This window comes from Diachasma alloeum, unplaced genomic scaffold (assembly GCF_001412515.2).
Source record: "Diachasma alloeum isolate Michigan unplaced genomic scaffold, Dall2.0 Dall_scaffold_00179, whole genome shotgun sequence".
Taxonomy (NCBI): domain Eukaryota; kingdom Metazoa; phylum Arthropoda; class Insecta; order Hymenoptera; family Braconidae; genus Diachasma; species Diachasma alloeum.
The window spans coordinates 3,591,992-3,664,080 of record NW_021680345.1 but is presented as its reverse complement, the minus strand read 5'-3'; the positions used below and the strand labels follow the sequence as shown (position 1 = coordinate 3,664,080).

The 72,089-nt window shown below is 35.9% G+C and overlaps 4 long non-coding RNA genes across 4 annotated transcripts; all 4 read right to left on the bottom strand.

Annotated features, from left to right (window-relative positions):
• Positions 1 to 30,055: 30,055 nt before the first annotated feature.
• LOC107041347 lies at positions 30,056 to 32,107 on the bottom strand. Its single transcript, XR_001461048.2, has 3 exons — positions 31,633 to 32,107; positions 31,448 to 31,505; positions 30,056 to 30,318 (listed from the first exon to the last, which is right to left on the bottom strand). It is a non-coding gene; the product is annotated as an uncharacterized LOC107041347 (long non-coding RNA).
• A 163-nt stretch (positions 32,108 to 32,270) lies between these two features.
• Positions 32,271 to 34,146, bottom strand: LOC107041344. The gene is made up of 3 exons (XR_001461047.1): positions 33,995 to 34,146; positions 33,807 to 33,867; positions 32,271 to 32,662 (listed from the first exon to the last, which is right to left on the bottom strand). It is a non-coding gene; the product is annotated as an uncharacterized LOC107041344 (long non-coding RNA).
• A 433-nt stretch (positions 34,147 to 34,579) lies between these two features.
• On the bottom strand, positions 34,580 to 35,561 carry LOC107041491. The gene is made up of 3 exons (XR_001461066.1): positions 35,473 to 35,561; positions 35,065 to 35,119; positions 34,580 to 34,695 (listed from the first exon to the last, which is right to left on the bottom strand). It is a non-coding gene; the product is annotated as an uncharacterized LOC107041491 (long non-coding RNA).
• A 5,709-nt stretch (positions 35,562 to 41,270) lies between these two features.
• LOC107041474 lies at positions 41,271 to 42,306 on the bottom strand. The gene is made up of 3 exons (XR_001461060.1): positions 42,177 to 42,306; positions 41,538 to 41,595; positions 41,271 to 41,448 (listed from the first exon to the last, which is right to left on the bottom strand). It is a non-coding gene; the product is annotated as an uncharacterized LOC107041474 (long non-coding RNA).
• Between the last annotated feature and the right edge of the window lie 29,783 nt (positions 42,307 to 72,089).

Below are 72,089 nucleotides of genomic sequence, written 5' to 3'. Positions count from 1 at the left end.
TATTTTTTACAATTGAAACTCTCTATTGTCGTGAGAACAGGTGTCTCTGGCTCGATTTCTTGATAAATTTCTCCCACCCCTCGGGCTCCTCGTATTTCCGACATATGAAAACCACGGAAAAGTCGTTCACGTTCATATTTACCGCACTACCTTGGTTCACACAATGACCCGGGGCTTCGTACAATCGATCCATACTCCACGTACGTAATTTCATTAAATTTTCAAACGTCTGCTCCACATAACTGAAATAATTTTTTAACTGGCGTATCACTGAGGCGAGTAAATAGTGAAACTGCAACTTTTTTATCGCCTCTTGGTTGGAGTAGAATAGTATAAAGCACTATCGAGTCGAAGATTTTGACCTGAAAAGTCCTGATTGATAGTTGTTCTACGGGGAGAGAAAAGTTGGATTGAAATTGCCTACAAAATCGGGGATAATTTTACTGTTAGAAAGGTAATCGTGGAGCGAAATGTAAGTCGATGGAAAAATACCCGTCTGTGGAGGATCTTTTACGATTCCTTTGGGAAAAAAAAACATCTATGGATGCAAATATTATCGTCGTCTACAGTAAAATTTCCTACAACGGTAGAGTATTTTTTTTCATGTCATGGGAGTGACATTTTACTGAATGCGTTCGCAATATTAAGCGATCATTCACGTTTCAAGCGGTCATTCACTGGGATAATTATTGATGGAATGCAAGGTAAATTCTACAGTTTCGGCACAAATTTCTCTCATGTTGAGTAAATTTTATTCAATTTATTTCTCCTTGTAATTATGTCCCGTTTAGCGTAATCCGATACTAAATATTCACGTTTTCGTAAAAACTCAACTGAGTTTTAAAATGCTTGTCTCTTTGCTGCTCAAAAAGCTGAAATTTTACTCAATTTCCAGTAAAATTTGAAATTTACTCATCATCTTGGCTCTAAATCAACTTTAGTGTCACTCTACTCAGAATTACTAGTCAACTGTTCATGAAATCAATTTTATTCTTTATTTTATTCAATTTTATTCTAACAGTATGAGAACAAATCAAAATAAATTAATTTATATTAAATCAATTCAGTAGCGAAGCGGTAAACCTGGTTAAGTCGATTTTGACTATTGGCCAGTCTTTGACGAATATCTCGAAATCTAAAAGAGATAGAAAAATTTTTGTCAAGAACTTTTTATAGCCCTTAATTGGCTCTACAAAAAAGGTTATGAGAAAAATTTTGCTATCTCTCTTAGGTTCTGAGATATTCATCAAAAACTGATCAAAAGTCAAAATCGACTTAACCCGGTTTACCGCTTCACTACTGAATTAAACATCTCAACAATTAATAAATTTCTTTCCATCTATTCTCCCATTCTACCACACTCTCCCTCCTATTTGTCTTTACCTCGTTCCAAGGTTATAACAGAGGAAGTCACTGGAGGTGTGGCAAATGATACCCACAAAAATGACCGAAAATACTGCATTTGCGAGCCTAAAATTGCTTCAAAGTTCGTAAAAAATATTTATTAGTTTTAGAAGAATTTTAGGGCTTTTTTACGGTCGTACCGACAACCGTTAGTAATACGAAAAATAGGAGAGCGATTTTATTTATGAGCCCTGAGGGGGCGGTGGGTGGGGTGGAGGTCAGCCCTTGTGTGTTTCAAGGAAATGTCATAACCGCGATGATGAGAAAGGGGGGCAATGGGTCAGCACACGCCCTGGATCGGGTTCCGTCTGAAAAGGCAACCCCTAATTAAGAATGTTGGAGGCTCGCGGAGGATGTGATATGGGATTATGCCGCTGGGGTTGGGCCGGTGTCTCGGTTCGATGCATGGACGGGCGTGCGGTGCACTTTTGCAAATTGCTTGGGGCTCACTGTCTTCGACGTTGTGGTCTTTTTCGGGGATGACTGAGTCCACGCCCGAGGTTCATAAATTATGAGTGGGTTCGAGAATTTTTGAATTGAGAGGTTCATTTTAGAAAGCAAATTAGAGTAATGGGAAAAAATAAATCAGAAATTTTGTTGGTTAATTAAGAATGCGGTATTCAAGAATTTGAGTTCAATCAAAATTAATTCAAGTGCAAAATGTTGAAATATTCAACAGTAATGGATTTTTACGGAATTTCAATTGGGAAGATTCTAATGAGTGTTTAATCTATTTAAAATTCATTCCACGGACAGAAATATTCAGTAAAAATTACGGAACAATTCACGTAATCCGCAATGGGGAATCGTTTTCCGGCAATTTTTATAGGAATGGAAGAGAAGAAATCGGAAACGTTCAGTGAATTCTCAGGTTCATCACCGAACAAAGCACAAAATTGTCACGTAATTTCTCCCGAAGAAGTAAAATCTTACAGAAACTTGCCGACTTATTATGCCTCCAAAATCAAAAATTCTTGAACGTTCAACAATTTTTATGAAGCTGGTGAGTTATTTCTACGATCTGTTCCGTAAAATTTCTCAATCGTTGGGGAAAAATTACGGAACGACTTGTTGTCCCCACAGCAGTGAGTCATCAGACGAATGGTTAATTTTTACTGAACAAATCGTAGAATTTACATGACGATTCGTACAATTTCAGTTCCGACTCACACTTTTTGTTGAATTTTACTTCGCCCGCGGATGACGTTTCAAACCGTAATTTCTACGTTTTTCCTCTGGTAATTTTTATTGAATCTTTCTCTCCCTGTAGAATTTGTTGTAATTAATGCCTTGACCTTTTCAAATACTACTAAATAATTTATAAATTGAGTTTTTACTAATCCGTTGCGACGGCGAATGCCTCAACCAAACGTTTTCTCCGTGAATCGTTAACGCAACGCAGCAACCTCTTCAATCCCAGAATTTTCCTCTGCTAACCCAGATCGAGAATTCCTCCCGATCCCACCAAACGCCGCTCCCACCCCATTATTTTTCCACCCGAAATCCAAAACCCCATTTCCCTATTTTCAAAAACCCCTTTGAGCCTCTCTGACAACGAGCCCCCCCCCCCTCACGATCCTTTGATATTCCCCTGAGTGAATCGTTTGATGCGTCTCACGCCTGAGTTTATTCCACCTTGTCCCACTCCGGCATTCACGTCTTTGTCCCCCCGTTGAGCTGTGGCACACACACGCAGGTGTGGCCACAATGCACCCACCAGACGGTATTCACCAGTGTCTGGTGTGCTACGTGCCACAGAGTAAGACCGGATGTGCGCGGGTGGACGCGACGAATATGAAAAGAAACCCTCCCCCCCCCCGTCCAACTCCAAAGAGAGAAATAAAAATGAGAAATAAGCACCGAAAGTCTCGTAGACTTTGGCCATTGGGTGCTAGACCTCGAGATTCACCTCAAAAGAGCGAACGGGTTATGTGAGAGAGAAAAGATGGCTCTTGCGGTTTTAAGTTCGTGAAATAACGTCCGTGTTCCGCGCTTGATGGATGGAGGTGGGCCAAGAATAGGAGGAGTTACCCAGTGAGTGAATTCAAAAGGGCACTGGGTGGAGTGGGAGTGGATGAGAACGATTTGTGCTTTGCTTTATTGCATTCACATCGCCAACTCCTGGCGATTCTTTTCGCCCTCTCGTCTCTTCATTTTGGCATTGAGAGATGAAGAAAAAAAGGAGAATAAATATTTCAAAGCCACCAATGACGCTGCCTCCTTATTCCAGCCCCATGCAATAGTGCAATCGAGTTCAGTCTTTCGTTAGAACTTTTTTTCTGCTCCACTATTTTTTTTTTTTTTCACCTCTCTCATTCGCCGCTCCTTTCTCCTTTGTCTCCTGGGTCACTGCGAATTTCTTTTCTTGCCTTTATCTCGTTTACTCCTTCAATTCTTTTACGAAGTTTTTTTTGCTCCTCTTTATTTTACATTTTCCTTTATCTCAGGATACTTTCATCTTTATAATGTACTCCCATCGTTTTTCCTCGTCAGAGAGGGAGGGGGGGTTTAACGTACGCAGTTGGGAAGGATCGGGATGAAAGGCAGGGCTGGAGCCTGCCAGGTGACGAATCGACCGCTCGATACTCCAAGGAGCGATATTAAAATTTTTGTGAGTCCTTGTATACGTGTGTGGTGACTTTGAGGGGCTCCGAGCCAAGTCTAGACGTCTGGTCCTCCAGCGTCCATCTTGTTGTCTTGTTTTCCCCTCTATTTCCCTTTTTGCCGACCGGGGGGAGGGAGAATGCGACAGTCAATGTCCCAAGTTTACCAATGAAATCTTTATCGTCCCCCTTTGAAGATGAACGAAAAAGTCAATATACTTTTTCCAGTCAATTGCACGTTTTCACGACAACAAATATCTCTATCACTGAATTATTGAAGATTTATGCTTCCGAGTGGAAGCTTTGTAATCGTTCACATTTAAATTTCGGATTTTTCGGGTTATATTGATTTAATAGGATCCGAAAAGTCCGAAAATGCAATTTTTAGGGTGCAATTTTATGTTTGTGGGTATGTAGGGGAGGGTGGGGTAAAATGGACACTTCTGACTTTTATAAAAATATTCATGACTCAGAAACAGATTTATTAATTGAGCTCAATCTAAGCTCATCACAAAGGGGAATGATTGTTCTTCCAATTAAAAAATATAATTATTCCATTTCATGAACAATTCAATACGCCATGAACATTTAAAAAAAAAAGTCAAAAGTGTCCATTTTACCCCCACCCTCCCCTAACAAAGTTTTTCTTCAATTGTTCGCTAATGAATGGATGGAATTGAATCTTTTTTTTCAAATAGAGTTGTTGTTGACCCTATCAATCGCCATTATTGAAATATTAATTCATCGATTAGTTTTTTCAATTTTCGAATTTTTTCGAAAATCGGTTGTCCCACGAGAACTAAAAAAATGTTCTGAATTGATTGGACGACGGTTTAAAAATTTGGTTGCAAGTCCTTTTCACCGAGTTCGAAGATGAAGGCGATAGCAATAATCGTTATTTTGATTCATTTGAAAATTCGCAAATATTTTGTATTTTTTGAAAATCAGAATTTCGGGGATATCGTTGAATCTCATGCTTCAAATGAATTCAATCATAGCTTAAGATGTTTGTTTTTATGCCATTAAGTTGACGTTAAAAGATGATTACGATAGCTATATTGGTTGATTCGATTTTTATGATGAATGTTGAAAATTTCGAATTTTTCATGAATTTCCCTGAAAGTGAGCTTTCTGACGGTTTCTTCAAATGTGATGTTTCAAATTCATTCAAGTACGTGTAAGTCAAATTTTTCTATTAACATTTTATCAAACGGCTGAGGGGAGAGGTAGAACCGTAAAAAAGACAATCGGTTGTATAGAAGAAAGGAATAATTAGAATAATGATGATGTTAACATGCAACTAAGTTGAAAATCTGACAAAATAAGTTAGAAATAAGTTAGAAATAAGTTAGAAATCTTATTCAAACTAATAAAATTAAATAAACAATGAATTGAGTAGCGAAGCGGTAAAACGGGTTAAGTCGATTTTGACTATTGGCCAGTTTTTGACGACTATCTCGGAATCTAAAAGAGATAGAAAAATTCTTGTCATGACCTTTTTTGTAGAATCAAGTGAGGGTTATAAAAAGGGTTATGAGAAAAATTTCGCTAACTCTCTTAGATTCTGAGATATTCATAAAAAACTGGCCAAAAGTCAAAACCGACTTAACCCGGTTTACCGCTTCGCTACTGAATTATACATGATAGAAGGAAATCATGTGCAAATTGCTCATTTATTAACAAAAATAACTGTACTATATGCAATACAAGAGCAATTTCCCATTTGTTTAATGTAGGAGAAAGAATTGTTCGCGATTTTGCGACGTTTTCTTTGTCAGTTTAGGTGACAAAACGTGTCGTTTTCTCTCGCTTGCGCATTTTATCACAGTGAGACTGGCATTTTTGTGAAGGAATGAGACCTTTGATCTTTTTCGTACGAATAAAAATTGAATTTGACCGGAGATTGGCCCTGGAGGCAGTCAACCGAGGGAATTTTCCTTAGGCGTAGGCCTCACCCCCATTCGAACCTATGGAAAAATTGTTGTTGTAGAGTGGATGATCCCTTTCTGGTGGGTTTTGTCTCATACTCCGTGCACCACAGCACCCAGACCCAATCTTAATTAAACGAGAATTCAATTTCCTTGGGAGGGGGAGACTCCCTTTGAGGGGGTTCAGCGCTCGGGATTTTCAAGAAGTTGGGCTGTTACTGAAAAAGCGCACATACGTCTTTGTCTAACTTCGGCGCGTGATGGGGGGCCCTCGTGAATAGTGTTTCGCCTCACTACACCCGATCAATCTCCTCTTAAAGCATCCTCGTTTATGCTCGATTCGGGGATGAACTCGAGTGAGAGATGAAATACTTGGGATTTGGAGGAGATTTCTCTTATCGCGTTGGGGGGGCTTCAGTTTGAAAGCTCACATCGCGCAATTTGTTTTTTATTTGCCTAGATTTTTCTGTTGATTTGAAATGACACTTCTATTTCACTGCTGGTATCAAAATTTAATTTTTAGGATTATTTCCCCCATGCGAATTTCAACCACATGGAGAAAATTATTCGGTGACTTTCAACAATAGCTGTTGAAATTCATCAACTCGTTGTTCTTTATTCAGAATTAATAAGATTAGATTAATATGATTAGTCATGTATGAATGGATATTTTCATTTTTTACGTGCAATATGCGCAATCCGCGCGATGGTTATTTTGTAATTAAAAATCCGAAATTAATTTCATCAACTAGCTGCTGAAATTCATCAACTGGTTAATTAGAATTCAGAAGAGATTTTATCGATTTCATTTGACAAGCATTTGTTAAATTTTCGATACATGATCGTCAATTTTGTTGATGAATCAAATTTAACAATAAATTGTAGATTATTGCGAAACCTTATTGCGATATCTTCTAGGGGAGACATTGGTCGATTCTCAAGATAGAAATGATTGCGGGATTGTTTCCAAATGTATAAATGCCCTCACCTTCTACTTTGGTAGTCAAAATTGATTGAATTTATTGAATGAGATTTCCATTAATTTTCATGGAATCATTCAATTTGAAATTTACAATTTCTTAGTGGCAAAATTCCCTGAAATATCAGTGAAACTGTCAATTGTTTAATATTCCAACTAAGAATGTACTAAGAATTCGAAATTAATTGATTAATTGTTAAATTTCGCCAACTAGTTGCTGAAATTCACCAAATAATTATCTCCGTGCACAGTTAAAAATCTTTTGTAATTTCATGGAAAATATGATAGTAATTCTCACGAGAGTCATATTGAATCAAATTTACAGGAAAAATGGCTATGAAATTTCAAGTTTTAGGTACAATTCGAGGAAATTCATGAGTTTTCAGTGTGAGTGAGACGAAAATATCACAACTTGATTATATTTTCAAGGCAACATGAATATTCAAAAACAAAATGACATGAATTTTCAATTCTTCCCTTTATTTTCCTGATTTTCCTGCATTTTCATGGAATAATTTAACTGAAAAATCAAGTATTTTATTGATTTTCAGATCATTTGAACCGAAAATTACTGGAATATTAGACATTTAAATATCAATATTTCCTGAAATTTGTGGAAATTAAACACGATAAAAATTTCCAGGATTGGGCACGGAAAATTCAGACGAAAATGTTGAAAACTGTGTACATATCGGCCAAAAGTAGAAGAAAGCAACATTCGCACTAAAAATACTTGATTTGTTATCACGTACATTTTCCAACCTAAAAAAACAAGTCTCGGATGTAGCCATTACCGTAGAATTGGCACAATGAAAAGTCTCTCACTCTGATACGAACCCCGGCAGAAGCTCCAATAGAATAGCTCTCGTGTTTACATAAGAAAAGCCCCTCCCCCTTCAAGCACTGAGTGGATGATGCGGACTCCCATCTTTTCACGTTGAAACATATTTTTCTGGTGGGTCTTTGTGCAAGTCCTTTCGTACGTATGTTACCACTCGAAGGACTCACCTCGTCGAGTGGTCGACGGGAGTGGAGTACATCGTTGAAGGATTCACGTAAGTCGCGCTAGGCGTCTGCCTGTGTTGCTCCGGGGTTATATTTTCCAAAGAGAAAACTCATACTCCCATGGCGGTTCTTACACACTCTTTATCCTATAATATTTCATGCATACACTGCACAAACATCTCGAGTGGGTCTCGGATGAGGCGAAATAGTGGGAGAGGTGAGTTAGTTTTTTTTTCCTTATTAAGATGCAGGAGTGTCTGGTAACACCGGAAGAGCTCGGATTGTGCATACGTAGAAAATGAGAATATCTAATCATATGTAACTATTATTGTTGATATGACTTGCTATGAATTTCAGAATAAAAAAACAAAACTTTGAGTCAAATGGAGAATTCATTTGGGAAGAATGAATTTTTTTTCGTATAATTTAAATGTTTACAATTGAATCAATTTGTGAGTTCATTAATTTTGAAGAAAAATATTGTTAAAATGAAGAGAAGAATTCCCCGGTCAACGACAAAATGCACAGAACGCAGAGTTTTTATTTCGTTTTATCCATACATAGTGATAAACTCATATCAAGTTCAAATTTGCAGTTTTTTTCAGTAGTTTACGTTAGAAATGAGAATATCAATTTTAGAATCAAAAAACAAAACTCAGTTAAATGGAGAATTCATTTGGAAAAAATTAATTATCGATTTCGCAGAATTTAAATATTTGTCGTGGAATAAATATATCAGTTTATTAATTTCAAACAAAAAAATTGTCATGACAAATAGAAAAATTCCCTGGTCAAGACAAAATGATAAGGGCGAGGAGATTTATCGTACTTCGTTCATAAAAAGGAAAGACTTGAATAAAAACATTCATTTTCATTTCACTACTTGAAAAGGAAATTGCAATAGAAATTTCTCTGCACGCATGAACTTTATTACACCGTGCAATTAAACTCATGAACTTTAGTTGTATTATTGCACCACATGGAAACATTAACCCGTTCATCATAAATATTATTCTAGTAATGTACCACGTTATTACAACAAGACGACCCTCAACTCGCTCCCTCTTGAATTTATTATAACTCTCTTCACGACTAGTTGAGGCAGATGAGACGTCCTCAAACCTCGATATTGCCGCACAAACGGGCAGAGTGTAGCGGCCCCCGGTGGTGGGAGACAGGGAGGGAATTGAAATTGATAGCTCACGGCGACACCAATGGGTCGGAGGCATTTGATTTGTGGCGTGACTTTTCGATACCCACTCGATCTTTACACTGATGGGCAACCAACCCCCGGCCCCTCTTTTCTACAAACGTCTTATCTAATCTCGCGATGTCGATCGTAAAACCACAAGCCAATGGTAATTTTTCATGCCGCAGATGGAAAGGGGAGAAAAAGAATAATCGTCTTATCATCGGTGAATAAAGAACTTTCCCCTTTTTAATCAAGAGAGATGAAAAAAAATGCGGAAGAATGATTTGTATAATCGTTATTGAAAATTTATGATTAAATTTCCTGAGGTATTTTTTATTTCCCATGCGTGAGGAGAAAATGATGGAACGTTATTGATTTTTGGGAAAAACGACGAGATATTAGACGAAATTATTTTCCTCATTTGATTTTCATCGCATGGGAACGCAGTGTTTGAGAGTTTTGAGGGAAAATTTATTAAAAAATTGATATTTCGATCACAGAAGAAAATTAGGAATGAATAAATTAGGGCTGTTGCTTTATATTTAGATTTGAGAAAGTGAAGGTACAGTTGTGATAAGTAAATCTAGCGCGATTCGAGGGTGCAGAATAGCCAGGGTCTTGAAGCTTCCAATACATCATGGAAAATATGATAGTGATTCCCATGAGAGTGACATTGAATCTGGTTTAGGGGAAAAATGGTTATGAAGTTTAAAACTTTAGGCACAATTCAAGGAAATTCATGAGTTTTCAGTGTGAGTGAGATAAAAGTTCACAACTTGATTGAAATACCCATCCCCCAATTGAGTATAAGATATACTTGATTCAAGTAGTGATGCCGCGAGAGGCTTTACGAGACAATACGTTGGAGAGATGGTCTCAGTCTCAATGAAAATGGAAATCTTGGGTCTCGTCTCAGTCTCGAAATACGCAGTGTCGACGCCTCTCGTGATGACTCCGAGTGAATTTATCTCATTTCGTTCTCAAGTTTTTCGCATTTTTAATGTAAAATCTCGGTTTTTCTCTCGCTTTGTCTCGTCTCGATTGTCGACCTATAAAAACGGGAAAAACTGGAAACCGAGCTGAGATAAATTGACTCGGAGTCATTACGACAGAAGTCCATGCTGCCATCTTGCAGCCTCCTTGGAGGATGTCACGACTAAATAACTTTGCAAAAATGACTTTACAAAAATAACTTCGAAGAAATGCCTTGAAAAAAAAATAACTCCGGAAAAATAAGTTATTTTTTAATGAAAAATAACGAAGTTATTTTTGTCGAAAATATTTTTCCGAAGTTTTTTTTGTGAAGTCATTTTTGCAAAGTTATTTAGTCGTGGAGCCCCTTGGAGAGAGTGGGTATAATTAATGATCCAAGCTGCGGCATTGTCCAAATTACGATCAACAGAGACTCAAATTGTTAAACAACTTAAAAAATTCTACATGTACTGCTCCCTACACTGCAAAAAAATTCGCAGATGCAACTGACCATAAATACATAGAAATCATTTGCAAGTACCTTAAAGAATGTGAATTAAAAATCTAAAATGAAAAAAGAATACCGACTGTAATAAGTGTAACAAATTGAGAAATGTAAAATAGCAACGACAGCATGCATAATCTGTAATTAAGATTCCAGCACTGTAAATAATTTTAAAAAAAAGTCCATGCTGCGTATTTCGAGACTAAGACGAGACCAAAAGTTTCCACAATCACTGAGACCGAGACAATCCCGGTAAAGTATTGTCTCGTCATGTCTCGTAAAGTCTCTCGCGGCATTACTAGATTCAAGTATATTTTATCCTCAATTCAAGTATATTTTTTTTTCCGTGCAATTCTCTTTATCGCCTCTATCAGTCTCGATAATTTAAAAGCCCAGTGTTAAAGTGTAAAACCAAAGAGCTGTGGAGCTGAGTGATACCCCTTGCATTCGTGGTCGAGGCAATTACGTGGAGACTGAAAGAGGGGGATGGTTGACGGACGAAGGTGGCTACCCCCGGAGCATACCCGGTGAATATACGAGTTTAATTCGTCCGGTAGCTAGGCGTTATCGCTGCGTATTTGATTTCCCTAACGGCAGAGTGTGTGAGGCCCTGCACACCCTCACACCCGCCCCCTCCCGCCCTGGAGAGGTCCGAATGATGGCTATCTCCGCGACGGTCACCCCTCCATACCTCTCGCTCTGTTCCTACCGCTCTCTGCTCCACCTCCACCCCGAGAGCCCTGGATTTATTGCTCGAGATTCGCACGAGCCAATTATGCATATATTCCCCATTCCCCCCTCCCTCGCATCCAGGGCGTTTTTTATGCTCCTTTATTAAATAAAAAAGTGCAATTTAATTGAATGTTTCTGCTGCTGTAGTTTCGCCTAGTGCTCGCAACGATTTGGCTGTTGCGAGAGACATAAAAGGGAAATCTCCGTAGTCATTCCGGAGAGAGAGAGAGAGAGAGAGAGGGCGACCCAGATATGGCGAATGTTGACAACGAAAACGGTAATGCTACGAGTGCTTGGTATTACATTTCCTATGCGGATTTTAGTATGACGTGAATTTTTTCAATCTTCTTTCTTATGTCTGTGTGGGGGGAAAAATTGTGAAGTATTGAATTTCCGGAAATGTTGGGGGAAAATTCGAATTTTCCGGTTGCTGAGCACCAGGGAGGCGAGAATTATTTAGGCTAGTTGATTTTTTAATGGAAGTAGGAATATTTTGTGACGAATTCGGCTTCAATTTCAGGTTGGTTAAATTCATAGGTGAAATTTATAGTTTTTTGTGATTTTTGTATGAAATTGTGAATCTTCAATGATGAAGTTTCCTAGCATTTCAGTGGAACTGTGACTTGATAAATAATTTAACTGTGTAGAAAAAAATGTATACTCCAAAGACAGATCAGGAGAATTTTTCGAGCGGGCGATTTTGAATTTGATTTAGAAATGAAAACTTAAAATTTCGTGGGAATTTCCCAATAAATTGAAGACAAATAAATTCGTCTGAATCTAAAACAAATAAGTTTGTTTTGCTGAATATTATGTAGCATGATTGAAGCCGATAATTGGCCTAGATCGTTGAGCCTTTTACGAATAAATAAAAAGTGAAAAAATATGAAAAATCATGAAACTTCGAATTACGGTGCATTTTCAATTTATCGAAAATTACAGAATATATTTGTCTGTAATTTTTATGGAATACTTGAATTAAGTGTAACATTTACATTAATAGTTTTTTCATTTGTTAATCAAATGCAGATTTTTGTGCCGAAAGTCCCCCAGAACCACAACAATCCAATCGCTAAAACCCCGAATAGTCGAATTTCTTCCTAATGTTCTCCCCTCAACCACAATTTTCTCCTCACGATCTGTCCCATTTCATTCACCAATAAAAAAAATTGAAAAACGTCATAAAACCGGGAGCAACTGATTGCAAAATACGACAGAGCACTAAAATTTTTATACCGACCTAAAAATTCAATTAACGAAAATCAATTATTTTTACGATCGCAATAAAATCGTCGATGTATCAATGTCCAATTTTCAGCTCCTCTCCCCCGATGAATATTTTATATTCATTAGTTGAACAGAATTACCCGTCCATAAAAATTTCATCATTATTTTGCCGTATATATGCATAATAATAAACAAGAGGGTACGCATGGAGATACAGATATTAAAAATGTATAAACGCGTGGATAGTCCACTCAATGATATGTTCTATCGAAAAAACACGAAGGTAGTGACTACGGGTGGAGGTGGGTGGTGGATAAAAATTTATACGACACATAAACTACAATTCTCCCCGAGGGGCAATAAACCAGTCCCCACGTGAGCCGATCAAAAACGAAATATCGATTCGCTCGTGCGTGCTTGATTGCTTATTATTATTTGACTAGGCTTCAAAATCGTATCAAAGTCCACCGGTAATTCCCGCGCACCGGGGGACGCTCAACTCGCCTATTTCACCCGGAAAATGCTGTATTTTTAAACTCAAAGGGAATATTTGTCGCTGCGAATGATGATCATAATGAAATTAATCAATTGAACCTTCATTAATACGAGGGGGAAAAAATGCCCGGTGAGAAATGCCGATGTAAATTCCCCCGACTGATAATTGAAATGGACGTGCACTTGTGCATGCCAGTGCTGAGCCCAAGCATTATGCGGCTGGGAATGTCAAACCTGGTAGCACCAATGACGCGTACACTATCGCCAATCCCTGAGGTCATAACTCCATCAGTGCAATCGGATGAATTTCGCTGGGTCGAGGTGCAAACATTTTTGGCTTTTCATAATGATGAAAAGCGAATATATTGGGTAATTGGTATCGGTATCGTGTATTCGATATTTTTGTCGGTAAATTTCTAGCGCTGCACATGCGAAGGAATTGTTTATTTAAATTGAATGAACTATTCCCGAAATGACACTTATTTAAATTAAACGGGATCATTAATATGAAAATAGGGTTTTCTTCGTCCAAATGAAGGCTTTATATTAGTTAGAAATGAAATAATTTTTGAAATTTTCAACATGTAATGATATTCCATGTGTTGGAGGTATATTAATAGGCGAAATTTAAGAGACTGTCCACTATACTGTTAAAAAATTTGGCTGAATTTTCCGGAAAAAGACATTGAATTCAATTTAAGCGAAAAAAGTCCGTGGAATTTCCAGTTTCTCTGAAAATTCCAGTAGAGTTCCAATTTTTTAGCAATAGAAACACGGAAATTACACAATTTACACGAATTTTCAAATGGAAATGAATATTCGTTGGCAGATTCTCTTGAATTTTCAAGGAATTCTTTTAAAATTCTTGAAATTCCAGAAATTTTTAAGAAATCCCCTGAAAATTCAGACTAATTTGGAATTTAAGGAGAGATTTCTCTGCATTTGCCTGATGTTTCATTAATTTGCCGGGAATAATAAACCTGAAATTGACAGTTCCCACCGATTTTTTCATAAAATTATGAATTTTCAATAACAAAATTCCTTGAGAGAGTGACAGCGAGTGCGATTTAAGGGAAAAAAATCGTAAAAATTCAGAGTTCACTGAAAATTCCGTAAAATCCTAAAGTTTTGAACACATTGACAAGAGAATTCTTCAACCTATTTAAATTTCGAATGAAATCATGAATATTTAGTGTCGAATTATGATGAATTCTCAATTAATTGCAAATTCAAGAACATATTTACAGAAATTTTCCAGATTTCTGCCTATTCTCAGGGGATAATTGAACTTAAATTAAGTTCCCTCTGATTTCTCCACGAATTTCTGAATTTTCAGTGGACCAAAAAAGTGGCAAAAATTTCCTAAAAGCCTACCTCCCTTTCACCCAAAAATTTGTAACAATGTGCAGCAAAATGATGTTTCTCCCTGCATAATGCAGCACTTCACCTCGATCCAGTCCCAACTCCCGGAAAACCTCATGCTCTCACCCCACCAAACCTCCAATCCATTAAAAACATCCCCACCTATCAAACACCCCCCGCCACCTTAAAATTTCACCAACTCCATGTACCCATCGAGGGGATCGACAAACCGTCCCCTCCAATATAATATCCTCAACTCCGTTATTCCCAGAATCACGACGAGCCCCAAACACCCACAAAAGTTGTGAAGGGGACACACGCGTCGGACATTGAGAGTACCTTCGGCGTGATCGATGGAGCACGCAATTGCGGAGATCCCGCGGGAATCGCCGTATCCGAGAAATTTCCACCCCTTCCCCTCGCCCCTAGCCTCAAAACGCTCGCGGTTGTGCCCTCCTTTCCCCTCCCCTCGCTCCATCAAGCCGAGTTTGTATACTACACCCCCAGCTGCCCCTCCCCTCCCCCGCGTGCCCTCTTTTCCGCCCGCGCCATCGCTGAATTCTCGAAAATTCCCGTGAATTGTTTGTCGATAGTTTCGATTCCCCTGAAAAGTTGATTTCCCGAGGAGCAGGAAAACTGGGGGCAAATTTATTGTTGCCTCAACCCATATCCCATCCCCCCCATCGCTTTCCCTGCTGAACGTTTCCGCTCTTATTTCCTCAGTTTTATTTTTTTTTCCACTCACTCGGAATGATATTAAATTGCAGAATGTATTAAAGGAATATTTTTTGAAAGATTGAAAAATAATTTCCTCGGTGAAAATAAAAGCGTGAGGGAGAAAACGTGAAATGTTGAGGGGGTGGAGGGCGGTTGGAGAAGGGAGGAACGAGAAAAATTGAATTACTCGCGATGAGATAAGGAAATGGTAAGTGATGAGGGTATTGAGATCACCAGGGAAATACTCCAGTCTTCTGGAATATCATTGGAGCTACTGTGTTAATAGCTTTGAGATGATATAGTATTCTTGGATAAGTGTATTGTTTCATATGCGGGGAACATCTTTATATTTGTTCTATGTTATTTTGAATTAAAGTAATCTGTCCCTCATGAGCTTGAAATAAGAGGATTAATAGTGTTAAAATGAAAAATTACGGGGATTGTACGTCATGAAACGCACAAGAATCCAAAATTGTCGAACAACATAAGGATATTAATTCAATTGTAATCTCATATCTTCTATTCAGAAATAGAATTTTAAAGTACATTAAGAACTCATTTTCAATGTATAAAAATTAGATACACGTATATTGTGGACATTTACTGCTGGAAATATTGAACAAAATTTTTCAGTTTTCTATTAATTTACACGGGATAATGGAAGTGACAATTGTATTCTTCAATTATTTCTTTTATCAAGTTATGAATTTTCCTGAAATTTCAGCTGGAACTGTCACGTGATGAAAATTCCCAGCAAGTGTATCGAAATTTTCAGCCAAAAATTTTCAAGACTCAAGAAAAAGAGAGAAGTTTCAAGTAGAGCGACATTGAATTCGATTTAGGGGGAAACAGTCATGAAATTTTAAATGCCAGTGAAAATTATAGAAAGTTCCAAACTGCTGAGCAGTATTAAGACGAGAATTCCTCAATATATTTAAATTTTCAACAATAACATGAAGGATCAGAGTTGAATTACACTGTCAAAAATTTTTACTATTAAATTTCACGAAATAATTGAGCTGATATTTACGGTTCTCATCGTTTCCCCTCGAAATACTAAATTTTCATTGCCGAAATTCCTTGAAATTTCAGCGGAACTGTGACAACAATTTCCAAAAAACGTACCACACTAATCAGCCGACCAATTCTCAATAAAAAATTCCATATTTTCCCAATACATCATGTTTCCTGTGGCTAATACCCGCCTACACTAATCCCTGCAATTTCGAGTTAAGTGCCCAAAGCTTGCTTTTGATTACTCATTAGCTAATATGACCCAAATTCGTTCCGCCTACCGAGGCCATTAAACCATCCGGAAGTGGTGGACAGACCTGTATTCGTAATTCAGTGAGTTTCAAACGGAATATTAGTAAAATCCGGGTACTTATGATCGGCCTCCGACAGCATCATTGTCACACTCACGTAAATATCCGTCATTTAATGTCTAGAGGCCACACACAGCACCCTCCCCCTCCCCCTGCCCGGAGTATGTTCGCAATTCTAATATCGTGTGTACGTGCGCACGCGCATTCCACGGAGGGGCTTTAATGAACCACCGACCGATATTAGGTTGTGGCTTTCAAACTCCCTCCAACGTTGGTATTAGGTAACGGGGGTATGTGCGTGTCCCACGTATTAAACCCCGCGTGTAACCTGCGGGTTATACCTGGCATCGTTTGTACCCAGATATTTCGACGGTGCCAATTGTTGGTCTTGGGCTGGCATTCCCATCATCACTGGCCGCTTATTCAACCGCGTGCTCCCCCTCCCATTCGACGAGAAATCCTCTCGCTCAGTCCAATGTACCGAGAATTTTGCACGGATTATTACATAATCAGCGGTACGGATTTGTGTTTGCATTTACTCACCTACGACCTCGTAATGTGTTGATGTTGGGATTTAATGTTTTTGAACGCTCACCTAAAACAGAAATGGGATTTTATCAGTGGAAATGCATGTGGAGAACTGAATTTTTTTATTTTTGTGGTTTTAGCTAAATTGTTGAACATTTTTGATTGGAATTTTCGGTAAAGTTTTCTTTAATTTGATGGCATTTTAGTGCCACTGCACGCAGATAAATGTTCGGTAAAAATTACGGGACTCACAATATGCTCGCCGATTACGGAATTGAGTCAGAACATTTAAGTGATGGTATCGTAATTTTTCAGAGGAAATTTAGGTCAAAATTACGGAACGCTCTAGGAAAATTCCATGACAGTGCCGGAAAATTTTCTACAACCACATTTCGCTCCGGAATTATGGAAATGATACGTAATTTTTATTGAATATTTCTCTCCGTGTGATATTTTGATGAATTGTGTAATGGAAAATGGAGAATTTCATCGATAAATCGATAAGAACTGTAAATTTGAATTCAGTTGATCAATGAAAATTGATAGAATTCAGGAAAATTCGGGTAAATTTATTCTTGGATTTTTAATTTATTGGTTTAATTTCTTCCTGGCCGTCACTTTGCGCGTCTTTTCCCATGCTAGAACTAGAATTTTTCTAAAAAGTTTCTCTCGGTGCATTTATTGGTTTATTGTTGGGTGTGGACTAAACCTCCCCAGGAGTCAGAGCCGAATGTCTCAGTTCTGACGGCCTTGCGATTTTCGAGTAGATTTTGCAGGGGATTTTTATAAAGTCACCTAATGTGGGGGTCCTATAACTTATTATCTGAAGCACACTTGATTGGCAAAATTATATTTTTTTCTCTGCGCATTTGATATTCAGTTAATTTTCCCAATACTCCACCGGCCCCTCCCAAGAATTCGTTTCCACCAAGATGATAAAATTTGTAATAGCAGTATTTATCTCCGTGGACCCCGAGTGAATACCACCTCCAAATAACAGAAATAATTTCTCGATAAAAAAATCCCCCCCTTCCCCTCATGTATACCTATACCCGAGTGATGCATAACTTTGGGATTAAAAATTCCACGCGTCGAATATTTACAGCGTCTCGTTCTCGTCTAGCCCAAGTACAGTGAGGTAAAACGTCTCCCCGAGTTTTTTTACGACGAGACGAGAGACATCGGAGAGCCGGGAAACAGCGGGGGTGAAGCAAAAACGAGGGAGAAAAAAGAAATTAGAGTGCCGGAGGGGGGCAAACGCCGATGGAAATAAATAAATAAACTGTAATTCCCTATCGAATGGGGACAACTGGGCACTTGATGCATTGTGAAAAAGTTGGCTGGTGAATGATGAGAGTAGTTGTTGAATATTTTTACATTGGTTGCCGAAAGCTCGGATGTGTACCGACGCTTTAATGGACTGGTGGACATTTCGATCAGTGGCCGTGATTTAGTTGTCTTTTTTTTCCATATTGATGGCTCGTGAAGAGTTCACTGCACATGCAAATGAGGGACAGTAATACTGCCTCATCTATTTTCAAATTGATTTCGAAATATTCGAACAACAAAAAAATACAGGGGAAATTGAACTCCTCCCAGCGAAAATTCCGGTTTTTATTCATGTTATTGGTTGATAATTTTTTACAATGTATTTTTATTAATTTATCGGCTGAGAAACTAGTGGCGTCAAGACGTGTTAATTTAGACAAGATATTTTTATAATGTCTTGAAGGAGGAGTCACTAATGTTAAGATATTTTTTTCTGTCTTCATTCTAGACAATTGAAGACTATTCAGTCACTAGTTATTTATGACGCCAGCACTATGACAAGAGATATTAAAGAATAATGAATTTATTATTTATCAATTTCAATTGTTTCAGAATTAAGGTTTTCTTATGTAAAATGATTTGGAATAATTCAAAATGTTAATAATTGTCATGGGAATATCTTCAAGGCCATATGTAGCATAATCATTCCATAATTCAACATAATTGTAATATTCGGAGATGGACTCAGACGGGAGGAAGAACATAATTCCTCAAATTATTTAAAACTTTAATAAAAAAATGAATATTTAGTACCAAATTACACCAAATTTTCCATTAATTACAGTGTTGAAAAAATTCGGCTGAATTTTCCGAAAAAAGACCTTGAATTCGATTTAAGGGGAAACCCAATGGAATTTCAAGATTCTCTGAAAATTCAAGTGAACAGGAGAACGAAAATTCCACAAATTTCATGAATTTTCAAGTGAAAATGAATATTCACTACTAAATTTCCTTAAATTGTCAAGGAATTACTTCTAAAATTCTTGGAATCCCAGGAATTGTTGGGAGAATTCCCTGGAATTCAAGGAGAGATATCTCCGAATTTTCCTGATTTTTTATTGATTTTCCCGGAATAATTAAACTAAAATTCACAGTTTCCACGGACTTTCCATGGAATTATAAATTTTCAATGACAAAATTCCTTGGAATTTCAGTCGAAATGCTGCTTGTTAAAAATTTCCAAGACTCTTACTAGAAATTTCAGTGAAAAATAGCTACCAGTGCACATATACCTGAATTTTTCTGATTTCAATTATTAATTTTTATGGAATAATTGAACTCAATAATTCCTCGTTAAAGTAATTTTTTTTCTCGATGTAAATGTCTTAATTTGAGGCATTAAAAATTGTTCAACGAACGTCTCCATTTCAGACAGCAGTGCGGTCTCTTCTAAATAGAAATGATGAAGTTGAACAGACACATCTTTTTAATGTGGTAAAATGTATTATTAGTATTATTTGTCAGTGGATAAATTGAATAATTAAATGCGTAAAAAAATGAAATGAATAAAAGAAAGAGAATGCCCAGTCGTTCGCGCTCTCCAGTGTAAAAACTCCCTCAACTTCTGCCGTACCCAATAGTTACATTTTCCACTGAAAAAATATTATCCAAGTACTGAGGTACACCACTGGGGATATACTCCGCCGAGGTTAAAAAAAAGGAAGGAAAAATGAGTTGAATAGAGGAGGGAAAAAGGGAAATAAGAGGATGAGTTGAAACTCTCTCTTCTCTTTTTAACAGTGGCCAGGGCCCTGGCGAAATGCGTTTAATCACATTTGCATAATATTAAAATATTTTTAACGCTCCCCCGAACTTACCCACCTGCTCTATCCACCCCCGTGGAATTAAGGCTCTCGAGCTGGCCGTGTGTAGAGCGTATCCCTCTCTTCTCCAATTACTTTTCATTCATTTCTGTTTTATATCCGGCGAATTGGGGCCTTTGTTATTCATCTGAAATCGCTTGAGCGGAGTTTCAAGAGATTTCTGGAGTTGATGAGGGCCTGTAAACGCGGTTAATTCCTCTTTATGTCGTTTGCATGTCGTGTGGATCATTTTAGTCAAGTCGGTTTTGCTTTTTTCTTCGAGATTTGGAATTTAGATTGGGGAAAAAATCATCAAATTTAGGATTTTGCTGGGAATTTTTAAAAATGTCAAATTTTTATGCACGAAGAGGAAAAGAATTCTTCAATGTATTTGAATTTTTTATTAAAAAATTAATATTCAAGGACACAGTGTTGAAAAAATTTGACGGAAATTTTGTAAAAAAATCTCGAAGGCGATTTAAGGGGGAGAAGTCAATAGAATTTCTTAATTCTAGGAAAATTCAAGAGAACCGGAAGACGGAAATTCCAAAATTTACGTGAATTTTCCCGGAATTCCTTAGAAATTCTGGGAATTACAGGAATTGTTGGAGGGATTCCCTGAAAATTCAGAGAAATTTGGTATTCAAGGATATATTTTTCTGAATTTTTTTGATTCTTCATTAATTTTCCCGAAATAATTAAACTAAAATTCACATTTCCACAGAGTTTTCCATGAAATTATAAATTTTCAATGACCAAATTCCTTAAAATTCCAGTGGAAAATTATTAACAGTGTATATATACCGGAATTATTCTCACTTCTACTAATTTTTATGGAATAATCGAACTGAATTTTGCACCTTCCATTAATTTTTCTCTGGAATTTCAAATTTCCACTGCCGAACTTCTTTGCGATTTCAATAGAACTATAATAGGCTAAAAATTTCCTTGAAATTTACTGGAAATTTCCGGCAAAAATTTTTATTAGAACATAAGAATGGTCACTATGACAATTGTAGTTCCCGGAAACCCGAAGAGAATAATGATCATCTCTATAAAAATCGCTGCACATTATCGTTAAAAATTAATTCCCCTCAATTTTGAGAATAGGTTTCCGAGATATAGTTGATAATCTTTAAAAAAATGACCCTCCCTCATTGTTTACCATCAATTCCTGTCAAATTTCCTGATAAAAAAGTGAGACATTCCCCCAATAAATTCCGCCCGTCTAGATTCCCTAGAGCTCTTCTGTCCTCACTGCACTTCATCCCCACAGATTCCAAAAAAATTCTCTCCGAATTCCCCAAGGACCAGAGGCCATTGCTCTCTATAATGTAAATTTCATTTGGCACAAGTGCATCCATTGAGTCACATGTGTAAGAAGGGACAAAGGGCAGCTCCCCCGGTCTTGCCAGAATGTTCCTTTTCCACTTGGAAATCTCCTTTTTATTTCCTCGTCCAATACGAACTTCCACCGCACTCAATCCGACATACGTGCCACGAATGCGTGTTTTAATTTTTCAAGAGTTGTTCAACGCCACTCGGATGGACTGATGCCTTTAGGTAATGCTGATGAACGAACTCAATTCTCTGGGGAGAGGACCCCGAGTATCCGCATTCGCTGTTGAGTTTATCAAGACACGATATTCGGTATGAGAGGGGAAAATGGAGGAGAAGTGTGTGGATAGCAGGAAAGGGAATAATCCTTACACTGTTAAGAGGTTTCCACTGAAATTTCCGGAAAGAGTCTTGGAAATTTCTACCAAGTACAAGTATACGCGGTTTATCGGGCCTAATGACATAAATATAAATAATGTATTCCCCAAAGAAAGATCCAACTCCAGTAGAAACAATCTCCACGAGCTAATCGAAGTTCCCCAGCGCATTCCTTTGTCAACGAATCGGACGCCTCACTTTCTGATCTCGCGATCGCATTATGCTCCTCTGTCCCGTTTCCTCCTACACCTCAGGCGCAGATTGTCGAGAGTCTAGACTTTTGTACTTACATATTGCACTTCCACAGTCGGGGAGAAGGAAAATCACTCGGGTTGGTTCTCAAAAGGGCTTTTTTCGCTTCCTGCGTTGGATAGGTGACGCGAGGAAGAGGACGCGAAGCCAGGGGGCTGGTGGATGGGTGTGAAATCAGGAGTGTTTTGACGTCGAGCACTTCAGACAGCTGTTGAGAGTTTTCTTGCGATACTCACCAGCGCTGCTTTGACGGCTGTTTGTATCATGCCTCTCAGGTGGAAATGCTCCAGTGTATTTCGCACTGTGACTCATGACTTATCGTGGATTTCTCAAGTGCACGGGAGAAGACAGAAATCCGATAGAGTAATTGATTCGATTCATTCGGGAGTGGGTAATACCCTTGGGCTCTTTTCCAATGAATGTATCAGGCGCTGGTACTCACGAGTCAGTGTTCTTGGGAAGCAGTGGAGAGATTTGTATGGAATGAACTGTTGAGTCTACTTTAAATTGTCGAATACTTTGGATATTGATAAACTTCGAAACTGGTGAGATGATGCATCAACAAATGAATCGTCTGCGAGCAGAAGAGTCGATCGAATGGATTTTCCGGAATTTTCCGTGATTTATTTCAGCATCGCATTTCCAATTATTCAATCGCGCTAAAACTGTACTTCATTAATTCACGAAGGAGGCACTTGGAAAATAACTGTTCAATTAAACGCCCTCGAGGTACAATGAATTCCAGTTGAACCCGATTTTTTTGTAACAATTGAGTTGACTCCCCATAATTCACTGTGATCTCCCCCCAAGGGTGATATAATACCAATTAGTAAAATTAACCAGAATCAAATATCGTACTATCAATTCATTTGATGAGTTGATGAATCTGGTCTACAGAATAGAATACAGAGCTATCTGCTGCATGGATGATAATTTTCGAATCATTTTCCATTGAGGGGAATTCAATGGTCTTCTCTAATATACGGTTATAAAATTACTCTTGAAATTTCAAGAGAAAAAGCTTGATATTTTTAACAACGACAGTGACATGAAATTTCTGTATATTTCTCCATTGACGAATCAATTGATTTCTTGATTATTCAAGTAATTATCGATTTTCAGGACCACACGGCACTGAAAACATTGAAAATTTTGAAAATTCAGGCAAAAAATATTCTGAATTCTTAATCTATTGAAAATTGAATTGTATGTGATGTTCAATTTTCCGGTTATTCATATTGAGAATAATCTCGGTTCCCCTCCTCATCAAAATCCCATCCAATCGTTTCCTATGACGTCACAAAGATGTGGAACGCTATATAAATTCCCTTTAATGTAAAATTGAATTATATGTGATGTTCAATTTTTACGATAAGTTTGAAAATTCAACCTTCAAAAACCGATTGTTCTTGAATTTTCAAAATGACTGAGAAATTTTGTGAACACTTTCATTTGAAATTGAATTCAAACTCACAAGATCGAAAATGAACATGCCTTCGTAAAATGTAGTCATGAAGAACTAGATACATTTGTATAAAATAAATTGTTGAGTCTATCTCGAATCACGTAAAATCTTTACGTTTCAATGAACTCGGAAATTAATGAGTTGATGCATTAATAAATACATCGAAGAGATTATTGAATGGGAGCAGAAGAGTGAAACTTTCCCATGCAGATTTCCAATTATTTAATCTCCTTAAAATTATGTTACATAAATCATTAAATCACGAGGGAGATATTTCGAAAATGACAGTTCAATTAAACTCCCTCGCGTAACAATGAATTCCATTTGAACCTCATTTTTTTCAGCAGCAGACTGTTAAAATTGTTTCTGAAATTTCCGGTACATTCGCTGGAAATTTTTATTGAATTTAATTACCACTGAAATTTCAAGGAATTTCGTCATTGGAAATTCAAAATTTCGTGGAAAAATCAAAGAGAACTGTAAATTTCAATTCCATTTTTCCCTGAAAATAAATAGACAATCAGAAAATTCCAGTAAATATATTCTGCTCAAAACTCATAAAATTTCAGATTTCACTGAGAATTCTATATAATTTGGTACTGAATATTCATATTAGACTGAAAATTCAAATAAATTAAGGAATTCCCATCTCTATGCTGCTGAAAATCCTGGAAATTTACTGAATTTTCAGTGAAACCTTAAATTTCATAATTTTCTTTCCCCCAAATCGCAGTTAGTGTCACTGTCCTGAAAATTAAATGGTCAACTGTCCACGAAATTTCATTTTTTTCTAACAGTGTAATTGGTAACATACTTTCTCCCTCTAATTCACTATGATCCCCCCAAAGGTGATACAATACCAGCAATTAGTAGAATTAACCGGAATCAAACATCGTATTATGAATTAATTTGGTTAATTGATGAATGACTGTGGTCCACATAATACAATACAGAGATATGCACTGCGTCTGCAATAATTTCCCGATTTAATGACCATCGTTGGGGTATTCCGCGGTTTTCTGTGCCCCCATTTGGCATTTGGATGTACTCAGGATTCCAAACGGGTTATTCCCCGGTATTATTGCAGGGAAAACCAAACCAAAGGATTGGCGGAGTATAATATTCGGAATTATAATACTTGGCATACAATGCGGTTCCACTACTCTCTGCATAACCCCTTTTCCCCCAGAAGGGATTAACAAACTCCTGTCCAATTCTCGAGGAAATAACGCGGTACTTGATTCAATACTTGCATTCTTGTGAGGACTGAATATTCGTCAGTCCTTTCTCTTTGATGACTCAATCTTCTCGGATAATTACGGGCGGGGAGTCGCGTGAGATCCCTTGGAATTCAATTCTGGTAATATTGTACTTGAACAATTGTCCTCACAGGGAGGATTAAATGTCTTGTTGAGAGAGATTTGCTCGAATGAAATCGTAATGGTTCGGGGTTTTTAAGGCGAAATATTCCTTGAAATTCTGTGAAATTAACACTTTTGTTGCCTGTTATACGACGCTTATGTACCCAGATCCAAGGGATTTTTGGAGTCTCGAATGAAGACGTTAAGACATGCATTCTTGATATTCTAGGTGCTTCACTCGAGGATCTTTTGTTTCAAAATTATGATGTCTTATTTGTTGTTCTAAACACTTCACTTATTTTTTCTCAATAATTTTTTCCTTGATCATTTTGATTCCGTTGAAAACAGCGAACATGTAGCAGAATTTTAAGGGAGGGAAATGGGGGTAAAAGAAATCTTGAGAAAAACCGCCATAACATGTCGGCCAAAGATAAAAACCCCCATATTTCATGATGAGAGCTGTGCACATTATTTTCAAATAAACATAAATAACGGAGAATCCATCGGAAATTACGGGTCCAACCCTAAGAACGACACTCCGTCTGCCCCACCCCACATACCACGACTATCACAGCAGCGCGACCAATTTTTTCTCCCATTTTCCACGAAGCTCATTATGATATCTCGGTTACGTCTGTGATCTCTCGAGTTTGAGCAGTAAATCGGCTCATCGGCTTACCAACCCCTGTAGCAGTAGGGAAATCCAGCTGGATTTAGCAGCATCCGAAAATTCAGCGGAAAGTTTTTCTGGTTAATTATGCTAATGAGCGGTAGTCTCTGTATTCAATTAAATTCGTTGAAAACTGAGGAACAAAACCAGGCTTCTATCTACAATTTATCGAGTGAAATTACCTATGTAATTATTGTAATAATCCCCTTCCCCCTCTCCTGTTTGTGAGCAGCCCCTGAAGGCGCAATCCTGTAGAATGTTATAAATGATGTTATGTATGTAGTTATGTATGTAGTTCATTAATTCACGATAGAGATATTTCGAAAATAAGCTTTCGATTAAACTCCCTCAGGGTATAATGAATGCCAGCTGAACCCGATTGTTTTCGACAGCAGTTGGTAACAATTGAATACTTTTTTTCCCACAACCCACTGTGATCTCTCAAATATTATACAGCATCAACAATGAGTAGAATTAACCAGAATTAAATATCGTATTATCAATTCATATGATAAATTGGGAAGTAACTGTGGTATAAAACGTTAAACAGCTATTCTTCATCGATTGCCGATTAATGTAAATGGTGATTCCAACTATTTAAGCGACGGGTTATTCAGAACTCTCAAAAGTATGTGGAAAAAGTAAAAACTGAAAATAGTATATTTCCCACCAAGGGGCACCTTACCCACGTGCTTACCGGTGGCAAAAGTGAGACTTGATTGAGAACTTTGTCGTTTTTCTCTCAGTGTGGAATGAAAATGTGCGGCGTTGGTCATAATCCTCAAATCATATTGAAATAACCAAAATACTGAACAGCTTTACTCCATCGATCGCCTAATTAAGTACTCCATTATTTACAAATTGGCGAAGCATTATTTCGTCGACAACAAGAAGGGCGCGAACAAGACGATAGACGCCTTCCCTTTATGACTGTAGAATCTGCACAAGCGCTGTACCTGTCATGTAAACGTACTACAAACTCCCCGAGATACTGGAACTTCGCGTCGCCCCGCATCTCCTTTCGTTGTGAAGGATACAACGTCTGAAGTCTTGAGTACGTGCTGTGTGCAGTTACACGTAGTGTAGCACATCCCAAGCCCTTCCCCCCATTGCCTTACATTTACAGCCTGCACGTGGAATACCCATCGGCATCGAGAGGGTGGAGATGGTATAGCTTCACTCGTAATTTGCAAAACGGTCGTCTTGACTGTTCCAACGGAGCCCTTTACCTCACCACCGCTCGAAGCTGAAAGGGAGACGAGGGATTTCATACATATCTTGAACCACCCGGAAATTTCCTGTGCGGTGAGTTGATCATTTCATCGACCAAAGGATCTCGTAAAACTTTGCGAGGATGAACCCTATGCCACTTTCTCCCTTCCGGAAGGCTTTGCAGTCAGCTCCTTCTTCATCCACTTGTGAGAAACGGTGTAAAACTGGTATATTATGATTACGTGCAACGTCTAACATGTGACGGTGGAAAAGTTGGGAAGGGATGGATGAGTGAAAGGAAGATGGAATATTGTTGGTGGGGAAGTAGCGCTGCTTGCTGGCGAATCGCTGAAAGTTACAGGGGTGGAGAGAACAAGGTTTGACTGAGAAAAAAAAATATTTTCGCCAAATATCCATTTACTTGAAAGAAGTATTCATTTTTTCAATGCCGTATTTCTCCAGTCGAGTCATTCCCAGGCAATCCTTATTCGGTGCCAATTATGACAATTCAGTGGCGAAGTGGTAAAAGGAGATACGTCAATTTTGACTATTGACCAGTTTTCAATCAATATCTCAGAATCTACGGAAGATAGCAACATTTTTGTTATAACCTTTTTTGTGGAGCCGATTGAGTGCTACAACAAATGTAATTATGAAAATTTCGCTATCTCCCTTAGTTTCGGAAATATTCCTGAAAAACTCAACTGGGAGATAAGGTGACTTATCTCCGTTTACCACTTCACTACTGAGTTATATTGATCCAGAAGATGATGTTAGTTATCACCTTCAGTGCACTCCGTCAATAATTACCAACGTTAAAAAATTAATCAAACTCTTCCCTCTAGAAAATAAGAAATTGAGGAAAAGTGAATAATCATTGGAGGAGTTCATCCAAGGTCAAATCCAACATAGTCATCCTGTAGAGCAACATGATGGTCACAATTGAAACCTATTCAGGATCGCCTGAGCATGACTCAATAGGAACAATATGATTTTGAAAAAATAAATGCTTCTCTCAAGTAAATGAATATTTGGTAAAAATAATTTTTTTCCTCGGTGTGAGAGAAGAGGATTTTTCCGATTTTATACGGTGGCATTGACGATCTTATGATCTCACATGCTCAAGGTCTCGGGTACACAACTCGGGCGGAAAGAATGGTGCGGTCTAACCATTCAAAGTCTTGATCAAAATTCGATATGATGAATCCACGTTCAATCCGAAGGATAAATTTGGAAAATTGACCTTTTGTTCGCTCCAGACTATATACTAACAAGTCTGCAAAGACCGTTGATCATAAAAACATTGAAGAAAATTGGAAATAACTAGCAGAGTATCAATCGCAAATGTGTCTTCATTGATGTGAAAAGAAATATCTGACGCAAGTGGATTGTTCATTCTAAGTCAGACGAAATCGTGAATGAACATCAGTTTTGGTGAATGACTGAAAGGATTAACAATGAATTTTCTTGAAAGTGTTACGTGATAACAAATACTTTCATTTAATTACAAATGGACGGAAATCATAATTTAAACGATGAATAATCACTCGAAGTGAAAAGATTTGCAATCTTCCTTCACAAGTAATTCTATTGAGATTTTGTTTCCCAGAACTTCTTTGCATAAATGATCAGATTTTTTAGAAATCATAATACAGAAGTCGTTGATATGTCTTAATGTATATTATCATTGTATCCAACCATTAAAAAATGATACCAAACAATTCTATATTTTAGAAATGAAGTTTACACTTGAAAAATTCTAGACAAATTTCATTTTTTGGTGATTCAACGTATTGGACTTACTGCACGACACAACTTCCTGCTCATCATCTTATTCTACAGAAAGGGTTCGTGTTTCTTCCGCTTGAATGTGTCTCTATCTCTGAAAAAAAATGTTTTCGATTTTTGAAGATTAATTGATTTGCAGATGAAATCGATTTTTTACGTAAATGAAAAAAATTTTTACGTACACCAACAATTTCCTCCAAAGCAGCGCCTGTTGTCGCAGCATTGCCAATGGAATACACACTGAAATCGAACGAATATTATCGATAAATCGTGATTTCACTAGGATAGAATATTGATAGAATTCAAACAGAATTACAATAGGAAGCGTAATACGTATGCGTTAGATTTTCTATTGATTTTTCTACACATCTAATAACATAATTAACTACCCGAGCACTGCGTCCTAGGCAACGTTGTCCACTAACAGCTGTCATCAGCATAGCAACGAACATAAAAATAGAAAGATACTTCATGATGCACAGATGAATCGCCCCGACTTTCTTCTTAATAATCACAGTTGATGAATTTCAGCACAAGTATTGCGCGGTAAAAGAGATGATCGTCTTTATATGAGAGCAGAGACTCCAGCGTTTTCGCAGATTTTTCTTTATCACAATTTATTTTTCCTTGTGCAAATGTTTGGTCATAATGTGTTGAGCAGATAAGAGTATTCGGCATTAGCCTCATGGTTGGCTGTGGATCGAGAGAGAATATCTTGTCAAAGTTTATTCTGTATTTTTTATGCATTGGGATAAGGGAGAATAACAATAGGCTTCATTATGACGTGTCGTTTGGACAGCTTCGCAGGAAAGGTCTATTCCAGCGTGATCTCTTCAGTTCATCGAGAGAAGACTGGCGAATGCAATAAATAATCAATATCATGCATTCAATAAGAATTTAATTGAGAATTCTGATTCAAAATCAATCCAATAGATTTTTCATCACTGTTAAAAATTTTCGGCTGAAATTTCCGGTACACTTGGTGAGAATTTTCATTAAGTGACTATTCCAATGAAACTTTTAAAAACTTTGCCATTGAAAATTCAAAATCTGATTAAAAAATCAATGAAAACTGTAAATTTGAGTTCAACTAGTCAATGAAAATGAATGAAAATTAAGGAAATTTAATTAAGTCGGGGAATTATCGTCTTCCTGGTGCTTAAGAATTTTAAATTTCATTGAGTTGTCAGTGAAGTCCGAAATTTCGTGACTCTTTCCCCCTTGAATCGAATTTAATATTGTTTCTTTAACAATTAATTACTCAACTGTTCATGAACATTCAGTTTTTCTAACAGTACCGTTCTTTCTATTAGCATTATGTTTTCTACAATTTTTTCTCAATGAATTTTCTAATTTTGGTGTTAAGACAATAATACACAAGTCAATAATATGCTTGAATATATATTTTCCAAATTGTATAACTTTGTATTTTATATCAGGGGAAACAGGGAGGGGTACAAAATGTAAAAGCCCGAAAGGGTATACATGCTGAATAAAATTATTATATTATATTTTCCAAATTTAATATTCATTAAAAATGGGTACAGAACAATTATAGATTATAATAACGTTTTAAAAGATTTCTCATGAAAAATGCTTGAGGCATGCTATTTTTGGGCCGTTAACAAAACAGAAGGTGCCCAGAACATGGTCTTCTAATATGTTGAACTCGCTACATACAAAATTCATATTCGTCGTCTTATTCTGGAGCAAAGACTCGTGCCTCTTCCGTTTGAATGCGCCTTTACACTGTGAAAAAAAATCACGATTATGTAATAAAGAAATTTAGGGAAATGAGCTAAATATGAAGAACAAAACTAGAGAACAAGCTACAGAGAATAAAACTATCTTCACATCTGCTCAGCTGAACAAAGAAATGGAACACATTTGTTATTTATCTTTAAATAAATAACTTGAGGAAGAACATTTATAAAATTTATAGAAAACTGGACAATATTCATTTTTATGAAATATTCCATAAGAGTTATTGATGAATAATACTTCTAAATGAAAACATCCATTATTACGAAAAAATAATATTTGAGGGTTAGGCCCGGTTGCACCAGCTCCGGGTAACGAAAAAGTCAGATAAGAAAAAAAGTAAATTTGGATGTTCGATGGATTATTTTACCCGGGAGAGTATCTCAAATTTATCCCAGGACCAAAAAATAAAATTTAATCCCAAGGTTAAATCAGTGTTAATTCAAATAGGGCTGCAGGATAAATAAAGAATTATTCTTCGGGTCAAATATTGAAAAATTATGACCCCTACGATATAATTGGCCCCGAGGATAAATTTTACCCTGGGGTTATTTGGATAATAGGTCTTCGGGCAACTGGGCCTTATTATTACGTCTTAAATTCGTAATGAATCTTCATATTTTTCCGGACATCACTCATACTGGCCACATTTAATTTATCATGTAATTTTCTAATCAGTGATAGGCATATCAATCATAATTATCATAATTACCGTTAAATTGTGAAGTTATCAATTTTTAACATAAATCTTAGAATTTTACATATTCAATTAACCATTAATTTGCACATTTAAGTTTCGAAATATTCTATCAACCAATAATTTAGGTAGAAAGATCGACGATTATTTGGATAATCGAAAATCAAGTGTCTAAATTTAGAATTAGCTTGTTAACGAAAAAATTATATTTCAACATTATCAAATATTTTATTCACCATCAATCGGAAAATTTAGTTAATAAATTTTATAATAATTTAAATTTGTGAAATACAGTCAAACGTTGAACTATATAGGGAGATAATCCCTTTATAATATTGTAAAAATCTAATATTATTGCCCATTCCTGTTTCTAATCCGTTTGTGACGAATAATGGCTACATTACAAGAGTTTCTACATACCAGCACATCGCCCTGCACGACACTGTAGGATCCCACAACAATCAGGTTTACTTACGCACTGAAATCGAAAGAATGACATCAAAAATACATAATTCATCATTGCATGTTCGAATATCGGCAGCAATAATTTTCAGTTCTCGATAAGCACACTAAATGATGAATTCTCCATCGAATAATCAACTAACCGGGCGCCCAGTGGCTGCGCAGCCTTGTCCAGCAACAGCAGCAATCAGCATCGCAAGGAGCATCAAAACTGCGAGGTACTTCATGATGCACAGATGAATGCTTCCAACTTTCTTCTCGATAGACACAGTCGAATTATCAATACGCGTGATGAGAGATGAAGACGATCGTCTTTATATGAGAAAAGTTTCCACGAGTTTTCATCAAAATTTATACCCCTATGCAAATGTTTGCACGCAATGGATTGAGATAAGAGTTTTCTCCATTCACCTTATCGTGGTTGCTCAGCAGATGATTAATGTCGTATCAAAGTTCATTCTGCATTTTTAATATATTGGATTGAAGAAGATTAATGTACTTCTCATATAATGTAATCACTCAATTGGGTAACTTGAACGCGATTCGCATACATCATTCGGAGAAAATAGATTTGTGATCTTCCTGTACAATTAATTCTGTTTGGTTTTATTTGATCTTGCTTTATTAATTTTTCATTTTGCATGAATTTTCACATTTTGGTAAAAAAAATAACCCGGATTCCTTCATTAAAGAAGGGAATTTATATAGCATTCCACATCCTTGTGACGTCATAGGAAATTAGTTGGTTAGGATTTGGATGAGGTAGGAGGGGATCCGGGATTATTCTCAATATGAATTAACAATAAAAAAAAATAAAATAATATCCCGGTCCCGGGACTGAAATATTTTTTGGAGCCGAAATCAGCATCACAAGGAACATCAAAATAAGAAGATACTTCATAATGCGCAGATGAATTGTCGGACTGTCTTTTCGATAATCACAGTCAATGAATTTCACCACGAGTGTTGAGCGCCAAAAGGGATCGTCTTTATATGAGAGCAGAGTCCCCAGCGTTTTCGCAGAAGGCATGCTATTTTTGGGTCGTTAACAAGACACAAGGTGCCCAGAACATGGTCTTCTAATATGTTGAACTTGCTACATACAAAATTCATATTCGTCGTCTTATTCTGGAGCAAAGACTCGTGGCTCTTCCGTTTGAATGCGCCTTTACTCTGTGAGAAAAAAATCACAATTATGTAATAAAGGAATTTAGGGAAATGAGCTAAATATGAAGAACAAAACTAGAGAACAAGCTACAAAAAATAAAACTATCTGCACATCTACTCAGTTAAACATAAAGAAATGGAATACATTTGTTATTTATCTTTAAATAAATAACTTGAAGAAGTACATTTATAAAATTTATAGAAAACTGAGCAATGTTCATTTTTATAAAATATTTTATCAGAGTCATTGATAGATAATATTTCTAAATGAAATATTATTACAAAAAAGTAATATTTGAGGGTTAGGCCCGGTTCCACCAGCTCCGGGTAACGAAAACGTCAAATAAGAAAAAAAGTGAATTTGGATGTTTGATGGATTATTTTATCCGGGAGAGTATCTCAAATTTATCCCAGGAACAAAAAATAAAATTTAATTCTGGCTGAAGGCCCTCGGGCGATAGCTAGTTGCAAGTTCTCGAACTTGCAATGGGGCTGCAGGATAAATAAAAAATTATTCTTCGGGTCAAATATTGAAAAAGTATGACCCCTACGATATAATTGACCCCGAGGATAAATTTTACCCTGGGGTTTATATAGATAATAGGGCTTGGTGCAACCGGGCCTTATTATTACGTCTTAAATGCGTAACGAATCTTCATATTTTCCGGACATCATGTGTACTGACCAAATTCAATTTATCATGTAATTTTATAATTTGATAGGCATATCAATCAATCATAATTACGGTTAAATTGTGAAGTTATCAATTTTTAACATAAATCTTAGAATTTTAAATATTAAATTAATCATTAATTTGTACATTTAAATTTTGAAATATTCTATCAACCAATAATTTAGGTAGAAAGATCAACGATTATTTGGATAATCGAAAATCAAGTACCTAAATTTAGAATTAGTTTGTTAACTAAAAAATGACATTTCAATATTATCAAATATTTTATTTACCATCAATCGGAAAATTTAGTTAATAACTTTTATAATATTTTTAATTTGTGAAATATAGTTAAACTTTGACCAATATAAGGAGATAATCCCTTTTTAATATTGTAAAAATCTAATATTATTGACCATTGTTGTTTCTAACCCGTTTGTAACGAATAATGGTTACATTACAAGAGCTACTACATACCAGCACATCGCCCTGCACGACACTGTAGGACTCCACAACAATCAGGTTTATGTGTGATGCACTGGAATCAAAAGAATGTCATCAAAAATACATAATTCATTATTGTACGTTGGAGTATCAGCAGCAATAATTTTCAGTTCTAGATAAGCGCACTAAATGATAAATTCCCCATAGAATATTCAACTAACCGGATATCCAGATTGTATGCAGCCTTGTACAGCGACAGCAGCAATCAGCATCGCAAGAAGCACCAAAACTGCGAGGTACTTCATGATGCACAGATGAATGCTTCCAACTTTCTTCTCGATAGACACAGTCGAATTATCAATACGATTGACGAGAAATGAAGACGATCGTTTTTATATGAGGAATGTTTTCCCGAGTTTTTATCAAAATTTATACTCTCCTATGTAAATGTTTGCACGCAATACATTGAGATATGAGTTTTGTCCATTCACCTTATCGTGGTTGCTCAACAGATGATTAATGTCGTATCAAAGTTTATTATGTATTTTTAATATATTGGAGTGAAGAAGATTAATATACTTCTCATATAATCACTCAATTGGGTAACTTGAACGCAATTCGCATACATCATTCGGACGAAATAGATTTGTGATCTTTCTGTACAATTAATTCTGTTTTGTTTTATTTGATTTTTCTTTATAAAATTTTTTTTTGCATGAATTTTCACGTTTTGGCCTACAAGGATAGGTACAAAAGTATTATACATTTTGATTATTTACGAAGTTTCCTGAAGAAAAATCCTCGAGGAATGCTATTTCTAGGTATCTCAACGGCAAGTTTTTGCTGCATGACAGAATCCCCGTTCGGCATCGCATTCCGAAACGGGGATTCGCGTCGCCTTCATCTGGATTTGTCTCCATTTCTGAAAAAGAATTATCCCGATAGGATCGATTACTTAGTCAATAACTGGGAGCGAAAAATTTCTAGGACCAAAAAATTGTCGTCATGTACTTCCTCTAAAGATTGAGTCAAATCGGACCATTTTTCTGACAAGACTGCATATTTCTCCGGATAACTCATTCGACCTTGTCACAACCAATTGTCAAGATTGTAAAAATTTATTTAATCAACAAGATTTTTACAATCTTGATCATAACAAACTTGAGTGGGTTATTCGGAAAACTATCCACTCTTGTTCAAGAATGAACTTGATCCTAGAAACCTGTTCTTTCTCTCTCTCAGTGGTGAGATTGATTCTTCGATTGTTTTTAGGAAAATCAAATTTACGTACATATGCATCGCCTCCAACAACGTAATCCTCTGCAGCACTCATGAGTGTAAGTGCACTGGAATCGAAAAAATCTCATTGAAAAAATTCATATCACATATCACGGAGTTTTTGTCATTGAACGCATTCAAACGAATCTTCATGGGCTTCGGTCACCGCCAAAAGTGACCACTTTCTAGGAGAATCGAGTTACATTGGGAAAATAATATTGCTCCGCCGTCAATTCATATGGAGTTACCTCACATCAAATGACGTTTCACGAAAAAAATTTCACATTCTTGATGCTTTTCGATTTTCTTCCAACGGAATGGTTTATTTCCCACAAGTAAATCTGCTCCCTTCAATAAAATATTCTCCACGTGGAGTCGAAAATTGTTGGGTAGAAGTATTATTTCTCTCACTGTAACTTACGTGGATATTGCTTGTTTTGCAGCCTTGCGCAGTGACAGCCGAAATCAGCATCACAAGGAACATCAAAATAGAGAGATACTTCATGGTGCGCAGATGAGTTTCAATACGAATGACGAGTGGTGAAGACGATCGTCTTTATATGAGAACAGAGTCTTCCGCATTTCCGAAAAGTTTACTTTGTCAAAATTTATTCTTCCTTATGCAAATGTTTGGGTATGATGGATTGAGTAGATAAGAGTATTCTTCATTCACCTTGCTGTTGTGCATTGGAGGAGAATCAATATCTTATCAACACTTATTTTGCATTCTCAATATATTGGATGACAACACGTTTAGTATGACGTCTAATTTAGACAGCTTGAGAGAAAGATTCTATTCTGCCGTGTTTTCTTTATTTCTTCTACACAAGACTGACGACGCGTCCCTGCGCATCTCTGACATGAAGCGTAATCTCATAATTAATACTAGTTTCAATTCCACCAATATCGCATTCCGCTCTCTCCATTATGGAAAAAACGAATCGAATGCCTCGATTTTCGAGATATTAATAAAACCATGAATTCGTCATAATGAAATCCTTCATTTAAGAGGACAAGGACTTTGTTAATGAGAAGAATTTGCGCATCCTGCTGACGAGTCCTAAGAAACACGGAGGAGTAAAAAAAGACTTGCGGAATCATTAGCAATTGAAGCGGGAATACCATGAACTAGAAATAAAAAGGTGTTCACTCAGACGCAGACTAAAAAATAATCACTTGTAATCCTCTTATAAGACTTATTCTGTGGAAATTTCGTTCTCTAGAATTTCCCGGGCATTAATCTCCGGATTATGGTATTGGAATAATGATTAAGTAGTCGATAAAATGTCTAAATATAATTTCATTATGTATATTCATTGAGAATAAGTACAAAACAATTTTATATTGTTACACAGTAAAAATTTTTGAATGAATTTCGAATCTGTGTTTACACTAAAACGTGTGAAAGCAAGTTCACACCATTTTTCGGGGTGGATGTACGGACTATATTCGTTTCGGACTTGAGTAATGAATGGAATGAAAATTAATACAGCCATCATGTTAACATGATCATGACAATCAATGCAGTCTGGTGTAAAAAATAGAAATCTACTGCGCGTAAAAATTTCATTCAGGGGTGAGGGTGAATTGAACTCCCAAAAAGAGTTGATTGTAACACAGAAATGAAATCATTAAAGTCAATCCCTCACACTAGAGACATTAACACCGATTCTTTTTTATGTATAATAAAGTGTGCACGTGAAATATCCTCGTAGAACATTGATGGACTTCTGATACATTAAATTCGCCGATTGCCACAATCCCCGCTCAGAATCTTATTTCAGGACGAGGATTCGTATCTCTGTCCTCTGAATTTGTCTCCTTAAAAAATAATCACGATGGAATTAATTGATTTGATAATGACATTGATTGAATTACTTTTAGGGGAATAGGAGAATTTTTACATACAGAGACAACGCCCTCTACGACAAAGTAGGCCTCCACAACATTCATAGTTGAATTGACACTGGAATGAACAAATCTCATTACAAAATTGTTAATTAATTACGCAATTGTATGAAAATTCATCTGAAGATATTTTTGAATTTTCCATTAACCATAATTTGGTACTCAATGTAATAGATAATCGTTGAACAAATTAGTATTTTTTTCTCAGTGCAACTAACCGGGCTATAGCGTATTCGGCAACGATGTTTTCCAGAGACAGCTGCAAGCAGCATCGCAATAAGCATTAAAATTGAGAGGTACTTCATAATGCAGAAGTTAATTTGTCTGAATTTCTTCTTGACGAACCCAATCGATGAATTCTAATGCGAATGGAGAGTGGTGAAAGACATCCTCTTTATAACAGAGATGAGAGTCTCCCAGACTTTCCGCAAAGCTTATTTTAGCAACATTTATCTTTGCCTCGGAAAATGTTTGCACATGTGGAATTGAGGAGATAAGAGAATCCTCCACTCGCCTTGTAGTTGGGTTTTGTGGATGAAAATTAAAATAAAATAAGACAAGTGGACTTCATTGACGTCAACATATATATTAGAGTATGAATTATCCCAAAATAATGTTTAAAAAAAATCGACACTTGTAGTTATTTCAGGTAGTGGTTTCTCAATATCCCAAAATTCACACTCCAGTGGAACCAATTATTTCGACTACACTGGCTGAACAAATATTTTTGGAAGATGGCCACACTGCCTGAAAATTTTATCAAGTGACAGTTCTACTGAAATTTCGAGAAGTTTTGTCTTCGAAAAAACATGACTTGATGAAGAAGAAATTGCAAATTTCAGTTCAATTATTTTACGAAAATGAATAATAAGAAATAAGAGAAATGTAGGTAAATATATTCTTGACATTGAAATTAAGTGAAAAATTCAGCTTAATTTGGTGCTCTTGATCCACTTTTCTATTTTAATAGAATATATAAAAGATAGAAATAGAATATATAAAGAAATTTTTGACTTTCTGCAGTTTGAAAATTTATAATTCCATTGCATCGACGGCCGTGGCTGTGTGGTTAGAGTATGGGATTGGCACGTGAGCGACCCGGGTTCGATACCCGGCTGGGGAGCCAAAATTTGTAACACTCTAATGTCACAGTTTAACTGTCGAGCGGGAGTTTCGTGAGGTTTTCCCTCGTCTTTCGGCGAATGCGGAACAGGGGGTTGGGGGGTGGGAAGGGAACAAATCGTAAAAACCCGAAAAAGTATACAAGAGAAAATAAATTAATTCCATTGAAGTTGCGGCTCTAATTTGCACTAAAATTTTCGAGATTTCGGAATTGAAAATTCACAATGTGATGAAAAAATCGATTGAACCTCAACATTTTAGTTCAATTTCTCATTGAAAATTCATGACAATCACCATAATGGTGGTAAATATATTAATGAATTTTGAATCAAGTCAGGACATTATTTTAATTTGGTATTTCCCTCAAAATTCTCTGCACACAACCGAAGCTGTGAAGTTCTTCAGGAAAAATCACTCGTGATATGTTAACCTGAAAAACTTGACTCCTTCGGTTGCTTGCAACGAAACTATCGAGAAATGTCCAATAATTTTAAGCCTCTCGTGGTATTGTAAGTGAATACGTACGACTTGATTAAAAGTCAAAGTAAATTAGGAAATTCTCGTCTTCTCTCTCGTCAAAGCGTTAAAATTCCCTCGAACTGCCACTAAACTATGAAATTCCGTTATTTCTCTCTTGAATTTGATTTTCTATAATTCTTTTCGAATGAATTTTCGGATTCTGGTATCAAGATAATAGTAAAGAAGTCGATAATGACCTTGAAAACATATATTTTGATAACATACATTCATTAGTAATGACTAAAAAACAATTCTAGATTGTAATGACAAACATTTCTCACGAAAAATTCTCAAGGAATATTATATTTGAGTCGTTAACAACATCTAAGTTATTCAGAACATAATCTTTTAATACGTTATACTCGCCGCATGACAATTCCGGTTCGTCGTTTATCCTGGCGCAAAAACTCGTGTCTCTTCCGTTTGGAGGTGACTTCACACTGAGAAAGAACAATCACGATGAGATCAGAATTTATTGATTAGATTGTTTGGCCAATTTTTTCCGGACAAGAGTGTTTCTACTAACCAGCACATTTCCCGTTGCGACACTGTAGGATTCCACAACAACTAGCTTTACGTAAGCACTACAATCAAAAAAAAGTTATTAAAAATGGACAATTCATAATTGTATGTCACGTAGAATTTCATTGACATGACCTACATTATGATATCCTGTGTATAGTGGGTTGCTATTCTAGTAGAATTTCAGTGAACATTGTACCCAATTTATATAAACCTGAAGATGCAGTTCACCTCAATAACAACAAAATAGAGTTTTCTTTATGCCAGGTGATACTTAATTTTTCAACAACAGTTTCAATTCCAATATTTATTGTAAAAATTTAAGACCACATTCAATTGAATCTCCAATAATATTGATTGTCGTATAGCCGTGAACATTGAATTTTCACTGGATATTTGAGAAATGAATTGATTCGTCAATACCAACATCTATATGTGTACGGAGAGAAATTTTCCATCAAAATTATTCTACCGTTCTATAAACGTCTATTATGAATCATCGTTTCCTCATTTCTACCCCAAAATTTAGTAAAAATTAATATATGATGATCAGATTTTATTCTACACTGATAAGATGATTCATTTATTTCAAACTAGATTCGTTAAGTATTAACGAACGGTAGAGTTGAATATGACCAAATAAATATTCATTAATAGTTAACGAATGGTTCATTTGAAAGGTGAAACTCGAGTCAAACAAAGCTTCTCAAATATGCATTTGTTCACCTTTAACGAACGAATATTTGGTGAGACCGAATAGACCCTAGGTTTCAACTAAATCCACTTGTTAACAATAACTAATCCTTTCAATCAGTGTACGCTAGAGAAATTTTATCCTGATAAAAATAAAAATTACCATGCCGGTAGATTAAAATTTACCACCCGTTCTAGAATTTTTGTTGTTATCTACATAAAAATTATTGGATTGGGAGGGTAAAATTTATTGTGCGTCAGGATAAAATTTCCCGAACGTAGAATTACATTTGATCATCATATTAATTTTTACGAAATTTCTGGGTAGAAATGAGGAAATGATGACTCATGATACATTTTTATAGAACGGTAGGATAATTTTTATCAAAAATTTCTCTCCGTGTAGATATCTTGAAATTTCATGAGTAATTTTCTAACAATTTAGTCCCGAAGATCTGCATCTATCATTTTCAGTCCTAGATAGGAACACCAAATAATGAATTCCCTATAAAATAGTCAACTAACCGGGCGCCCAGTTACTCCGCAGCCTTGTCCAGCGACAGCAGCAATCAGCATGGCAAGAAGCGTCAATACAGCGAGGTACCTCATGATGCACAGATGAATGCTTCCGACTTTCTTCTCGATAGACACAGTTGAATTATCAAAACGAGTGAGGAGAAATGAAGACGATCGTCTTTATATAAGAACTACTCTCGCGCGTTTTGTATCAAAATTTATTCTTCCGTATGCTAATGTTTCCTTACAATGGATTAGCTGATAAAAGTATTTTACATTCACCTTATCGTGGTTGATCAACAGATAATTAATATCTTATCAACGTTTATTCTGTATTTTTAATATAGTGGATTAAAGGAGATGATATATGTATGCATGATATAGGTAAGTATCACCCAATAGTAATTAAGACGTCAATCATATTCCTGAATATAAATTTGCATTATGGGTGGGTACAAAATAAGTGGAGGTTATAATTATTTATAAATTTTCTACATGAGAAATTCTCGAGGAACGCTATCAGCAAATTTTCTCGAGGAAGACCTAATACATTAAACTTTCTGCATGACTTCAACGTGGAGTCGAAAATTGTTGGGCAGAAGTATCATTTCTCTCAGTGTAGCTTACGTGGATATAGCGTTTTTTGCAGCCTTGCACAGTGACAGCCGCAATCAGCATCACGAGGAATATCAAACTAGAGAGATACTACATGATGCACAGATGAGTTTCAATACGGATGATGGTGAAGACGATCGTCTTTATTTCCGTCCGTATTTCCGAAAAGTTTACTTCGTCAAAATTTAGTCTTCCTTATGCAAATGTTTGGGCACAATGGATTGAGTAGATAATGCATCGGAGGAGAATCAATATCTTATCAACACTTATTTTGCATTCTCAGTATATTGGATAACAAGAAGTTGATACAATTTATATATTCATTGTATATATCACTCAAGAATAAGTACAGAAAATTATAAATTGTTGTACAGAAATTTATAGGTGAAATCATTTAGAAGGAAACTGATGGTCTTCCGATATATTATGGATTTGCTGCATGATCAGGATCTTATTCCGGGGCGAGGAGTCGTATCTCTTCCCTCTGAGTGCGTCTCAATTTCTACAGAAGAATAATCACGTTGACATTCATTAATTTGATAAGAAGAGTGATTGGTCAATTACTTTTAAGGAAAGATAATTTTTACGTACAGATACAACGCCCTCTACGACAAAGTAGACTTCCACAACACTCATGATGGAATCGGCACTGAAATTAACAATCTCATTATAAAATTGATGATCAACTGCACAATGATTAATTACGACATTTCCGGTACTCTTCTTGGAAATTATTACCAAGTCAAAGTTGCATTAAAATTTTAAGGAATTTCGTCATTGAAAGTTCATGGCTTGACGAAAAAACCAATGGATAATGTAAATGTCACTTCAATTATTCCAAAAGATTAAAAAGATTCATGTGAAAATATTCTTAAATTTTCAATTAATCAAAAATTAAATGAATTAATAATTGAATAACTTCCTCTTTTTGGGTCGAGAAGTTGATAATTAATTCACTATCACTTGCAACTGCACTGTCCAAATTTTTGGCTTATTATTATCAAATTATTATCAAGTGGGAGTTCCATTGAAATTTCAATGAATTGCGTGATTTAAAATACAAAATGTCATGAAAAAATCAATGATTAATATGAAGTTCAGTAGAATTAGTGTATACAAATTTGAAAAACGAATTTTAATATATTTTTTAATTTTCCGTAAATCATAATTTGATACTCAATCCGAATTGGTTTCGTTCCCACAAGTAATTTTTTTCTCAGTGCAACTTACCCGGCTATTGCGTCCTCTACAACCAGGTTGTCCAGTGACAGCCGCAAACAGCATCGCAATGAACATGAAAATTGAGAGGTACTTCATGATGCAGAAGTTAAATTTTCGAATTTATTCTTGACAAACTCAATTGATGAATTCGAATGCGATGGTGAGTGGTGAAAGCGATCGTCTTTATATCCGAAATCAGTCCCCTAACTCGCCGCAAAGCTTATTTTATCAATATTCATCGTTCATTAGGAAAATGTTTGCTCATATTGGATTGAGAAGATAAGAGAATCCTCCAGTCGCCTTGCCATTGGGCATTGTTGGAGAATTGAAATAAAATGAGAAAAGTGGACTTCATTGACGTCAAGAGATATATTAGTGTATGGATTAGTTCATCATAATGTTTAAAAACAATCGACACGTGCAGTTATTTCAGGGGATTTTTTCTAATTATCGTAACATTTTCACTGTTGGAAAAATACTTTTGAATTGCAAGTAAAACATCTTGAATTGAAATGTTGTTTACTCGCGGCCAAATGAGATTGCGATAGTGTGACTTTTTTAGCAAGTGATTTTTAGCAGCTCTATTGAAATTTCGAGAAGTTTCGTCTTTGCAAATCCACAATTTTAGCAAGAAGAAACTGCCAAATGTTTGATTATTCTACTCAATAAACATGTTCTCGTTGAAAGTAGAATATATAAAGTAATTTTGATCTTCACGTAGCTCAGAAATTTATAATTCCGAGGAATTGTTAGCGAAATTCGCAACTGCATGATTTTATTTTTCAAATGAACGCTTTTTTCCTCCTCAAATCGAATTCAATATCATTCTTCTGGAAATTGCCCTTGAATTATTCCTGAAATTCCTATTTTTTTCTGACATTGCAGTCCAGGATTAAATTCCACGGAGATCTCAAGAGATCTCGTCATTGGAAATTCACAATTTGATGAAAAAATCATTTGAAATCCAAAATTGCTGTTTAATTATCCCAGTATTCAGAAAATTCTTCTGAATTTTCGATGGCAAATTCAGTAAATTTTAATTGCGTTCAATTACAACTGAAAATTCAGCAAATCTTGTCGTTGAAAAATTAAATATTCCATCGATTTTCTGTTCGAATCATCTGAAAATCAATAGAATATTCAATTTTTTCAATTCAATTATTCTGTAAAAATTCATAAAAATCTGTAAAATTCAAGGAAAAAATTAGAAATTCATGTCATTTTGTTTCTGAATATTTATGTTTCAATGAAAATTCAATCAAGTTGTGAGATTTCCATCTCTCTTCCACTGAAAACTCATGAATTTCCTCGAATCCTACCTAAAACGGGAAATTTCATAACTATTTTGCCCCTAAATCCGATTCAATGCCACTCTTATGAGAATTACTATCATATTTTCCATGAAATTTCAAAAAAATTTCAACGTTGAGCTTGAAATTTTTAACAACGACAAAGTTATTCTATCTATTTCTTCATTGACGAATCGGTTAATTTCTTCAAAGAAAGAGATTTTACGACCGGTATATTGAATATCTATATTATTACGTTTAATTTCTCGAATATTCAAGTAATTCTCGATTTTCAGGTACATACATCACTGAAAAACATTGAAAATTTAAAAAATTCAGGCAACAATATTTCGTAAGTCGTAATCAATTGAAAATTAAATTGTTGCTATTCAGTTTTCAGAATAAGTTTAAAAATTCAAGTTTTCACTCGAAAATCTGAATATTTAACATGAGAAACCCAATTTTCTTGAGTTTTCAAGCTGAATGATCAATTTTATGAATGTTTTCAGTTGAAAGTTAATTCAAACTCGCAACATCGAGAATTCAGATGACACTGTGACTGAAATTTCAAAAAATGTCCAACACTAGAATTAAAAGCCTCAAGATTTATCCCTCAACCACTAGCCCCGTTGGCTCCCTCCCCCCTCCCACTTCCCCATTTTTTTCTCAACACTTCAACTAAGGTAGCTGCCAGGTTTTTACCGTGCAAAATGGCGTAATGCGTTATACCGCTTGGCTACGTGCTCTTTGTTCGTGGAAAGGTATAGTCTGGTTTGCTGGAGGAGGCACAGGCCTAGAAATTATTATCGCGTCCGGAGATGGTGTTGGTACATAGTCGCCCGTGAAGGGTACAAGGGGAAAGGGGGAGGGGGCGGCCGTAAACTCGTCGCACGTGCGCCATCCTGTGTTGGTGCATTACTCTCGTACGAGTGGGTGAATAACATGTATGTATGAACGTAAATACCCGAGGTTGTACAGTGTCGCCCAAGAGTCGTCGACTTCCAACAACTTGTGAGTTGTAAATTGTAGTTGGCAATTTCACGTGAAATCGATAACCCATTGGATTTATGGGTTTATGTTGGGTAGAATGTGACAAGCAATGGGTTCATTCAAATTATGATGGACACTATTTTCATGCAGGAAGAGAAAAATACATGGCAATCTCGCGTGTGTCCCTTCGGTAATTAGTGTGCTACACTGGTAATAAATTTGGATGATTTTTTTGGGAAAAGCTGTTGAAGTCAATTTAAGGGGAAAAGTCAATGGAATGGGCGGCAGGAAGACGGGAATTCCACAATTTACGTGAATTTTCAGGTGAAGATGAATGAGTTATTTTAAAATAATTTTAAAATAATTCATTCATTTTTCGGAGGTTTTCTAAAACTCCGGGAATTTTTGAGGGTATTCCCTGAAAATTTGGAGGAATTTGGTATTTTAGGATATTCAAGTACACTGTTAGAAAATTACTCTTAAGATTTTCAGTAAAAAATCTTGAAATTTTTAGCAATCACTCATTCACACGAAATTTTCATGTATTTTCTTATTGAAAAATCAGTTGAATTCTGGAGTATTCAATGGAATTGCAATTTTGAGAGCGACATGATAATAAAAATTGTTAAGAAATTTGAAAATTCAAACAATAATTTCCCTGAATTTTCAATCAACTGAAAATCATCGTGGAGTTCCAACCTGAATGAGAAAATCCATGAACGATTTGATCTTAAAGTGATTTCAAATTTACAATATTGAGAATTCAAGCGTAGCTATTGCTTAATTTTCAAAAAATTTCTAACAGTGTACTTTGGTTATTTTTTTCCAGTGAAATTTTGGAGGAAGATTACGAGCATTTTCTAGCAATAATTTATAAACAATCAATTTTCCACCATAAAAATCATTTGTCCGTAATCCTAACAAAATTATTCATATTCAGAAATTTAGACAATTTCAATTATTTATTTGTAAACAAAGGATGGTTAAAAAAATTATAATTCAATGACAAACTGTAAAAGGTACTTAGATATTCTTAAGGAGAGATTTTTCTGAATTTTCCAGATTTTTCATTAATTAATGAACATCCTTCATTAATACTTCATTCTCAATTTGTTCTAATTTGAGATTTTCTTACGTAAAATAATTTGGAATAATTCTAAATGTTAATAATTGCCAATGGAGTTCATTCGAGATCATGTGTAGCATAATATGTAGCACGCTCCTAAGAAATGAAATCGTCTCCCAAGAAGATAATTCTTTGGCGTAATTAATTTTCACATAATTACATAGTTGATATTAGTGATTTCAGTTAGCAGGATTTTAACGACTGCAAGCAATCACTGACTTAATAAAATTATCAATCAATAATTCGTTAAAATAACGGGGAAATTCTCCACCAAATTTTCCGAATTTTCCTTTCCATTCAGGAGAGGAACATTCACCAAGCAATTTGAAAAATGGTCGACATGTACGTAACACATGTCGTGAATTAAATGGAATTCAATTGGAGACTGAAAAATTCTCTCTAGTGAAATTTCAACGTTTGCCCGAGACAAATAAACCCTGAAGAAAAACGGAGGTGGAAAATTGTTATCGTAAGGTACGATCTTGAGGGTTGAGTTTTACACGGGGGAAAAGGGTCGTACGAGAGTTTATCCAAATTGGTGCACTTTGAACTCAACCTCCAGGGTTTTTCTACTCTCCGACGGTTTGTACCCGATACCACGAAACGATAAACGGTAGTGGACGGTTTTCTCGGCGAGAGAAGGAGCCCCTCTCGATTCTTCTGTTCTACTTCTTTGGCGCAACCATTTGCGAATAGTTTCTCGCTTCTCTCGATAAAACGATACGACTGGGGGTGGAGAGGAGGGAGGAATCGTGTGTGGACCAGTGGCCATCGAGTTTGGTGGAGTTTGTTGTGTCAAATTGCTGGACTCAATTGACTACTCGAGAAATAAACGGGGGATGGAGGTTGTGAAGGCAATATTGGTGTCAGATGTATTGAAGGTACTAGGGAATCGAATAGAATTGCAGGAATAGAAACGATTTTAGAATTAAGTGAAATCAACGTCTCCTAGTTTGTCTTGTATTCACTGTTGGGAATTTTTAACTGAAATTTTTGGCACACTTCTTGAACTTTTTTATCACAGGATAGTGGATATTACATTCAATTTTCAAAGGATGTCCTCATTAAAAATCGACATTTTTAGGGCAAAATCGTTGAAAAATGTCAATTTCACTTCAATTTCATCAAAATTCAGTTCATTCCATGAAAATGAATAGAACTGAAGAAGATCCAAATGAATATATTTCACTTAATCGAAGATTCAGGGCAATTTCGTACAGAATATTCATATTTTTATTGAAAGTTCACTTCAGTTGGGGAATTTTTGTCTTTACGTTGCACAATAAATTGACATTTCCTTAAATTTTCAGTGAAATCAGGAGTTTTGTTTTTTTCGTTTAAAATCAAATCCAATGTCGTTCTTCTGAAAATTACAAGTCAACTCTCCATGAAATTCAATTTTTTTTCTAACAGTGTTCATGGCAAGACGATGTTCCTTATCCCCAGAAAATAAGTTACACAAATGAAAATTGATCAATAAAATGAAAAAATAATTAATAAAATTAAAAATTTAATTAGGAATTTTCCATACATTTCTTGGAAATTTTCATTACATTATAGTTCCGCGGAAATTTCAAGATTTCGTCTCGAAAATTCAATTTTTTATGGAAAAATCTATGGAAACTGTGAATTTTAGTTCAATTATGCCATGAAAATTCGTAAAAATCATTAAAATTCTGTAAAATATTTCATTGTACTTTCAATAATTGCAAATTCACTGCAAATTGGTATTGAATATTCACGTATTGATTGAAAATTCAAGTAAGTAGAGAGATCCTCGTATTCTTACTGCCCAAAAATGAGTCACTTCATTGGATTTTCACTGAAATTTGAAATTTCATCATTTAGTCCCCTTAAACCAAATGCAATGTCACTCTCCTGAAAATTACTACTCAACTGTCCATGAAATTTGAAGTTTTTCCATGAAAAAGCGTAGAAACCAAGAAAATTCAAATAAATATTTTCTTCAATTTTCAATGAACTGAAAATTCCGGGCACTTCAGTACTGAATATTCATGTTTTGATTGAATATTCAGATGACTTTGAGAATCCTCATTCTCCTGCCCCGAAAAAATTTGGAATGTGATTGAATTCCCTGCCAAATCCCCAATTTCATGAATTTTCCCTTGAAATCGAATTTAATATGACTTTCCTGAAAATTACCAGTCAACTGTCCATGAGATTTCAATTTTCTCCCAACAGTATACTCAAAACAAGTGGAATATACACCAGAACCGAGCCCAGAACTACTTGAACCATGAATTATTTTTGGGTGCACCCTCCTCACCGCGAATGGATATTAGTTTAAACCGCCTGCATCTACCGGTCTGTTTTTCCAACAGTCCTACTCCCAATAGTCCAACAGCCCAACTCCCAGACTCCCCGCATCTTCCGAGAGGCCTCCTCTTCCAGCCGAGCAATGCCACGTCTCAAATGCAAATATTCTGTGACGGATAAATAGAGGGGGATTTTGATATACATCTAGTCGAATTTTCAATGCCTCAGTGAGCAAAAGAAATACTCCATCCATTGAGCTCTGCTTCCCCGGATGAATCCGCATACCCCAGAATCACTAACGTAATTCATATATTGCATTCAATAAACGTAATAAAACCTCCTGTGTTTGTCCTCCAAATTCTTCAAAGAACTCCTCAAGATTGCCATTCAATTCCACGTAACAACTCGCCAAAAGCGTCTGAGAGAAAACACTCAAGTCGTCCCAGAGAATCTTGAAAATTTTCTGAATTTTCAGGAAATCTTGTCATTGAAAAATCATATATTCCATTGATTTTCCGTTCAAATGATCTGGAAATCAATAAAATACTTGATTTTTCAGTTCAATTATTCTGTGAAAATCCAGAAAAATCAGGAAAATTCTGGGAAAAATTGTAAATTCATGTCATTTTGTTGCTAAATATTCATGTTCCACTGAAAATTCAATCAAATTTCCGTCTCACTTTCACTGAAAACTCACGAAATTCCATGAATTCTACTTAATACTTAAAAATTTCATAACCATTTTTGCCCTAAATCCGATTTAATCGGAATTCAACACAACAGTTGAACGTAGAATGTAGGGTAAATTTTACAGTGTCAGGACAAATTACCCTCACGTAATTTGGCAGTGAATATTCATATTAGATTGAAAATTCAAATAAAATAAGGAATTCTCGTCTTTATGCTGTTTAAAATTAGGGAATTTTACTACATTTTCAGTGAATCCTAAAATTTCATAATTTTTTCCCCTAAATCGCATTCAGTGTCACTCTTGAAAATTAGTAGTCTTGTTTTTCTCACAGTGTAATCCATATATTGCATCCAATGAACGTAATAAAATGCCCCCCCCCCGTGTTTGTCTTCCAAATTCTCCAAAGAACTCCTCAAGATTGCCATTCAATTCCACGTAACAACTCGCCAAAAGCGTCTGAGGGAAAACAGAAGCAACAAGGAAATAGCGCCTGAGTATCCTCACTGAAGTTGTCCCAGGTAACGTATAATATCATAGTCATTCCCGAAGGATTTCACAGAAGCCTCGGAGTTGTCCATTCAGAGAATCTAATCAGTTTCGTCTGACGTAATGGAAAAAGTTCCCCGCGGCCACCCCCTGGCGCACCAAGTTCAGGATTATACCACGATTCCAATTTCAACGTCCACTTTGTACAATCCGTTTTACCTCGGCTAACCCCTCAGACCTCTCTCCTCACCGCCCACCGGGGCAAACTGTCGACGAGAGTGAGACGGAGAGACGCATAATGCATAACTCATTTAAAGGAACAGTGGGATATTCTCCGAAATCAGTGGATTGCACTGGAGTAACATTATGAATTCAGTGTTCTGCACCACGTGGTCTACATGGAGAACGGTGTAACGATCTATTTATGTTTTATTTTTATGATAAACTGTAGATATAGAGGAATGGCCCATTTCAATCAGATACACGGAGAGAAATGTTCTGTAGAAATTACGGAACTCACAGTTCGCTCACCGATTGCGGAATTGACTCAGAAAACTTAAGTGACGGTACCGTAATTTTTCACGGAAGATTCAGGTAAAAATTACCTGAATTCCTACAATTACATTTCGCTCCGGAATTACGAAAAAGAATACGTAATTTTTATTGAATATTTCTCTCCATGTAAAGCGTGCACTGAATTTTTCATTCATCTTGAAAATCCAAGAAAATTGGGTTTTTTATGTTAGACAGTCATTGATTTTTCAATTAAATTTTCAATAAATTGAGAATTCAGAAAAATTGTTATCTGAGTTTTCAAAATTTCAATGTTTTTTAGTGCCCAATATTCAAGAAATTAACTGAGTCGTCAATGAAGAAATATACCGAAATTTCATGTGACTTTGTCGTTAAAAATTCCAAGCTTTTCACTTGAAATTTCAAGAGTAATTTTTTAACATTGAAAGGGCACCCAGAAAAATAGTTAATTTGAATTAAATAAACTCAATTTGAATCAAATAAAATGAATGTAATTGTGGTGGGGAGTAGGACCGAATTCATTTTTATTTCACATAATTATTTCTTTATTTACCGTCCTAGATTTTGTTGTGCTTCATTTCAAAACAAAATGCAATCTCATGGAACAATAGAATATTCTTCGAAATCAGTGAACTGCACTGGAGTAACATTATGAATCCAGTGTTCTGCACCATGTGGTCTAGATGGAGAACGATGTAATCATATAATTATATTGTATTTGAATGATAAACTGTAGACGTAAAGGAATAACTCATTTGAATCAGATAAAACTCATGGATTTATTTCAATATAAAGGAAAACGTCGAGGGGTTACGTCTACTTCACGTGATAACATCGTTTATTTCAGTAATTTTTTATTTTGGCTTCATCAAATTCAATGATTTCCACACAATCAAAAAATTACTAATTCCATGTTCATAAAACGCAAATAAAAATGAACTTCAAGTTTGAATAAAACCTTCATTACAAACAACTTGAATAAACGCATTCATTTCATTAAAATAAAGTTTATTTAATCGGAATAAATAATCTCTCTTGTAGTTTATCGGTGAATTACTCAGAACACGGAACTGTTATTATGAATATTAAGAGATGAGTACTCGAATAGACTATACATTGATAATTCATCACATTGAGTATGCGGACACTTAAGATGAAATTGCAGTGACATTATGGATATCATTCCTGACTGAATTAATTCACATTTCAGTAATCATATTTACCTAATGGATCAATTTTTGAACAAAATACGTCATTCGAAGTGATTCCCCTCGGCACAAATTCCCTGCATTCAATGCTGCCTTCAACGAGATAATGGAAGATGGATGAGCCCGGGTTTTTGGTCATTAGCGATGACATTTTGTCTGTTTTCACAACAGAGAAGATATGTATACGTATGTTCACAATGTCCATTACACCGTTCATGTGTCATGGATCACCCCGTCGGCAGGATACCCACCTCCTCAACCTCTTGTACTTGCGGGCAAAGCGCAGCTACTCACAGAGGAGTTCTACATCTTGCTCTCCTCTGCTTTTCTCTTTTTTGAGAAATGGGATTTTCTCGTGCCCGCCAGTCGTAAAGTGCTTGTTCATTCGTTTCGTTCCTCTGCGTTGTACTATCGCGATTCGTCCCTCTTCTGCTCGTAACTTCGAACCACCTTCCTTTGGCCATCGGCGCTCTTCCTCGTCTTATCGCAGGGTCTCGAGGAGACCGTACTTCTTCGGCTCTCAAGACCCCTTCGAGGCAACTACATTTCGTTGACAAAAAACCGATTGCGCAGGGACACGTAGACTCGTGGATTATTGTTCAATTGGATAAGGGGTTGGGGAGTGGGGGTTGATCGTGAATTGGTGGACGATTTTTATGTGATTTTGTGGTGCTAGGAGGTTACTTTTGAAATGACTAGTGGAGAATCCTGAAATTTTCTTATTTTGTTCTTGAAGAATTATTTTGTTTCTGGAATAGTCGGCTGTAGTGCCCCCGGGGCTTTAAATTCTTGGATGAATGTTGCAACGTTTTTTCCATCTGAATTTGAATATCGATATTGAAGCGTTAGAAAACATTTTAAAAATCTGAGAAAACTTTAAAAGTTTAGTTTTGGAGGAGAATTGATGAAATAATTGAAGAATTGCAACTTTTGAAAATTACGAGCACTTTCTATAAATAATTTACGAACAATCAATTTTACAGCATAAAAATCATTCGTTCATAATCGTAACAAATTCATTCATATTCAGAATTTTACCAGAAATCGAATCCATGCCTAGAAAAATGAAACTTCCGAAGGCTTAAACAATTTAAATTATTTATTTATCCCACTGTAAATTTATTTTTTATTATTTATTTAAGAAATGTGTTAATAATGGTTGATGGAATATAATTTGAATTATTTATTTAAATAACGAATGTTTAAAAAAATGATAATTCAAAAGTGTAATTTGGATGATGCTGAATGTTCATGATTTTTTTTTCAAATTTTTCTCACGCAATTTAATTGACACATTTGATGATTGAATGAAATTTGAGTGATGAGTTAATGAATTCAATGCCAAGTAATTTGAATATCTTCTCATTTTATCTCAAATTGAAATCGAATTCACCACATACAAAACTCAAATACAGCAAGTACTTGAATTCTTTAGAATTAAAAACTTTGTATGATAGTTTTATAGGAAGAAGATGCGGAGTTGTCGATTCCTTTGATTGTCAACTCCTTATTCATTTCTCCGTTTGTTAGGAGGGGGGAAATGGAACCTGAAAATAGAAAAAACCCCGAGTCCACTCTCAGACTCAATTTTCAAATAATCTCGACGTTCTCTGTTCCAATTCACAATTTTCATCCCTTCACAAAGTGGGTCTTTATCTGTGAGGGAAAAAAACCAGGGAAGGAGAGGAGGGTTCAATCGATGTGGCAAACTCTCTAGGTCCAACGTACGAGTAAGGCTCTCGTTCGGAGATTATCGAATTACCCCGATTCCTTGGGGCTACGACTTGGTCCCGACAGAGTCATTTGCTTTGAATACCGAGAGTCCTCCGGATAACCGATTTCCCTATTCGCAAATCGTATTCCCTACGCGGTGTGTGCACCGAGGGGAAAACTGAAAAAAAACAATGGGCTGAGGCATTGAGGCTTTTATCAGTTGCATTTCATGTTAGTGGCACCGGGTGGAGTGCCGTTGTCGATTGGCGTGCAAATTTAACGAGCCGATTTTCCAGAACACAAGTGTGTATTCGTAGAGAGGAGCTAACTGGGGCGACTGTGTGCATCTCGTGGTTATTGCGCCAGTCATCTTGTTTGAGTGGAATTTTGAAAATCGGGAGCTCCAGTTGTTGAGTGGAATTATCCAATTATTTGGTCTGCTAGAGGTGAGCGATACAGGCAAGCAAATTTTCCCTGATCAAAATTACTTTTTAGTTTTAGCTGTGGATTGATAATTCGGGTTCTGAGTATTCTAATTAGTGGTGGTTGTTGTGAATTGGGATTATGAAATTATCCTTCAAATTATTTTACCAGAGAACATGGATTGGCATCAATCATTAGGATATTATGAAAAGTTGGACTTTGCGATAATTAAGGTTTACTTATTTTCACTGCAATTTGAAAATTATAAAATAATTGATAATTTCAATTTCCAATTGATTGCAAATTGAATAATCGACAATATTGAATTGTCAATTAACTATTGAGCAAATATCGTTATGTTTCATAAATGCTCAATTATTTGACTAATTTTACAGTTCATAAATTTATGGATTTATGAAATTTATTGGTTGATAAAATCATTTGAAATTTGGGGATTTGATTGATGATTAATTAGAAATTAAAAAATTGATGACTACTTTTAACAATTGACTTGTTTAAGACGTAACTTTATTTAAAGTTTATGAATATGTCTGTTTATGAATATGCCTGAAAACCAATGACCGAATAATATTTTTATTCCATTTAATTCGACTTAGAAGAAAAAAAACATGAAATTTCAGATTTCAATGAAAACTCAATGAATTTTGAATTTTCAATCAAAATATGAACATTCAGTAACAAATGACGCTGAATGTTCAATTAATTGAAAATTGAAGAATATATTAATTTGCATTTTGCTGATTTCTCTCAATTTTCATGAAACAATTGACCTGGATTTTGCATTTCCGACGATGAAATTCCTTGAAATATCAGGAGAATTATAGTATGGCCTGAAAATTTCGGTTTTTTAAGTTCACGAGACGAGACGAGACAGATATCGAGACTATTTCGGGATAGAAATGAGGAAACGATGATTCATAACACACTTTTATAGAACGGTAGGATAATTTTTATCAATAATTTCTCTCCGTGCAGAGTTTGCATTTTGATCGATGATCCAACCTGACCACATTTATCCCCTGGAAAATTCAATTCTCAATTCTATCATCCTGAAAATCCGAAGTAATTTATGGAGAAGGTCAACCCATCATTTCCTTCCCGACTTTAATGCCACGAGTTGAGTTCCCTCGTCACCCTGCGGCCTGGTATTGCACATACAGGAGGCATTCCATATGCATCAAGGTGACACCCGGGGAATACTGGGAGAAGAATGCCCTGTCAGGAGGGTTATGGGCCGTAAAAGAGGCAGACGAAGGTGGTGGCGCAGGATGCGGCGCCTCTAGGGTGTTGTAAAATAATGGAGGGCAGCCATAAACAAGGAATAATTGATGGAAATGACCATGTGTGCGGGGGATGTAAGCCGTTGTTCAGATACAATGGCAGCGCATATATCCGATATGACGATGATGACTGCCTCTGTTCCATCCTAGTCCAGGGGGGGAGGTGTCCAGTTGTACTTCCCCGAAGCCGCCGGTTACTTGTTGCTCTTTACGCTCCGTGGTGCATCGCAGAGATACGATAGCTTTACTCATTTCATGAAACTATGGACTACACTGGAGGTGGCGTTTATGACGTCCTTTATGTACTATGGAAATTCGAAGGGTTTCGCCATTGTTGATGGAACAATCTTATCTGATATGAATCCCCAGAATAGAGAATGAAAATCACAACTTCGAGATGTGATTTTTAATTGAGGAATAATTTGTAGTAAAATATTCCTGATGAGTTTAATGGAGTGGTAGAGAATGACTGCTGTCAGTTCCTGTGAACAATCTGGAATTTTGGACAATGACTAATTCACATGGAATTTCCATGGAGAACTGGACCCCTTCGTGTTGTTTGCTATGAATCTGTGGGGAAAGAAGTAGCCGTTGGATTCCTCAATATTAAGAGAATTTGATCCTTACATTGATCACACAGAAAAATCTAAACGTACATTGCGTTTTGATAAACGTAGTTTACACTTAACGTCAATATGATGTCTGGTGGCTTTTTTTCCATCATGAAAATCGGAATTTAGGCTTTAAAAAAGCGTATTCTACGGTCAAAATAAAAACAAAAATCACACCTAAACAAAGCGTATTTTACGTTTATTAAAACATAAATTACGTATATCAAATCGAAAAAATCATCGTAATTTACGGCGATTTTGAGCGTAATTTATGCTTCAACTTCAAGCGTAAAAGACGACTCCTTAAACGTAATTTACGTTTAGGTTTTTTTGTGTGATTGAGGTTTCCATATAATCATCGATATTTAAAAATAGTAAAATATTCGAGAATCGAAATTTCCGATTGAAGATGAATTAAATAATTGATAATATCGAATTGTCAATTCTCTAGTAAGTAAATAATACTACATTTCATAAAAACGATTTTCAATTAACAAAATAATTAAAATCCCCAAAATTGAAAATTTAAATGCAACTCTACCTCAAATTTTCCAAAGATATCCAAAAAAGTTGCAGGAAAAAATACGTAATATCATAAGAAAAGTTCAACGTCATGTTTCATTGATTCTTGTTACTATTCCGCATGCCAATATCATCCGCAACATCCACTCAATCCCATAAAATTTGTTCCCCACAAAACGATGTGATTTTAGTACCCCAAACTTTCCCGAATTGCGGTATTACGAGTATAATCTCTCTTTAACCGTGATTGTCTGTGTGCACGCCAACTTTTCAGATAAAATATTGAAGTTAGCAGGATCATGGTTTGATGTACCCCCCCAAAATCCCCTAGATCTTCGTTGATTAATGCCTGATAACTTCCCGAGTAGCTATGGTTTCGTAAAACCTACGGTTAAATTTTGAATAATACACACCAAACTCATTAAAAAATAAACTTTCTCGCCAGGACAAGAAGTGATTAAATTATTACGACGAAATTCGTAATTCAACAGTCTGTCAGGAATCCTCCAGCACTTCACTCGCAATTGCCTCCAATTCCCGGAATTCTGAGCCCTTTTCAAAAGCGAGACGCATAAGTGACGTTGAAAGCGTCTCGCCAAGTGTCTCAAGTTCATTAAACTGAATTTTCAATTACAGCAGATTCCGGGTGCGTAAAATTTCCCAAAGAGTGAGCGGAAGCCAATCTTGAAGACGTGAAAACACTTCAGTGAGGAAGGGTGTGTCTGCACCGCTCACCTAAGGGGAAATGTCACTTTTGCATCTTAAACCTTTACTCGAAACATAAGAAATTATTTTAGAGTCTTCTTTGATTATTCAAGCTCCCAGATCTTAAGAAACGAGTGGACCACTGCATTTTTTATAAATGAATGTAGTCACTGTTGGTAATTAATTAGCAATTTCCTTCCGAGTGGGCTCTCTTTTTTTACTTCTTATTTCAATATTCTCTTCTTCTATTCATGACGTGCATGACGTCATCAGCAATTGAAATGCCATTAAAATTTTGCGTATTAATTAGTTTTGTTCTGTCAAGTAATTTTACATTCAGGCCCTCTCAAGACTCGAATTCGTTTTCGGTCCGGGTTTAATCAAGACTCAATCCAGGTTTAATCAGTGTATAATCGGGACTATCAATCAATATGAATAAGTATTCAACATAACAGACTGGTACTTGAGTTTAGTAGCGTCTCAATAAATAGAGCTTATTAAAGTTTCTATATCCATGGAAAAATTCATGAATTTTGATTGATCCCTTAAAAATGGCATATTTGGGTTTTTTAGAGCATATTTAGTTATGCTATCACAAAAAATTGGAAATTTAAATTTGAGTGATTGCAGAGCTTTCATTCGGAAGCAAAACAAATTGAAATCTCGCTATTAGAAATTACACTATTAGAAATTTCTTGAATTTTCATGGAAAATACTATAGTAAATCTCATGAGAGTGACATTGAATCAGATTCAGGGAAAATATGGTTATGAAATTTCAAGTTTTAAGTAGAATTCACGGGAATTCATGAGTTTTCAATGGAACATGAATATTCTGAAACAAAATAACATGAATTTTCAATTTTTCCCTGAATTTTCACAGAATAATTGAACTGAAAAATTAAGTATTTTATTGATTTCCAGATCACTTCAACAGAAAATCACTGGAATATTTGATTTTTCAATCACAAGATTTCCTGAAATTTCAATGAAACTTGAGCACGATAAAAATTTCCGTAATTTGGCGCGGAAAATTCACAGGAAAATTTTTAACAGTGTAATAATAAAGACAACCGCATAAGCGGTATTGCCGGCCGAGCGGTAAAGGCGCATCCTCCTCTATATCACAGAAAATTTGAAAAAGGGGTAGGATTTCCAGCAGTTCATCTTGATGCGGCGGATAAAATTTCAGAATTACAATTTCAGTTGACAGGCACGAAGTTCGGTTGGAAATCCGAGGAAGTCGTCCCCTTAATTATCACAAGCCACAAGTTAACGTTTCTGGGGGGTGGGAGTGACGAGGATGAGGATGAGTTTGAAAATAGAGAAGAAAATGCAACCGTCGGAGGGGGGTGGGCGCGAGGAGAGGGGAGAAAGAAAACTCGGAATGCAAGTGGAGCCTCCTTGGATTACAATGCAAAAGTTCTGAGTTGGGTAGTTCTCCCTGGTTTGTGAAAAGTCGTTACGGTGTCCAATGGACGGTTCGTGTCGTAAAGATTCTCCCCGTCTCCTGGAAATGGCTCGTTTTTTTCTCTCCGTTACAAACAAAAAATCGAGTCTCCTTTCTCAATTCACCTCGTCTCACTCGCACTCGGGGTAAATTCAGTGGCGTCACTGTTCTATCCAGTGGGATTTGGGTTTATACAGCTTGGGGAGAACTTGGTCCCTGGGAATTGTGATTAAACGTCCCCGAGTGGAATTAATTCCTACAAGTGAACGAGTTGGACGACAGAATCGAAGAGTACCCGTCAGTAATTAACGAGCCAGCCCATGAGAATTTTCCAGAGGAATGAGATGTCAGAGTTTTTTTATTTTCTTCGCGGTTTATTAATCCTTGAGGGATCAATGGAAATTATGAGGGTTTTTTTCATTGGGGGGAATATGTAGGAACTGAGCTTGTGATGAGGGATGATTTTTTTTTGGAATTGAAATACATTTGAATAATTCAAAGGGAGTTTCAGCGCACTTGAAATTTGTTGGTAGTATGCGGGAATGAGTTATTGATGTGTGACCAAGTTTTTTTGGGATCTAAATAGAGAGAGTGCATAAAAATCTGGGAAATAAATCCTTGAAGTTTCCAAGAATTGAAATTTCAACGTAAGTTTTATCGAAAAATGAAATAAGTTGGGGAATTTTCGGTTGTCGGCTGCTAAAAAATGTTGAATTCCTATGAAATTCCAGTGAAATTCCATGGTTTTCTCCCTTGAATTGAATTCAATATCACTATTCCTATAATTGCTACTAAACTGTCCATCTAATATAATTTTCTTTCTCATAGCGTATATTATTTCTAAATTTATAAATAGTCAATATTTTAACTTCAATAATATTTATAAAATTATTAAAACGAGTTAGATTGCAAATTATTATCTATACATTTGAAATTGACTAATTTAACTAATCATCATAATTTTAATCGACATTATGTAAAATCCAACACACTGTTAATTGATTAAATTACCCTATAAATTGTTTATCACATAAATAAAGAAATCTCAGCAATTAAAAGTTTACGTTTGAAAATTTCAACGAATGAATCTTCTAAGACGGAAATAAAAGTTCTCACAGTAAATTTTCTTGACTAATTAACGGAAGAAACATTGAAAGCTCCCGAGGACTTAATTCCCTCTTTAGCCTCGATCAAAGCAACGTCCGATGTCGTGAGGACAGATCGAGGGGATCAAGAGTCAAAGTGGCCCCCGAGAAAAAGAGGATTTCACGTGGAAAGGTTAACGATTGGTAGATCGAGTGTTACACTCCGATGAAAACGGTCTGCAACTCTCCACTAACCTCAGTGGATCCACTTACTCCCAACTCATCCAACAACTCCCTTTTTTCCCTCCATCCCTTTGATATCAATGTCTCAAATCCGACTTTGAGTGGGTAAATTAAATCACTCGATGTAATTCAATCCCCGACATTACTTCAAGGGGAAACAATGGAGCTCATCAAAACTAAATCTGAATTTAATCTCTTAATTGCTTCAAATTGAAGCGAATCTCCCTCGAGTTTCAAAGAATTCATACCGATAATCTCGCCGTGTCCTCTACTCCCCGTAAAATGGTGAAAAGTAAACTCGCAAAAACCGTCATCTCCACAAACATTATTCAACTTTCAAGTCTTAATTAACGAGACCGAAAAAAGAAAAATCCTAGAATAAAATTAACGAAAATCTGCATTCACGCTTTTCCAGGGGGTGGGGGATAGATTCCCGAGAACTCTTTAATTAATGAAAACGCAGAGATAAAATTTAAATAAATTATCCGTTGCGAGCTGGCCGATGAGAGTGCAGCCAACCCTTGGAAAAAAAATGAGAAAAAAAATTGTGGTGATGATTTTCAGGTCTCTGTGCAGAGCTTGGAAATTCATCCCACCGCTGTCGATTTACGGACAGATAGAGCCGGGTGCGAAACGCGTCGGTAATTCGCGGCTCATTTAAATTTTATAACGTCCAACCTCATCCCCATCCTTTCGCCGTCCCACTTTACTCGTCCCGCATGTGGCCAACCAGTGGTCGTTCTGAATATATCCGTTGAGAGAATTTGCATACGTTACTCCACCCGAGAATGGTCTGAAGCTACTGTTCATGTATATGTACATTCATAGGTGTATACCGTGAATAAAACGATGAGATGACGGCGGTGAGGGCCGGGAGAGGGTGCGAGAGAGTGAGAGAGTGGCAGAAAATGACGTTGGTTTACATCTATGTGCACAGATTTATGTACGTAAAATATACAGTGACATTTTCATTTCCTTGGCTACCTGTTAATTTGCATTAGCTCCACCTTCACTCGCGCTGGTATGTGTCGATACTCCGGGGGGAGGGGGGGGGGCAAATAGCGGCCTAACCCCTCGTTAAAATCTGGTATTTATGCATTCATCGTTTATTCGATATTTCGTTGTCACTGTTTCATCTTTCGTTTTATTTCGGGGTGTTTGTTTTTTTCTACCGGTTTTCCATTTCAGCTCTCCTTCCGAGGCATCCGACTCCCCGGGGCCATGTTGATATTCAGTTGGACATTTTAAAATTCATACGACGATAGTCGACACGGACTGGTTAATTGAATTTACCGGTGCATTGGCAAACGGGTATTTTAGGCGGGTTTTTTTCCAGCAGGGGCTGTTAGCCGGCGGATAAACATCGTGACCTGGATCAACTCCGGTATTCGCGTAATGATTGGGGTATTTTGAGGAATTTAGCGGGGGGAGGATTTTTAATTGGTGGGGTTTTGGGGGGTCTTTGGGGCGAACTTGAAAGGTTGAATTTTCAGGGGAAATATCGATGAATAGACTGACATTTTTACGCTGAGAAAAATTCAATACAAATTACCAGAACACGGAGAGAAATTTTTTAGGAAAATTCTAGTGCTAGCACGGGAAAAGAGGCGCAAGGGGACGGCCAGGAAAAAATTTCAGTGCCGGCACTAGAAATTTTATTGGGGAATACGTGAATTTTTCCTCGTATTTCTGTGGAAATTTCACAAAATCCCCAGAAATTTTATCAGCAATACCAAGAAATTTTACCTTAACAGCACTAGAATTGTTTTAGAAAATTTCTCTCCGTGAAAAAGGTAAAAATTACGTTTCGAAACGTATTCCGTGAGCGAAGTAAAGTTCAATAAAAAGTGTGAGTCGGAACTGAAATTGGTACGAATCGCCACTTAAATTCTACGATTTGTTCCGTAAAAATTAATCACCTGTCTGATGACTCAGCGCTGTGGGAACAACAAGTCGTTCCGTAATTTCTCCCCAACGATTGAGAAATTTTACGGAACGGAACGTAGAAATAACTCACCAGCTTCATAAAAATTCTTGAACGTTCAAGAATTTTTTATTTTGGCGGTATAATAATTCGGGAAGTTCCTGTACGATTTTACGTCTTCGGGAAATATTACGTAATAATTTCGTACTTTGTTCGGTGATGAACCTGAAAATTCACAGAACGTTTCAGATCACTTCTCTTCCATTCCTATAAAAATTGCCGGAAAACGATTCCCCATTGCGGATTGCGTGAATTGTTCCGGAATTTTTACTGAATATTTCTCTCCGTGTGTTTTAAAGGGATTTTTTCTGTATTTTCGTGAGTTTATTGTTATTAATTTATATGAGGCGAAATTGTGATGTAGGTTGGTTATATGACGATTGGGGTATTTTGAGAATTTTATCGGGGGAGGATATTCAATTGGTGGGTTTTTGGGGGTTCACTTGGGGTTTAGAATTTTCAGACATTCAGGAGAAATACCGATGAATAGGCTGACATTTTTTAGAATATTATGAAGAAATTTTTCTGTTTTTGCATGGGTTTATTCATTTATAGGAGACGACATTGTGAGATAAGTTTGTCAATTATATAATTTATAAAATTATTAAGACGAGTCACAGTTGCAAATTATTGTTTCTACATCAGATGTCCGCTATTGAAATCAATTAATAATTTTGAGGAATTTATCGAGGAAAAAATAGTTGATTGATGTGTTTTAAGATTTGGAATTTAACTGAAGTTTTTGAAATATTCAGTGAAAATACCGATGAATAGACCGACATTTTCCGTACGATTTTTAATGCGGTTTTTCTGTATTTGCATGTTTCTAGCAATTTACATGGAGCGAAATTATCATTGGGTTTTATCAATTTTGTAAATAAAATACAAGAAAAATTCTATTATTGGCATTATAGAATTTCTGGGTCTGTGGAGTTTGTTATTGATTCCAGGGAAATTTCCAATAAAAAATTTTAAAATGTTCAACAACGACCAACTCACATGAAATTTCCATCTATTCAAATGCACAAAATTGAACATTTAATTAAATCTGTTACCTAAATGCCAAAAAATATCCAACTGTGAATTGTTCATTAAATTATTAAGACGAGACAAATCATCGTTTCTCAACTCAGAATAAATCCAATGTAATAAATAATTAAATAATAAATTGTTATTATGTCCCGAAATACCCACAATGAAAATCCATTAATGTCATAATCTCCCTTAACAATAAACTAAATTAATTCTAATGATGCAGAACAGAATTATCAATTAATAATTGGCTGCGTCCCGAAATTCCCCCAACATTATCAAAGTTTTCTTTCAACAGCTCTCAAATTTTCAGACCCCCTCCAATTTTCAGAAGCTTCCCTCAAAAAATCAATTCAACAATTTACGAATTCATAATTTAAAAACATTTGAAAATCATTCAACCATGTTAGTCCAACACATTTACAATTTCAATTAATATGATACATTCACAATTTCAGAATTGTTAGAAGCCAGCGATGAATTATCAACATCGACCGCCACGTCAAATGTTCTCAACCCCTTGAAAATACTAGAGAATTCTCTCTTAGTTATTGCGGAAGGTTTATTCCCCCCACCGTAAATCGATCCGTTATAAAAACCGTCACTCGTAACGCCATTGACCCGATCAAACGTAGTGCTCTGCATATCAAAGAAACTTATTCCCTCTGCATTTGACTTTTTCTTCGTCTCTTTGCATTTATGAGACACCTCCTTCTTGCATTCAGCCTGAATATCCCTTCTCCTTGCAAGTCTCAACGTATTAGAATTCCCTCGTGGAGGGGAGGAGCGCCGCGGAGTGGGGCAGGCGGAGAGAGAAGAACAGAATTTCATTCAACATTTCCTCGTGCGAGGGGACAAAAAATCCGTCCCGCTGTACGCTGAACGGTAGAATGAAGTGTATAAGTTTGTTAATAAGTGTTTTCCTCGTTGAGTCTCGGAAAACAATCAAGCCGAGTTATTTACCGGGGTTGTACATACCATCTCATTTGTCGCGCAGCATTCGCATTCTGACTCCGAGTACTTGAATACCGTTCCTGTAATTATGGAGGTTGTCAGAAAGAAAGCAGAAATTCTTTGGCGATTGTGGCATCTCTGTGTTATTTAAATTGCAGGGGGGGGGGCGGAATTACTGACCACGTGCGCAATTATCAGGGGTAATGTTCTTCGCGGATTTCTGTAACACTGTTGACGATGATTGTTCTCGTCTCCATGATGTTAATTAATTTAAGGAGGACCAGGGCATACACTTGTTGCAATTTTTTATTACACAGTTGGACAATGTTGAGGATTCTCGTCACTGAAAATTCAAAATTGCATGGAAAAATCTATGAAAACTGTACATTTTGGTTCAATTATTATTATTTGAATTATTATTTTTTTCAACAGGTCGAAGGAACGAACAAATCGAGAAATAAACAGAAAATTAGATTTATTACCAGATTTTCAATGATTTGTGCGAATATGGCAGGATTTAATGGGCACACAAATTACACAATCATTATATACTTTGGAGCTAAATGTAACCTGTCTATACGGGTTAATCTAGTATTCCATAAAAATTAATAGATATCCGGGAAATTCTGTTAAATAAAGTCTTGAATTTTTAATTGATTGCTTAATTAAAATGAATGAGTTCAAGTAAGTTGGAACTGAATATTCACGTTTTGAGTGAAAATTCGAGTAACTTGGAGAATTCTCATTTTCCTGCCGCCCAAAATTGCAAAATTTCATTGAATTTGCAGCCGCAATATCCCGAGTGCTCGCAAATTGCCGAAAATTATTCGATAGTTTTATTGCATTAAGAAGTGTTGCAGATTAAAAGGTTTTTCTACAATTTTCGAGTACAAGGAGCATTCGGTGGAATCAACCCCCCATCTGAACTTCATTTATTTTCACAGAAAATTTTCATGCAAAGTTGCCTTTCAGATGCGGAAATAATAAGTAAAATTTAACAATTCATGATTTTTTCCCCTGAATCAAATTCCATGTCGCCGCTCTGAAAATTACTTGTCAACCCTCCATGAAAATTAATTTTTTTTTCTAACAGTCCATTTGAGAAATAATTACCGCGTTGATTAAAATGTCATAGTGCGAGACGTGTCGCTTAATTATTTTAGCTCCATCAGGCTGTGGGGAATAATAGCAAATGAAACGTATAAATAAACAGTTCCAAACGCCAGCCGTCACGACATAACCTCCGGGATCACTGTGCACTTCGTTGTATCATGAATAATCACTTGAAATTGGACAATAAAAATTTACCTTCTCGACTATCTAAAGCCAGTCAAAGTATTTCTACCAACCAAAGTTGGTTGAGAAAAGCAAATGTCCAAATTTTCCACATTGTAAATCTCATTATAAATTCTTATCTGAAACAAGTTTGATTGACAGAATTTTTTCTGAGCGCATAATGTGCAAACAAATAGACAAATACATATAAATAAACAAACTGTCAGTCAACATCAACACAGGATAATCCAATTTCTGATGTAAGTGCATGAATTTCTCCACAAAATTTGGAATTTTCAATGACGCAATTCATTAAAATTCATGAAGAAAATAAAACACGATATTCGCGCAAAAAAAAATACTGATTCAAGTATGTTTTATACTCAATTCAGGTATGTTTTTCTCCGTGTTCACAAGCCTAATTTAATTCAAATAATGCTGAACAAAATGATCAATTAATAATTTTAAAAAAAATGTAATTTCCGTTGAGGATGTTTTTACATGCACGAAGTTTTCCGGAACGTTTTATTCACCGTAAAAAGACGACTGTTCCACCTGAATGAAGTTAAACCTTGCAAAAAAAACACTCAAAAAAGGTCCTGCGGTCAGTGAAATATTCCATGGAAAATCGGTAATCCGTTCAGCAACAATCAACCGCACAGGTGTGTTAAAAAAATAGCCCGATACTCTCTCAATCAAGAGTCAATACAATAAATATATGTAGGTCGTTCACTAGCACCTGCTGGAAATACGTTTCCGTCGCGCGATTGTGCGTATACGCGTGATGGTGGTTTCGAGCCAGCCACCCGGGGATTGAGTGCTCTTTCACATCGGCAATCGACGTGGAAAGTTTTTGGAATGCAGGGTACAACATACGCCGCACGAATAACCGCTGTTCTCGCATTGAAAAATCAAATAAAATACAATGGAAAAAACATAAAACGTGGGAAAAGAGTCTATTGTAATTGAAGATAATAGAAACAGTGATTCTCGCGATTTTGTTCCACCGGACTTTCAAACTGGGGAATTTGTCGGGAAATTATAAATATTATTGCAGTGTCTTTCGAGCCGTGCGATAGAAATCGAAGCATTGAAGAGATAACAAAAAGGGGATGATGAAACAATCAGAATTCGCCGAATAACATTTTCATTGCGCAATTCCTTTTCCGTACAACTTTCAACTTGATTTCAGAGGTATCATGTCTCCCTCGATATCCCATTTCATTTATAAAACGGAGAATCTCCATATTCAAAAGTTAATCCCAGAGTTTAACCTTAAACTGTGTCAACTCACTCTAAAAATACAATAATCCAATCTTACCCAGCGGTACGATATTTAGGTCCCATCGATTGGTGCTTCAGCCCATGCAGACAATAAAGCGGAGTAATGATTCGAAAACTGAAGGTATTCTATCATAAATCAGGCTGGATCCGTGTCACGAGTGATTCGTAAATTCCTTTTTTTTCGATACTTTGTACACTTGAATGGTCTCCTGTCACTCAAATTGAGGTATAGCTGGATGGATCGCGGAAACCACAGGAGGAATCAATTGGGGTTCGAGGGAATGTCATGTTTTTATGAAGAAATACAATGGAAATTACCCGTCTTTCAGTAAATTGACGTTTGATAATTCTATTTGGCATCATTTGAAATTCATCTAGTCTATTATGAGTAAACAAAAGGAATCTAAAACAAAATATCATTTACAGTTTGATACAAACCACACTATAGATTCAACCAACTAATCATCAAATTTGTCAATTAAATTACGTGAGAATTTTTTTTTTTAAATCATGAATATTCAGTGTCATTTAAATAACATTTTGCGCAGATATTATTGTTTACACATTAGTTATTTATAAATAAGTAATTGAAATTGTTTGAACTTTCGAAAACTGAATAAATTTGTTAGGATTCCCAATAAATGATTTTTATGGTTAAAAATTGATTGTTTATAAATTATTTATGGAAAATGCTCGTGATTTTCAAAAATTGCAATTTTTAATTACTTCGTCAGTCTTCCTTCAAAAGAAAACATTGTATTTTTTCCGATTTTTAAAATGTTTTCCAACGGTTCAATATCGAGATTGAAATTCAGACTTGCAAAATTTAAATAATAAAATCATTGTAAATTTGTGGAAATTTAGAGTCAAATGGGGTTCAAATGAAAGCTCTGATGTTCGACTACAAAAGTAAAAAAGCACTTCTCTGAAGAAAAACAGCCAAAGTATTTGAGAGTTACCATAAACCAATTCATCAAGTAAACAAAATAGTAATTTTCACAAATTTTTTATTCACTCTTTTTATTAAATGTAAATATTGTATGAAAAATAAATATTTTTCACCGTCAAATAAACATATTATTAATAAAAGTAAACAATAAAATTAAAGCATGAGTTAATTCCAACTTGATATTTTTTTTACAATAATAACATAATTCCCACTCCACTGAAGAATTTTATTGACGTCAATACGACATTTAGTGAGTTTTAGTGAAAATATTATGCCCATTCCTGTGATTATTGATCTAGATTATCTCCTCTGCCCCCTGACATCTTCCACATGTAAATAAACAACCAATAAAATGTTACATCCCGCTAACTATTTCCGTTTACACCCCAAATCGACAAATTGTTCTGCATCCGACTAATAATCTTTATCGCTCGAGACTACAATGCTGGCGAGTTTCTATTAGCAATTTCATAGAAAACGGGGAAGCTGAAAGGGAAAATATAGTGTGTTGAATGCGTCCATTAAGCAGGAATGGTGGATAATCTGCGAAACGAGAATTTTATTTCTGTCGTAGGAAAGCTTGGGGTGAAAATAACGCGATAAAAATGAGAATCCAAATAGAAAGGAATTGAGACAGGGAAAATAAGATAATATTGAATAAGATGTTTGCGTTGGACGATGACAATGGCTCATTGTCACCGTCAGTTCTAAAATTGACTCGCACTAAAAAGGGAAAAATAACTGATCGTTAAAATGGGAATGAGTGTATCAGGCGAAATCAGACAGGGAGTAATCGAAAATATAGGGGGAAAAATGAATGAGCGGAGATGAAAATCTCTCTCGATTTTATATCCTTTCGCCAGTGATAGCAAGATAATTGCCTCCTCTCAGGCGTATCGCCAGTATCGTGCACGAAAGAAGCACTTGAGTCTCCAGTACTCAGTGTTTTCTTTTTTTTTTTATTCATTCGATGACTCCCAGAGAGCAAACGAGAAGTGGAGGATATCGTCAAAACGTAATTGGTATCCTCGCGAAATCAACCTTTCGCCTCTATTTCCTTCGCTCTCCACTTCCGGACACCGAAAACCATCTTCACTGGATCGATATGTATACCCGTGGAATCCCTCATTACTGTTCCTCACCATTTGAGGAATTCATCGCGATTCAAACCGTTGGGATTTCATGGCCATAAAAATCTATCTGCAAACCTCTTATATTGTGACTCACTTCTAGTCTTTTTATTTTCTCAGAGTCTTTGGAATTCAATCGAGATGGCGGAGATTGAGATGAGTTTTTCCGTATTTATTTTTCGTGAGAGGAAGGACTCGATGGGATTTGTGTAATCATTGGGGATGAAGAATTCGTGTGTTTTACATTGGTCATGAGAATTTTTTTCAACAGTTTTCGCATGCTTGGACCGAAATTTCAAGGAATTTCGTTTTGAAAAAAACTATTAATCGGGAGAATTTATGTTCTAAATTAAGACACTTTTGTCCTCTTTTTTTAAGAGGTTCATGTCTCTAAATTTGAGTCATCTTTAGTGCATGAAGTTAAGAGACTTAATCAAATTAAGTATCTGTTGTTACAATTTTCGATGAATATCTGAAAATCTATGGGAGATAGCAAAATTTTTATCACGACCTATTTTGCAGCCCTTAATTCGCTCTATAAAAAAGTTTATTACACAATTTCCGGTATCTCCCTTAGATTCGGGGATATTCCTAAAAAATCAGCCAAGGGCTAAAACGCCTTCACCGTTCCTATGATCTCTCATTTGTTATTCTAAATATTTCATTCATTTTTTCTCAATGGTCTATCATCTTGCATGAGAATAGCCCATCACTTATTTACTGATAATTTTCCTGATTTTTTCATGAAATTATGAATTTTCAGTGGCAAAATTCCTTTAAATTTGAGTAGAACTGTTACTTATTAGAAGTTTGCAAGACTTACCGGATGTTACAGTGTAAAATGTGCAAAAATGTAGTCGGTAGGACATATTTCCGAATCAATAAGACTCTGTCTTAAATTAAATGTTTGGAACCCAATAGTTCTTACAGTGTAGACTCGATATTCTAATTGATACAGAAATTCATGTTTCAATTTGAAATTCACGGGATTTAAAGAATTCTCGTCTTCCTTCTCCTAAAAAATTTTGAATCCCATTGACGTTTCACTGAATTTTCAAATTTCAGAATTTTTTCTCCCCAAACCAATTTTAATCAGTGGCTATCCCAAAAATTACGACTGAACGTTCCGTGGAATTCTAATTATTTTCTCATCATTGCTGACATAATTATCATCGCAATATATCCGCATCAACGACTAATAAACATGCAGAAGTCACCGACGCGAAAGATAGACACCTTCCGTCATCGAGCCGTGCTGTAATGATCATTCAACCCGTTGTCCATTCCCATAATATTCATTCCTGTTTATTATACAAATGTGTGAACACTCCGCTTAGATGTACAAATGAAAAATCGATGATGGAGCAGGGGTGAAAATATTTATCCAGCGATGTGGTCTCACTGGCTATTGATCTAGCTTATTATCAGACTACCAATACTGTGATTTTACTCCATTAATGCTTCATACCGTAATGGATAATGGCGGAATGTAATTTTCAGGGAAAATCCATTGATCTGGTAAAATCATTTTAATTAGTTTATCGTGTCACGGTGTATAGCTATGACGATAATGGAATTGCATCATTATTGATTAGAAGTGGAAGAACAAAACGCTGGATAGTTTATGAGATAATTTCCATTGATTGAAATGGAATGCAAGTGCATAAACGCACAGTTATAAAAAATTACTAGAAATTGAAGTAATCGCAGGGCGAAATTCACTTATAGGTCTTCATCACTTCATTTCAAGGGAAGAAATACAGAGAGAAGATGAATTTTCTCCGTTTACTGCAAAAAATTTACTGGCTCTTATATAAGTTGTCCTGGAATTGTAGAATTAATGGAGAATTTCATTAAAAAATCGCGACTTTAAATATTGAAGAATACAAATTGAGGACGAACAAATAATTATTATTCTTCAGGAATTGGGGAAAAGCGACAAAATTTGTGTAATAAATTTAACTGTATGGAGATGGGGAATTTCTCCTGCAACAGGATCTCTTCGTTTACTCAACGAAATGTAAAGTTTCTTTCATGCAATTTATTGTTCCCTAAATTTAATTGGATTTTAGTTCATTTTTTCATTTTATTTTTCTATATCAAGACGAAAAATGCAGCGAAATTGGTGAATTTCCTCAATTTTTCCCAGAAAGTACTACCACTGAACTAATTTATGCTGAAACTGAGGAATTAATGAAGAATTCCCTAAAAAACTAAATTGGATTTCACAGAATTCATTTTTTTACTCAACGAAATATGAAATTTCTTTCATCCCAATTATTGTTCATCAAATTACATTTCATTTCATCTCTCGTAATTTTCAGAGCTAATTTTTCGTCCATTGTAATTTCAGTGTAGAAATGTATACAAACATTTTCCCACAACATAATAATATTTCTATAATTTTCATTGACAGCCCAAGTAAAATAAAATTTCACGGCTGATACACTTCAGTATGATAAAGCAGAAGGCCCAGACACGTGTGTATGAAAAATATATCAGACATCTTTAAGACCTTGGAAATATCTCGCCGGAGGGAGAGAGATGAGGCATTGAACCAAGCTTTGCTGAAGTATCCAACGTTTAACAGGCGCTAAAAAGGAATGAAAAATGTGGTGTGTGTGTGTTTGTGCGAGAAGCAAGGAAAACTGGATCAGAAGGTGGCAATCGAGAGAGGCTGAGTGACGCTGGGTTAAGGAATAAGTGTGAGGGAGAGAGGCGAGGTGGGAAAAAAAAACGGGGGATGCCTCTCTGGTGCTGCAGATGTGCAGCATCGACGCTTATTTCCCTCGGGGCCAATGCACCGCGCTCGACTGCAGGCGTTGTCCGGAATTACAGTTGAAGCGAAACTTTAATTGCCAGTCTTCAGAGAGTACACAGAGTGATCGAGATCAATTGACAATGTGTACACTATTGGTTAATTATTACTGTTGGCAAAGTTTTCATTGGGCTTTCGCCAGAATGTCAAGGATCACATCGTTGAGAGAGGGGTCAATTTACTCTTCATTGTTCAGCGTTGGATGAGAAAAGTCGGGAATTTATGGTAGAATTTTGACAGTAAGGAGAACAAATCATGACATTTCGGATTTCACTGAAAATTCAATAGAATTCCAAAATTTTGAGAAGCATGAAGATGAGAATTCCTTAATTTACTTGAATTTACTGAATTATACTTAATACTTAATTTACTGAAATTCAAGAATTTTTTTAGCGCAATTTTCTGGGTTCTTATTCATTTTCAGGGAATAATTGAGCTAACATTTACAGTTCTCACTTATTTTTCCCCAAATTTCAGAATTTTTAATTACGAAGTTCCTTGAAATTTCAGTGGAATTTGAATGTGATAAAATTTTCCGAAAAGTGTACTGGAAATTTCAGCTAAAAATTTTTAAGAGAGTACTTATGTACTTGAAAATCAGGGCTTTCATTTGAACTCCATTTGACCCCAAGTTTCCGGATATTTTATAATGATTTCATTATTTAAACGTTACAGGTTTGAATTTGAATCTCGATATTGAACCATTAGAAACCATTTTAAACAGCTGAAAAAAATTATAATATTTACTTTTGAAGGAAGATTGATGAAATAATTGAAAAATTGTAATTTTTTAAAATCGCAAGCGCTTTCTATTCATAATTAATAATCCATAAACAATCCGCTTATCCACATAACGATTATCCGCCATAAAAATCATTTGTTCAGAAACGCAAAAAATTTATTCATATTCGGAATTTTGCTAGAAATCGATTTCATGCCTAAAAAAATTAGTTTTCGAAAAGTTTAATCAATCTCAATTATTTATTTATAACCAACCAATTTTTAAAAAAATAATTCTGTGCAAATTATAATTAAAATGACACTGAATGTTCATGATTTTCTTCAAATTTTTCTCACGCAATTTAATTGACAAATTTGAAGATTGGAAATGGTTGAATCTACAGTGCGTTCTGTGCTAAACTGTGAAAAAAATTTGGACATCCTTTAATTGACATGCTTGTCTCCTCAAATTATCTTCATCAATTACGGTATGTCATCACAACCCCTCCAATCCCCTTCCACTCCCCAAAACCATAACCTTTCTCCTCTGTTCCCTTCACCTAAAAATCAGTTTCTCGCATTTTTCCGGTTCCGATGAAAAATTCTAGTATAACGTCATAATCTCAACAGCACTCGAAATAATTTTGAAGAATGTTCTCTCTAACGGAACCAGCCACCAAACCGCTCATATGCCTCGTTTCCCAAAGCAGCCACTTGGAATAGCTAGGTACGTCAAATCCGGTTGCAAACGACATTTAAAACGTACCAAGTCAACGTGAAATCTGGAGCACGACACGAATGCCTCAACGCTCCCATCAAGGCCGCAATTTTCTCCATTTTTAATTCAATCTCTTTATGAGAGCTAGAACCCCCCGGGGATCCCCAGGGCATTTTAAACTGGCAGAATCACAGTAGAATCACTTTTGTAATCGAGTGGGTCATTGTCAAAAGGAGTTTGGAAGACTCCCGCAAACAAGTTGTGATGTTTAAACTTGCTTTTTTGGTCTGCAACCGACGCATTGATTTTTTTATTTAATTAGTATCCTGGTTGGCAACTTTCTCTAGGCCTGGTGGCTCGCCGGCTCTTGCGTTGGCTCAAAGTTTACAGCAGCATCAATGCAAA